The 68,618-nt window shown below is 42.2% G+C and overlaps 2 protein-coding genes across 2 annotated transcripts in view; both read left to right on the plus strand.

Annotated features, from left to right (window-relative positions):
- The window catches only part of T265_03028 (hypothetical protein), a gene marked incomplete at both ends in the record, with an annotated part of 16,410 nt that extends 9,878 nt beyond the window's left edge, over nucleotides 1-6,532 (plus strand). The window contains 3 exons of the mRNA XM_009167417.1: nucleotides 650-832; nucleotides 2,032-2,181; nucleotides 6,247-6,532. Coding sequence (XP_009165681.1) covers nucleotides 650-832; nucleotides 2,032-2,181; nucleotides 6,247-6,387 — 474 coding nt within the window. The remainder of the gene's footprint in view (nucleotides 1-649; nucleotides 833-2,031; nucleotides 2,182-6,246) is intronic.
- An 8,733-nt stretch (nucleotides 6,533-15,265) lies between these two features.
- On the plus strand, nucleotides 15,266-48,353 carry T265_13152 (hypothetical protein; the record flags this gene model as incomplete). Its single annotated transcript, XM_009167459.1, has 13 exons — nucleotides 15,266-15,445; nucleotides 15,504-15,601; nucleotides 20,257-20,470; nucleotides 20,514-20,680; nucleotides 22,163-22,273; nucleotides 23,727-23,841; nucleotides 32,947-33,054; nucleotides 35,524-35,648; nucleotides 36,877-37,003; nucleotides 40,214-40,345; nucleotides 41,249-41,358; nucleotides 45,260-45,368; nucleotides 48,147-48,353. Coding segments are annotated over 13 exons (1,803 nt in total), but the record flags the coding sequence as incomplete, so codon positions are not given.
- Between the last annotated feature and the right edge of the window lie 20,265 nt (nucleotides 48,354-68,618).

Raw genomic sequence — 68,618 nt, forward strand, 5'->3', positions numbered from 1 at the left:
GTTTCTTTCCAGATTGTCTGATTGAGCGGTTGGAGGTGTAGGCACCTCAGTATGCTTGACATAGGCCAGCACTAGGTCCTCTCCCTCACCCACTCTTTTTCTCTTCTCTTCTCTGTAGGGCTTTTAATGCATATATATATATATATATATATATATATATATAAACGAACTTTATGGTTGTACGGCAGTGAAGCATCAGTCCCAACACTGATGTTGCTGTCATTGATGATGATGATGATCTATTCGCAGGTTTACTCGCAACAACGCATTTCCAGCATGCGTCCGCTGATATATTTATTGTTGGCAAACAATTCCGTATCGAATGCAGCTAACCGTATTTACAAAAATACTTCACGTACCCGAAAAGTGTTTTTATCGCTGGGAGTATTCAGCGCCATTAAGGAAGCTTATGGGTCACTTAAGCGTTGAAGTTAGCTTCCTGATTTCATCCAGATATTGCCAATCCCGTACGATGGTTTGAGGTAATCTTAAAGTGGTATGGAGCAATCGGAAGTGGCTATACTTAACGTATTAATTCTGAGTTAGCATTAGTGATGCCACTTTCCTTAACAGCTTATGTAATTCAACACACTACTTCCTCAGCTACACGTGTTTTTCGAATATTAGTTGATTTCTGCCTTTTCTGCAGGGTGAATTCCGCGTTCAGAAGGAGGCTTGCTGGGTGGTTAGCAACATGATCAATGGCGGATCTGCCGAGCAGTGTGGCTACCTAATGAACCAACGAGTTATGCCTGCTATCTGCAATCTTTTGACGGTTTCGGATGCTCGCGTCGTCATTCTGGTCTTGGAATCTCTTCGGAAGCTGTTCCAGGTATGCTTTCGCTATCACCCCGGACAACACTCAGTAACTTTGACATCAGCTATGGTGATGCGTTTCGCCAAAATGCACTCTACCAAGATATATTTAAGGCACAAAGGAAACACTTGTTGACTATATACTTTTATCATCACTGCTTTTTGTGGAAAAAATATTTTAGTGAACAAACTGTTCACAATAGTGGACGGATTTCATTCTTGACGAGGGACTGCCAGTATCTTCGGTCTAGCCTTTTGTTCAGCCAGTACGCCATACGGTCACGTTACGCTACGTTTTCCGCATGGGGTCTTGTAGTTACTCGGAACCGTGATCTGCGGTATCAAGTGAATTGTTAAAAGGTAGCACAAGATGGAAATATTTCTTCACTGCAGTCCAGATCGTATCCATTGCGGGAAACATCGATGCCTTTCATGCTTTCGTAACTGGGAGATAACCATTTCGGATTCAGTCAGTTTCCCTCATTTACTTCATCAACCAGGCAAGCCAATAGTTCTAGTGTTCTATTGTATTTGCCTTAGGTTTATACCGATTCCTGGGGTATTTAAGTTGTGTACGTGCATGGTGCAACCGCTCACCGTTCCATCGTGGAACACATACACACCACGTGATGCACCACGACCATTGTCATTTCGTTTGATGAAGCACCTTACATTCACGCTTCACGATAAAACCCTTCGACTTAGTCGTACTTTCTGGCGAGATTGGGGAGCCGTTCCGAACACCGCTGCATGAAATTCCATTGAAAAGTACAGTTTCCTACAAGGTTACGGCACCCAATCCCTTCCAGAAGTTATCACGTAAACCTCTTATCGGTTTATAGTAAATGCGAAGAAAGCAACAGGGTATTTCACCAGTTTGCGACAACGGGAAACGAATATCACCCTTCCCTGGAACCTACGGTCAGTCAAGCGAAGGTGTTCTCTGAATGTATTCCCATTTGATAGGGTCAGTCTCAGCTCACTAACTGAGTGATCTGGAAACATGTCAGTCAATTTCATTGACCTTGATGTGAACAACTGGCCTCCTAGTTCACCGGGATCCCCAACCGGTTTCTGGAAGAACAGTATCAACGAAGGGTTGTGCAGTTTTTGCTCAAAGCATCACCAGTCCTATTTCTGTGTTTTACATGACTTGCTTATCTAGCTTGTTTTCCTAACCCTTTTAATGCACTAATCCTCTTTTCCCACCCTAAGATTTCAGAGCAATTCGGGCAGCTCGAAGTCGCGTGTATTGAGTTAGAAACATGCGGTGGTCTGGATCAACTGGAGCAGTTACAGGATCACGAGAACGAACAGGTGTATACCTTTGCATACGAGCTGATTGATCGGTACTTCAACGACAACGTAAGCCTCCCCCATTTTTGTGACAAATATATTCATCGATCTTCCGAACAGTATTCACGGTTTGGTTGGGTTGATCGTCACGCCAAAGTTCTGTCGGGTTTCGAGCGACTACTTTATTCTATTAGGTAAAAAGTCAATTATGAGAATTGTCACCCATATAGGGTGCCATAAACTCGTTTCGTATCAGTGTCATCGTTTTCCTAAGATCGGTCAGCTAACGATGTGACGAGTTGTGCTGGATTTTTAGGGCCGCACTCTGTGTTCAATTGCAGATTGCGCCCACCGACTCTGGTGAGGCCTCTGGAAGCATATTTGTAATGACATGCTTGTGCAGACTTTTCTGACCAGATGACATGCGGAACAATAATTGCTTGCTCATCGATTCACACTTTACCCCAGATCTCTGGACATTATCGAAATTCACTTGACGGTTTCATTTAGCTCGCTCAAAGAACCGTGTAGATGCTGGATGAGTCCATGAATTCAACTCTCGGACGGAGTAAGGCTTCAATTAGGGACCTCGGATGGACGGACCAAAATGTTATTTAGTGTCGGGAGGTATTTCTTCAGGGGATTTGTGGATATTCAGTTCCAATCATTATTTCTCACAAGCCCACCAAACGTTATCGAATGCGACAGTTTGATGATAATAAACGATGTAATAAAATTTTAATTTTACGGGAATCCAGTTGAAAATCATGTTTTCAGGCTTTCTGTCTGGTTGACTTACGGACTGCTCTGTATTCGCATTGGGCTCAACAACAAGTCCGTATCGCCTAGCCGTGTTCCTCTCAGAAACCAAATGTTTTCAAGAAGCTAGACTCTCTAAGGTTAGTGGACACGACGACTCCGAGGACCATGTTGCATGTGACACTTCACCGCTTCGATCATTGACATGAGAGGTCTTCAGTCGTTTGGCCAGTGTAGCTTCGAGTTCTCAAATGAAATCCTGGTTAAGGAGTACAGCGTGCATCTCTTGGGTATTAATAACTGTGTACCTTGAGGCGGTCTTTTCCAACTGAGCTCATATAAATTCCATTACAGAAGAAGCCATGTCTGTTCGCAGTAGAAAGCCATCGAAGATTTCAGTGTTTCAATACCGCATTCTTTGAAATGATAAGTAACTGTGACCTTCAAGACTATCGGGATCAAATTATCGCATTTCAAAGCGATTCTTACCGAATGTTCCCTGACTGTTCCAGAGTGTCGTCCTAGTTTAATTCTGGAGTCACCCGGCTGCAGCTCAAATGCATTCAAGTTTTTTTTACATTTAGTTTTTGGGAAATGTAATCCACTGTATGTGCAGTTTGGATCAGGAACCTCCGGAATTTCGTGGGATGTTTGTGATATTGTTCAAACCAGCCCGAAAGCATTGTCTTCCACTCAGGCTTCGTATTTGATACTTCAAGTTATCTTGGTTCCACTGTGAATGAGTTTTCATTTCCCGATGCTCAGTGCTGTTAGGTTTTCCAGAAAATTACCAACATCGCAACAACAACAGCTGTTTTCACCTCAAAACATTAGTCACTGAAAGACAGTCGTTTCAGTCAAATTCAAGAATACAGTACACACGTCTCCCTTGAATTTCACCCTTTTGGGCGACAGATTGAAAGCGATTTTCCAACATGCACTTGCGTTACGTCAACAGTTCTCTGTGACACTGCGGATGTGATTGGGTTCATACAATTTCCATTTTATTTTTATTCGAACTTGCACAGCCAGCTGTAAACTACGCACCACTGGTCACAAATTGTTTCGCCAGCTTTTTTCGAAACGGTTTTTCATTCAATTAAGAATGATCGGCCGCTTATGTATTTCGCTTATAATCCAGAGTGACTTTATCGAGGCCTGCGGTTTCGTAGTACTGCCGTTCAGTCAGCTCGTAATAGATGTTCGTGTGGTCGACCTCATTCTCGGTGCTACACTCAGCAGGGCCCAGAAGGATTATATTAGGTTGTGTTTGCTTGATTGACTCTGTTCCTTGGATCGACGTTATTCATATCTTGAGTCTTTTCAGGTCGTTTTCTGCCGGTGAATCGCATGATGTAGGGCAACAAATGTGCACTACTTACGAGTATCTCTTTTTTCCATAAAGCTGAACTTACCGGAAGTTGATTACTGTTGCCTCATTGTTTGGATGGGGTAGTCCATCGTAGGGAATTCCGAAGCACTAAAGTATTTCCCTGGTGTATTGACCACTTGGAGATTCCTTGTGTGTGAGGTACACTGTGTGGAGTATTGTAACTAGGACCTGTGCTGCGCAGTTCAGTTGTGAACTTCAGTTCACCGAACCATCGATTAATCGAACTTCGATTCACTGAGCAATGGAGCTATTTCTGGAATTTTGGAGCGTGTAGTGTAGGAAATTACAACTAAGCGTCATCGCTGTTACTCGAAATCAATTCGTCAGCCTTTAGTTATTTGAGCCTTATTTTATTCGGCTTCCCTTAAGGCATTCAATATGTATTCCGTCGGCGTTCGTCTTGTATCGTCGAGTTTTCAATCCGGCTGTTTACGAGATGTCTTTAAAGTTTTCATGCTCTTTGATGGCCCTACTTGATGGGCTGCTTGCAAATTACCACTGTAAAACAACAAACCGGTGAAACTGACAGTGTCTTATTTATTCAATAAACCTTTATGAAGGCCTTGTCCTGTTTCTTAACGAGATAGGAATGGACGACAGTTTTCAGAATATCGGAGTTCAGATTGCCGGAGAATAATTAACACTCGGTGTGACGATCCTGTTAGTCTTCATATGATTGGTCTTGCAATATATTATCACCAGTTTTATTACGGTACACTACACGACGCATACGATGGGCATGCAAGTTCCCTTAGCTTCTAATTGGTATACAAAAAGCGGCAGACGATATAATAGCTGTTTTGTGGCTTCCACTTTCACACATTTTAGTACACTGTCGTTTGGTTTTGCCAATGTAACTGCTCACCTCTAACACTTTTCGATCTGTCGTTCTCATATCGGATTAATTATCGGATCAATTAATTGCGTTCCTTAGACAGCCAACTCCTAAAGCACATAACCCTTGTGAAACGGCTGTCCAAAAATCCAAAACTGTATAATATAAAATATATAACAACAATCATTCAGCTGTAACACCCTTTCGGTGCCTAGCTGCCGTGCCACCCAAAGGAAGCACGGGGGCTGGGGTACTACCAGGTTGCCCAAGCCTAGACAGTCGAAGTCGAGAGGTAGAGACCCGGTTCGAACCACAGACCTTCCGGTCAGTAAATTCGCGCTCTAACCATCTGATCAATCTCGCCAGAAAATCCAAAACTTGTTCTCAGTAAACTCACAAATCCGTCTGTATTCAGGATGGCTAATCCGATCCCCTTAGATTACTCGATAAGCGGTTTCATGCTTATTGTCTGCATTGTTTTCCCGTCATCAACCTACAAACAGCCGACTCTTTGTCCAATGCAATCAAGTCGTTTTGAGACCTCAGTATACTGACATGAAAGTCAGACTTACTGGTTGGTACAAGGCAATCATACTGAGTAAAAGCTGGAGACCATGGTTTCCTGGCACTGGCTTAGTCTCACCTACTCAGTTTCATTATATTGTGATTCCACTTCAATTTGATGGTCTTTTCATGAACTTTTTGATGCTTCCATGCACTTGAGCGGTTTTTTACTCTTGTCATCTGATAAGGGAACGTATGCCTGAGGAATTACGTTCGGTTGATTGAAGGTCTTTGAATTAGATGGAAACTGTCATCTGTTCTCTGTGCACACTAAGGTATAAAGCTTGTCGTATGATCTTTAATCCAAGCAACAATCAAAACAATTAAGATGCATTTGTACAGTTCAGCAATGGATTGTGCACGTCAGTTTGTCTTTCGGATCTTTGACTCGTGTAGGTCTGGGTGATCGGTGCTGGGTTTCTTGGAGATTGTTGTGGGTTTTCACTTCTAGGTGACCAACAATTATCGACATGACGGCCCTGTTCCCTAAGCGATCGTTTGAGTTTAATTCAGTTACTTTGGACAGGTACTCACTGAATTCATAGGTAACTATTTCAAATATGGACTTTATTCTTTTATCTAGGATGAGTCCAAAGGTGAACAGTCTACTGATCAGGTTGAAGCAGATTCTACAAATCCTGCGATGGCATCCACCTCTGCTCAAGAATTTCAGTTTGTGGCACCCGATCAGCAGCCCGGTGGAGCTGGGGATTTCGAATTTTAATCAGATACTTTTGCTTTTGCATTCAAATGCCTTTGCTATTAGAGTTGCAAATTACCTGTTTTATTTGGACACCAGATTGACGTATTTTCCACGTGTTTAGAACGGAGGTTGTGCATTTCGTGTGAAATAATAAACGATCTTTGGGTATTTTGTCTTTACTAGTCGCGTTAGATCAGTGGTTGGGCAATTTTGATCCCACTGCCTCTACCTAGAATGGTTATTTTCTCCGTTTGCGTATTTCAAGGTCGCTGTCCACCTGGTCAGCATGTACTTAAGTTTTAAAGCGTTTTTTCATATTTGGGTCATTGTGAAAGCTCGTTCAATCGTCAAAGAGGAGGAAGGTTGGGGTTTCGATTATGAATCCGGTTGATTATTGAGTCACTCGGGGTTTCGTTTTATGAAGACCAGGTGATCCTGGGGGGAACCTGAGTTGTGACGCTGCTTCGGCCAAGGACAAAGCGATGTTGGGTGTGTAATATGAGCTCGATGGCTCTTCACATGTGGTTTTGATACTTAGGTTTATGCTTCCTCTCTATGGAAATGTCTTTCGCAATTGTTTTACCCTTGTATATGCCGGTCGTGTGTCTGGTGATCCCGGAGCAACTGGCTGGTTCTGGGGAGTTGCCACTAGTCTAAGCCACCCGGCTGAAAATTTGTGCTTAGATATTTTCCGGTCGTTAATCGCGTATGTTGTACCGACTTAAAGCTGCCACCTTGTGATGTTCAGGCTTCTGTGCTGCGATGGTCCTGCGGGCTGGAACTCAGGTCCTTATGGTTCAAACATGCAAGGAAGACCGATGGGGAGCAGCTCAACGATGAACTTCGAGCTCCCCTACTTCGAAAAATCGTATTACCAGGCGGTTTGGAGGTAAATCACGCCGACAACTGTAATCGGAGTGTGATTGCGTCTTTTTCTGGGGTTTGGCATAACCATATTTATGGGAACAGCGATGCTGCTTCCCCACGGAAACGCCATAAAACCTGCACACTGATCGTCCAGTGGTTGATCGTGACCGCCCGCCCATTATTGAATACGGTCGAAATGCTTTCCGAACCAAGGAGTCTGGTGCTACTCAAGGAGCATCTGCTATGCACCGTCGCATGGGGAGTCAGAAAATAATGCTTTACTCCGGACCTCGGACCATGCTAGCGCATTGCAGCCAATAGGTCAAACTATTGAGTAACTGGCTCTAGGAAGAGTCCCTGAAGGGAACCTTGTCAGCCGCTACCTCGTGATTCAAACCTTTGGTCAGAGGCTCAAGGTGGGGTGCTTCAACCCATTCAACTTCTTCGGCCTGGCTAGCTGGGGCGTATCATCAGCCCTTGCAGTTCTTCGTTGATCGACCCGCACCCGTCAAATGCACAGCGATCAGCCCATCTGCCATTCCCCTGACACTTGTTCCGTGTGCAAACTACTGCTCCGCAAAACAATCCTTTACTAGTCTCCAAGGCGGTAATCCACGTTGTAGCCTTCAATTTTCGTACCCTCTGTCGAATTTGTAAACAAGCATCTCTTACTGAAATCTTACTTTCTCTGTCGTTTTATGTTGTATTTCCGAAACACGCACACGGAACCCCACTCCGACCGCTAAATCAGAGCAGCTTGGGGTGAGCTCAAATATCTCACAGTTTCCCCTTCTGATATTTGGTGATCCTGGCGCAATGGCTAGTGGTGTCTATGGTGTAGGAGTTGCATTCAGCCCCAGGGCTGGAAGCGCTTTACTGGTCTGGATCTTAGTAGACAGTCATCTGACAGTTAAGCTCAATGCAGGTAGATGCGGCAAACTTTATTTACTTTATCAGCATACGCCCCGATAGAGTCTGAGAAGTGTTCGTTTTTTATTGAGTATCGCGTACTTCGGTCGGCAAGGACGGATATGGTCATCCTGGTCGGTGATAGGAACGCCCGGGTTGGACGGCTTACCCAGGAAGCAGCACGATTGGGTAGTGGAATTGGGGTTCATGCTCAGCCGATGGATAATGGGGAGCCGCTTCCCCAATTGTATGCTGAACATCTGGTCCTGACCACTACGAGCTAACAGCACAAACACACCGGGCTGCTTGGAGACTACCAGCCGTAGGCACATGATGAACCCACATGGATCATGTATCTACCAATTGCCGATGGAGAGCGTTACTTAAAAGTTGCCATCTCTTTTGAATTACACAACTTGGCTCCGATCATGCTGATTTGTGGTCTCGGTTAAGGCTGCTTTCCATCAGCACCAGGTGCAGAATAAAAGCAACTCTGTTCACCGTCCTCGACAAGTTTGAGTAACTGAACAGTATCGAGCTGATCTGGCTGGAAAGCTAATGGAAAGGCACGGCTAGTGATGGGTGGTTGGGGAAGGAATAGAAGCGAACTGAAGAAGCCATACTCTTGGTTTTTAGAACTACCTGTCCGACCTGGCAACGGTGTATGAAGACTGACCATTTAACTCAGTCGACAAGTGCCACATCCTCGTAACTAAATTCACAAGCTGTTAGCGACACTGGCAGCCTTCGCTCAGTAACGCAGTTAGTGGCGCTCATGCCGCAAAGCTATCACCTTCAAGGCATGGCTGTGCAGTTTTCCGAACTAACTGGTCGTATCACCGCCGCCAATTCTTGGCTGTTTATCCACGCACCCCTTTTCCGGTGACTGAAACTGTAGCAGCTGGAACCAACGTACCCTTGGTACTTGGTTTAAATCTGATAAGCTGAATTGAACCAGTGTGTGGTATCTTTTGTCACCGTACCTGAGAGTCCCCTGGAGTGCTCTGTTAATCATTGATTGCTCATCCTATCTGCTTGCGCACCAACAGACTGACTGATACTCTCGAGGGTCCTGCTACGTTGCACTGAGTACTGGTTGTGGTCGCTGGGGATATGAATACGCAATTAGGTAGACTTGGCGCGACTGAGGCCTAATTATATGATCGTCTTGGGCGGGAATCGAAGTGCATGGATAAAAGTAAATGTCCGATGCATGTGTGCTGATCACAGACTGTTCATATGCATTGCCAGCCTGCTAAATACCCGAAACCCCTTGGTCACAGGCTTCTCTCCGAATGCAAGCCAACTCGCAACTAAAACAGTACATGATCCCTAGCTATAGGTGGCGTTCGTCAATTACTGACTCACTCTTTCTGGTTGTTCGCGTGGGAACGGCGCGGCTAACTAAATCTAAGAATTAGATCTTGGTGGACTCTTTCAAATTGTTCGAAACTCGGTCACATTCCTTCCAGTCGAGAGTACAACTCGACGGGCTGTCGGAATTGAGTAGAAAAAGAGCCATCTGGGCGGGTCAAGAATCTTGGTGGGCTCAGAAAATATGGGAGGGAGGAGTTAGAAGAAGCGAGTAACTCTGGCAGTTTGCTTAAACTTTTCCAGCTGATCCGCGCAACAGGCCCCTGGGTTACGAAACATTCGCTAGTGCTAACGACTCGCCCATCTGTAAATTGAACAGCACCTGATCGATCGGCTGAACACTCCAAAAAACAACTTAACTGACTATATGCAGCTATTCAACCAGTTTCCTGATCTTTGGTAGACTCGTAGACAGTAAACTTGGAACCATCGATGGCTTCGGAAGGAAACGGACGTTCTTTAACTCTCGATTGCCACTGAGTTGCTAGTCCTGATGGACTCACACCGTTCTGTTCAAAGATGAAGATGAACTCCTCAGTCGGGGCATGTTTAACTTATTTGCCTCTATCTGAGCGACAAAGACTATTCCAGCTAACGAGTGAGTTGACAGTAGTGCTCGTTTTCAAAAAGAGTTCTGTCAGTGAGGTGATAATCGGAGGAATCAACTTGACCATTCTTGTGGTTGATTTTGCATCATTTAAAAAAGATGTGTGAAGGGGGGACCTGAGAACATCAAGCTGAATTCCAGTCAGGAAAGACCTCTATGGACCACATTTTTGCACCTCGTAAGGTATTAAAGCAACGGCATGCAATTAGATGCCCTGCCATCTTGGTGTTCTTTGAATTCAAGAGAGATGGATTCTGTCGACGGGTTAGTTTTTTTAAACATGCGCAACCGGGTATTTCGTGATGTTCGTGAATGTCGTACACTGTTTGTATTCAGATACTTGGGAACGGCGCAACTAACTAAATCTAAGAATTGGATCTCGGTCGACATTTTCAAATTATTCGAACCTCACATTCCTTCCAGTTGAGAGTAGAGCTCATCGGAATCCAGTGAAAAAAATGCCATCTGAGCGGGTCGAGAATCTCGGTGGGTTCAGAAATTATGGAGAGGGGAGTTGGAAGAAGCCAATAACTCTGGTAGTTTGCTTGAACTTTTCCAGATGATGCGCGCAATAGGCCCCTGGGTTACGAACCATTCGCTAATACTAACGGCTCGCCCATCTGTAAATTGAACAGCACCTGATCGATCGGCTGAACACTCCAAAAAACAACTTAACTGACTATATGCAGCTATTCAACCAGTTTCCTGATCTTTGGTAGACTCGTAGACAGTAAACTTGGAACCATCGATGGCTTCGGAAGGAAACGGACGTTCTTTAACTCTCGATTGCCACTGAGTTGCTAGTCCTGATGGACTCACACCGTTCTGTTCAAAGATGAAGATGAACTCCTCAGTCGGGGCATGTTTAACTTATTTGCCTCTATCTGAGCGACAAAGACTATTCCAGCTAACGAGTGAGTTGACAGTAGTGCTCGTTTTCAAAAAGAGTTCTGTCAGTGAGGTGATAATCGGAGGAATCAACTTGACCATTCTTGTGGTTGATTTTGCATCATTTAAAAAAGATGTGTGAAGGGGGGACCTGAGAACATCAAGCTGAATTCCAGTCAGGAAAGACCTCTATGGACCACATTTTTGCACCTCGTAAGGTATTAAAGCAACGGCATGCAATTAGATGCCCTGCCATCTTGGTGTTCTTTGAATTCAAGAGAGATGGATTCTGTCGACGGGTTAGTTTTTTTAAACATGCGCAACCGGGTATTTCGTGATGTTCGTGAATGTCGTACACTGTTTGTATTCAGATACTTGGGAACGGCGCAACTAACTAAATCTAAGAATTGGATCTCGGTCGACATTTTCAAATTATTCGAACCTCACATTCCTTCCAGTTGAGAGTAGAGCTCATCGGAATCCAGTGAAAAAAATGCCATCTGAGCGGGTCGAGAATCTCGGTGGGTTCAGAAATTATGGAGAGGGGAGTTGGAAGAAGCCAATAACTCTGGTAGTTTGCTTGAACTTTTCCAGATGATGCGCGCAATAGGCCCCTGGGTTACGAACCATTCGCTAATACTAACGGCTCGCCCATCTGTAAATTGAACAGCACCTGATCAATGGGCTGAACACTCCAAAAAAACCTAACCAACCATATGCGGTTATTCAGCCGGATTCCTGATCTTTAGCACACTCGTGGACAGTAAACCTGGAACCACCGACGGCTTCGGACGTACAATTTCTGAACTTCCACCTGAGAATGCAGTTGTATAGCGCTGTGCATATCATGAAGTTACGTTAGCTTTGGCTATATTGTGACAAACGAAATTAAGGTGCGAACTTTAAAGACCAGAATTGCCTTTGCCAGTTTTCGGCACCTGTGACTTCAAGAAGACATCTCGCTGAGTCTCAAACGAAGCGAATCTCAGGCTGCATTGTTGCACGACTGCGAAACTTGGCCACTTAGCGTGGGGGTAGCTGAGGCACACTCATAAATCCGATCACCGTTATCTGTAAACCGTATTTGGAGCCAGAGGATTCGGAATGAAATGTGGAAATTAGGTCTTTTTGGAGCAGTTGATTCACTGTACCTGCAAATTACGGAGGCTAGCGCATGTGTCAAGTATGCTGATATACTGATTGCCGAGATGAGCTTCGGTTTTCGCGCTTAAAACAGTGGCGAAAAGCTAGATGGCATAAGGGAAGGAAAGATGTTACGAAACGTTTGTGCTGTGGCTACTGTTCCCCCGTGATCTGGTTTACTTGACTGTTCGTGTGCTTTTCTGTAGATGCGTGGCATTCATGCGGTCATTTTCTATGCTGATTGTCTGAATGATTGTTGGAAATATAAGCACATCGGATGTCTGTGTTCGGTGGGACCCTTGTTTCTGTCGTTTTTTTGTTGTACAACTTCAATGGGGGAAAATAACATGGTTGTATGGCAGCGAGGTGCAGATATTTTAATCGAGTGTTGCTGTCAATGATAGTGTTAATGATGGTGTTTGATTAACTCACTATCGGAAAAATTTTGAAATATTCTGCAAGCTTCCTTAGAGTCCAACTCATACTGGTCTCTCCCATTTTTTCGAACATTCTAGTTTCATCACTCGTTTCTGCCCAAAAGCAGGCTTAGTTTAAGCTGACGTCTAACTGATCGTATAGTCGAATTCAACTGAGTCCAAAATAAGAGTTCCCCCGGCATTAAGAAGTCTTTGGAAACATGCTGAAATCAATTGGCTTCGGCCTACGTTCTTTAAAATGCTACAAGCAAATTTCCGGCCGTCACATAAAGCCTGGGTACTTCAGGAACTGGTGATTAACGCGCTAGCTTACAGGTCAGAGGGTCCATGGTTCGAACTCAATAGGACTGCTTCCGTCTAGGCTTGAGCAACCTAGCAGTGTCTCAGTTCGCGTACTTCCTTTTGCTGATGTGGCATCTAGGCACTGAAAGCGTGTTACAGCTGATTGAGTAAACGTCCTCCGAGATAGCTGTTTGTAATGAATTGTGTTTACCTAATTTATGGCTCACAGCGCTTCTCTGCTGCGTTTCTTGGGTTTTCCAGAAATATATAAGGGTGAAAATCTCTACCCAACGGGGTCATGGTCTGTGTATTTGCGATCAAGGACTGACCCGCGCCCTTAATATCTGATGGTGATGTGGTCAGTTTGTTTCCAAGACTGTTAAGCGGTAGGAGACCTTCAGCCAGCCTGTGTCACTGTGAAACAACTGGTAATCAGTCAAATGTTGCAAAACAGTTCACCAGACAAAACATACCACCCGTATTGAAATCCCCCGCTAATATCACCATTTCCGTGTTCTTCGTGGTGTACGAAGAGCATAATGAGAAACAATCATGTATAATTACAATCAAGAATAAAAATAACAACCAATCATAGAGGAAACTACTCACAAGGTTGCCAACTGAATCATGAGGCGGCCTGTGTGCAGGACATTCAGCTGGAGGACATCATAAACGAGAAATTCAATTGGGTCTCCCGCGAAAACCAAGTTGATTTGCAAATTAGTGTATTTCTCGAAAACAAGCACTCATCATCAAAAAAAAGGCAGACTCCAATGAGGGGACGAGTTTGTATTATCCTAAACATGCCTTGACTAAGAATTGTGCCCATACACATTTTGGTACACTCTCGTCCTCAACTTTGCAAGACTTTGTAATGAGGAAATATTTTCAAACATCTGAAATAAGTTGAACAGTGAATTGATCAGATATAACAGCGTCGTTATCCTATACTCTTTTCACACTAAGTTGTGCACGAGGTATATGACCGGATGTATACGGCACATTTCACTATAGCCGGTGCATTCGAACCTTCAGTGAGGAATGAAACTAACTGCATGGAGTATGATTGTATCTGCTGCAGAGTAAGTAATCTATGTGAGAGGTATGAGACTGTAAATATTGATTTCATCAATGGTTGCTACGATTACTGTCCTGAACTCTACACGATCGGATAGTTGGTGCACAAACTGTTGAGCCAATTTAACTAAATCTTGAAATGTGAAACAACCGTCGCGGATAAAACCAGTTTCTATAAACTCGTTGGCTGCAAAATATGTGAAACGATGTGGCCAAACAATTCAAATTAAATTACACGATATCACGTCCATATATGTTTTCTCCAAAAACTACGGTGATGGGAAGAATTTCATTGATCACTTAAGTTCCAACCGTTTATTGGCCGTATGATGAGAGCCGCTTTGTTCAAACATTCGCGTGTGTATTTTAGTGTTTTGTTTTTGTTGCTGTATTTTATGTGTTCTAAGACCGAGGTGAAAGTTCTCAGTGCATATAACTTTTCAGAGGTAACAGCCTTTAAGTGTTCATCTCATCTGAAGTTGAGAGTAACTTCGAAGAAAGCTGATGACCCGAAAACCGGAAATAGTTTGTATGGGTGAAATGTTTGGAGAAATTGCCTTTCGTTTCGTTACCCCTAACTAATGTTTTTTCGACGGCCTCAGTATTCTATATTTTTGGGTAGCCTTCTGTATACTTGTTAATTTGGCTTGCGATTCCATCGGGAATATTTCCCATTGTTTTCCCCATTGTTTTCCCATTGTTTTCTGTTATCATTCACTTTGATTATTGTTCCGACCAATCAAGGCAACCCAGCTGTCCCATTGGGTGATCTCTGCACGCGTTCTTCGGATGGTATCCACTCACCATTGGGTCACTAATAGTCCCAAGACCTCTTGCTGAGGCGGCATTAAGTAAAGTCAATAATTAACGAGCTGTTTGATATGAATTCACTTTACGCTGACCCACAACGGCCCTAAGACTCCAGTATATACAAGCCCAAAGAACTGGCGAACTCTAACCTATTCAGTAAGTGCTTTGATGGAATTGTTGGCTGAGCTTTTAAGGGAGTATGATCACAAATTTGCCACCATTTCAAGTGTTGACAATCACTAAGCTTATCAAGAGACGTTACTCAGTTTGCAGTGCCAGGTATGCCAAGCTTACCCAAGCTTATTGTCTATTTTTGTACGGAAGTATTTCCGCTTCTGTTTCGTGATGCACCAATAGACTGTTGGTCTATCCAGCCAATCAACAGGAACTGTCTACTTTTCAGTCCTCTTTTTAATGCCACAACATAACATGGAATGTCCTACCCGGACAGCTGAAAATGTCAAGTTTACCTAGGTTGGACAATCGAGTAAACTCGCCATCTTACATGCACGACAACTCATTTACTGACGACACAGCTAACTTAACTGAACGTGTACGCCGGTTGGAAGCACGCATGTCTTTGGTTGAACGGCGCCGTTCTCCATCCAGGGGTAGTTGGACCGGTAATGGACAAGGGAAGCATCTTCCTAGAAAGCTGGAAAACACGATCGGTTTTTATGGTCCGGTATGTACTATTCACCATGACTCCTCACACCTGAACTTTTCTTTTTACTCATTAATAGGGAGTAGATATCAATCCCGGCTCAATGTTGGCTGTACGTCACGTGGTGATGTCCTTAACCGAACGTCTTGATGAACAGCTTAATCGACTGGATATGCGGTGAGTTGGGCAACTCATTTTCAAAGCGGTTGATAGTTGAGTTCACTGTTAGTGTAAGTACTGAATGTGTGGTCTGTACTGCTGAACAGAAGAGAAATGTAGGCTTATCCTTGTATCCCTTACACAATGACTGGATGGCCTCAATAAGCTATCCATTATTGTTATCCATTATTACTATCATCCATTATTATTATTATCATTGTTATTATCCATCACAATTATTAATCTTATAGACTAATACTTCGGACGATACTACTCATAAGGCTCACCACTGGTATTTCGTGCTCATCGGGTGGGTGAAACAAGTACTGGACTGTTCAGGGTTTTCATCGAGCTTGTGGATAATATTTTAGGAGATGAACTTCTATATCTCCAAAACATTTCCGATTGAAAGATGAGGCGGCTTTTGTGTGGCGAATTTGGGGAGGAATATTGTGAATGAGATACTGTCGTTGAAATTTCAACGAGCTCCTTGGTAACACCAACTCAGTTTGAACAAAAGCGTATTACGTATCCGTATCTCGAGCTGGTTTTCAGTGTCAAGGAACACGGTTGCCCAATTCTGGACAAAAGCTCATAGAGAAAATCAATGGTACCTAAGCGGTTTCTTCATACGACAGTAAAGAAGGGGTTATGGAAACAGGATGAACATAGTCGCAATACATATGCGCATAAAAGTCTTGTACTGAAAAATGCATCGACTGTAAAGGTAGACAAGTTCCAATGACGGCGTTAAAATTGAAGTATCCTTACGTGGTCTATAGCAGCCTTGTTAGGACTTTAGGCTTCGACTTTAGGCAATCGTTCAGGTTGGCGGTGTTCAGAACGAAAATTTCAAAAGTACTCTAGCCTCAAATCTCTTACGGTTCTTTCAAAAGATGCATCATACGTTCTGCTTAGGAATGTACGGCGTAATGCCTATAGATGCCTGGCTGTTAGAATGCTAGGGGTCACTTGCCGTTCTGTCTGCCAATCCATGGCTTTCGCCAATCCCAGAGGTCTCATAACTTTGCCTGTTCTCACGGTGAAATTAATTTTCGCCTCATAGAGGGGCGCTGGGAGTGAAAGGTTAACACTTAGACTAACGAATATCGATTTCTAGATAAGCATGTCTTTCACAATATTGTGTGCTGACGTCTTTCCCTCCGGGTCTGTATGTGATATGCGGAAACCTCTTTTGAGGGGTCCACAAGACCCGATAGGGAATAACCGAAAATTCAGTGGCTTCATGTTTCATCGCTTGGCATCATTTACATTTTCCACCTGAATCCAAATAAATAATGGCTCTCGGAATTCACGTTCCACGGCCAATCGTTACCCCCATCAGTGTCGTCATTACGTCTGTGGTAGGCATATTGTTGCAGCTGGGCGTCACTTATCTGCCACTGCCACCAGGTGATTGAGGTGTTTTGTAGAAAAAAATCGTTCAGCTGTAGCACTATTTCGGTGGCTAGCTGCCATGCCACTAGAGGGAAGCACGAGGGCCAGGTTGACAAGTCTAGACAGGAGAAATCGAGAGGCAGAGGTCGGGTTCGAACCATGGACCTTCCGGTCAGTAAATTCGCGCTCTACTCACTTGGTCCATGTTGCCCCATGGACGGTATGATATTTTCAGCCCGTATAAGCTAGAGTTCACATTCGTATGAGGGTATTGAACACTCGAACCTTGGTGACAGGCTGAAGCCGCGCCGAAGCGAACTATTACGGGCTCCTCAAGACCTTTTAGTATCTTCCAATTTAGTTAGGTAGTCAGCCTATGTACAACATGAACAGGTTGCTGAAAGCGATATTTTCGCCCCATACACGCATCGCTTGGATTTCTTTTGGCGTACTCTTTTACCTGACTACTGACCAACTCTGAATGGTTCCTGATGGACTGCTCTCCACTTGCGCCATGATCTTTATCAAATTTAATTGTTCCAGATTCCCGTCGACTAACTCACTTAACTATTTTGTAGTTATGATTTGTTGTAGATTTTCATCTTGACGGAACTATGTGCTAGCCTACCGGGCGCTAAGGCATTTGCGGAAAGCCTCCTCAGATATTTAGTTGTTTTGCAGTAAGGGAGGGCTTCTCTAATGCACACATTCTTTCTGCACTCATAATTTCATCCATATGGAACTACATTGGAGAGAACAGTTGATTCTCCTGCTGTTTGGACCCCTTGGGATCCCTAGAACACACAATTTCAATAATCTTTACACTGTAAATCGTAAGAGTAACTGAGAGAAGTTCTCCGCTACTGCCTGCAATCCCTGATATTGCATTATTAAGGATGCCAACAAGGTAGATTTCCAAAATGAGCATTCATTTGCATATCTCGAAATTTGTTTTATCTATTCAGCCTGAATCTGAAGCCTATGAGTCTTACCCGCCTTGTCTGCGACTGAAAAAGAAAAGTATCTTGAGTGTAAAGGTGTGAATGATAACTTGACGCGAAGCTTGTATGAAAGTTCTTATGCTTGCCGGGTCGAGATGGCACAGTGGTTAGAGCGCGAAGGTTCGTGGTTCGAACCTGACGTTGACCCCTCGACTTCCACTGTCTAGGCTTGGACAAACCTGGCAGATCCCAGCCTTCGTCCTTCATTCTTGTGGCATGGCGGTTAGGCACCGAAAGGGTGTTACAGCTTATATTTGCCAGGAAAAACTCAAACCGCACTTCTCTTGTGTTTAATCTGATGGACAGTTGCTAGAGTTGCCCTCCATAAGGAGAACTTTGGAAATCTTGAGGGATCAAGTGCCGATGTGCCTAGTTGGACGCAAAGGATCTTGAGATCCAACGCCTTCCAGTTGTCTTGCAAGCGATATATAAAGGTTCGGACAAAACGTACGGCCGTGAGCAAAGAGTAAGGTCAGAGACGCGTGGCTGGCACATGCCTTTCCCGAACCTTAACCACCACAAACCCATCACAACCAAGTTTAAATAATTAGGATACGCCGTCTGGCCGTATTCGCTCCTCATCTTTCAGAAATTTCTGCAGTATGCTCGTGCAGCTATCGCTTATTTTTCCTGAATGTATCAATAAACGGACTCATTTCAGCTTAAAAATACACAATAGCAGGTTAAGGGTTTTCATGTGTCCATGACTTGCAGTTGCACCCCACAAAAATAATAAAAATATCCTAGATAAGCATCCAGGAATGTGGCACAGAATGTGAACTGCGGCATGGCAGGAGACCAATACACTGTTTTTTTCCCAGGAAGCTCCCTCGCGCATTTGATCCGTCACATTCAATAGGAGCAGAAGAAGTTGGTGCTAACCATATACCTCCAAACGGATTTTGAATGCCACTTGACGGTTTTGGATGCTTAACCAGGTCAACAAACCCCTCCAATAGTCGTATCAGGTTGCTATCGATCTCTGTTAAAATCAAATGTGACACTGGGAATGGTCATAACATTACCCTTTTCTTAAGGACGTTTTGCCCGGAGATCACGAAGTTATAAGTAATCCGAAACTTTTCTCGGGTCTCACATCATACCTACATGCACTTTTCTAAAAATTGAGCAGTTTTTTGTTATATTCCTTAATGCGCCTCTGCTCACCTAATATGAACAGTTTATAGGCCAAAGATACCCAAAATTTTGTCCACTTCAATCCTGTGAACCGCACCAATCCCCTTAAAAGAATGTCAGGTGATTGGGTTAAGTTGTAACTTATCTTCCTCTGATGGTGGTATTTTTGACCCTCTAGAGAAATGTGTTTCATCTGTCACTTCAATGCTGGATGCTCCGAAGTGAATCCTCTCAAAAGGGACAGGAAACGAATTCGTTGTTTTGCCCCCAAGAAAAGTGAAAGTGATTGTTTTTTCAACTAATATCTCTCTGGTAGCGCAAGTCAGACATGTTTCCTCATCTGTTTTGCGTGCATGAGTTACACAAAGGCGAACGATACTACGTACGTTGACCATCACTATTGATCATGCATCTCAACTAGTTAGCAAGATATAACTTCACCTCCGGGTTACAGTTGCTGGGTAACAGAAGCATGCAAGACTGGCGACATGCTACATGGTGAATAAACCAAGCGAATAAACAATAAGATAATAAAAAAGCGAAACCACAGTTTAACAGGCTCATGCGTTTGAATCTTGTCAGAATATGGAGGCTTACGTTTATATAAAATATTCAATGAGATGTTTCGTGTAAGAAGATGAATGACCAAATCTCTCTGCCCTATTTCCTCACCAGAGGGGAATTTCCACTCCCTCGTGAACTGTTGATATAGATAACAAGGATTCACAAGGATGTTTTTCGTTTTATGTCTCTGCGACATGCAGCTGGTTCTTCTCCATGCTGGAATGGTTGCTATAATACGGTTGATTTTCTTGACGAATGATGAATATAGATTAGAAGGTGCGACGGAAATTCCTTTTGCTCAAGGCAACCGGTGACGAACAGGGAGACAGCTATCGTAACCGCTGTATAACAGGAATGCTGATAGGATAATTTATAGGTTAGTCGTTTAAGCACACACCAACTATTCCTTCCGTACTAAAAATGCAAGTGAAAGATTTTGGTTAAGAAACGTGAATTAGTTCTGCAACGGGTGGTGTTCAAGGCTCTCGCTATCAGCACCTGTTGAAACATTTAATACGATGCATCATGCACGATTATTCAGAATCGATTGTTTCTTCATAATCTTTTTGCTAGTATCTCTAAGTTGGAAACGACCACAGGCCAGACATCGGTGGAAAATGGAGCCACGTCTCGTTTGAGCAATGAAGTCCGAATTGTGAAGGCTAAGATATCCGCCCTTGAAATTGAGGTGAATGCGCTTAGTCGGAAGGTTGATGAACAGTATAACCGCCTAACCATGAATATGGACGCACTGGTAAGTTCATGTCCATCCGTTGTACGATTACATGTAATGTTGGACTCATCTGCACTGTTCGCTTATAACATTTAAGGCGTCCAGACTTCGAGGAGAAATGGACAGCAAGTTGGCTGGTTTGTCGCAGAAATTGTTGAAATGTAGTAATCAATTTTCTCCTGGTTCATCACTTGATCCGGCAAATCCCAACGATAATGTCGATCCGAAATGGACAAAGCTTACTGAGGATCGGTACAAACACATGTGAGTGTTGTTTTCGGTGAATCTTACCCCAATGTGTATCAGCTGAGTCAACTTTTCACTTTACTTAGTCCGAAGAATTTAGTGATTGATACCGCGCCTTATTTACTCACCACAAACGCTGAATCAGTCGCTGACTTGGTGTTGCTCGGATGCTTACTTAGCCACATCCATTCAGCTTGGCCACTGGTTATCGTGATCAAATCAAAAACTGAAATTGTTGAACCTGTCAGTTTCTTATCGAAACCCGTCTTCACTTTCTAACTAGTTCCTCTTGAATCTATAAATTTATGGTTCGCTAACCCTGAAAACCATTGAATAACGAAAGGCTTCTGGTGCAACCACTGCGAAGATTAATACAGTACACGTGTCGGAACCAGTGCTGGTATGCTATACCAGCTAAGCTACACCCTTGATATACATCTACGGTAAAAGGGGGAGATCGCAACGGATGTTGGCCATGCAGCATTAGGTTTTTGAATGTGAGCATTTGTTATCTAGTGTCCAACTGTTTCACTGAATGAGTCCATTGTGCAATCTTCATTAATTTTTTGCCAGATTGTAACTTTGTTTAGGTGAGGATTTCAGTGACATATTATGTGGATATTTTACCCAAGCAGAGACTGATTAGTGAGAGGCTTTAGGCAAGGTAATACGTCAGTTTCAGTGTAGAGGCTGCAAACAGTATAGTGGTTATTTTGGACTTCGTGATTTTTTAGATCTGGGTGACTATCTGATAGCCCATCAGTCCATCAGTGTGGGATAAAGCAGGCTACCGGTTACAGCTGATTACGGCATGCCAGGAAATCGCAAAGCGAAGGATATGTGGTTGAACAGAGATCAGATCGCGTCAAAGCACATCGCATTACATAAGATGTTTAACCTAGAAAAATACAAGCCAGCTGATTTCACCTCAAAAGGACCACTTCACTGAGTGGATCAGAACTCATCACCACTTTCGTTTTGATGTTAGACAGGTGATGAAATCGGACCAGGTAGGGTACTTGTCAATTAATAATAATAATAATGATAATAATAATAATAATAATAATCGTTCAACTGTAACACCCTTTCGGTGCGTAGCTGCCATGCCACACGAAGGAAGCATGAGGGCTTTGATACTGCCAAGTTGCCCAAGCCTAGACAGGGGAAGTCGAGAGAGGGTTCGAACCACGGACCTTCCAGTCAGTAAATTCGCGCTCTAACCACTTGGACCAATCCCACTTGTGAATTATGCTAAACAAACCGTATAAATCTCGGGCTATCTGTTGGTTGCAAAAACAGGATCTACGGATAACGCACGTGCTAAAATCTTATTGTCAACGAACGAAATTATTTAAACAACAGCCAAATGGTTCCTGTACAACTGACTCAGTCCATATTTCACACAATAACAATACAGTAATACAAGTATAACACAAGTATAATACAAGTATAACACTGCCTTATATTTGTGTTGTCATCCCCTGAACAACGATCTTTCAGGCTGGATGGACTACAGGCACGCATCGATGAACAACTTAAAGTGCTTCACTTTCGGCTTCAGCAAGTGGGGGATGCACAGAGTGAGCTTCGCGCCAAACTGGATATGGAACAGTGCGTTTTAAAGGACATATTTGCCGTTATATTTTGTTGTTAAGACACGTCACATTTCGCTGTTCATCCCACAAAAAGTGTTCGCCAAGAGACATACCCGGTACCTCGCGTTTACAATTAGTTGTTCCATTTCATGTTTTCGATTTATTTTACTTATCGAGTAGTAGTCTAGTTAATGGTCAGTTTTTGTCCGATATCATAACATGCTTGCTCCGTCTCTCGTCAGCCAAAAACGAACGGTGATCCAGAATTTTCAAAGGTTTTACTCATGGTTGAAATTATTGTGGCCTGCAAGTTTTTTCAAATGTTGGTTATCGCCACATATAAGTACTAGAACCAAATAGTAGTTTCCATAATATATAGTCCCAGAGACCTTTCGAAAAATGCTCTCCTCAGAATAGAAATGAAGTCATGTACCCTTGTAAGGTTTTCTGTTTGCCAGATATTCCTTCAACTAGGCTTTCTAGCCAAGAAGATATAAGCAGTGTATTCAACAGCCTTCAGTTTCTAAATCCAGTTGAAACATACTGTTAGCACTTGTAGTCTGGCTTTAGATCATTTTGTCATACATAGCCACGGGACATTATGAATAAATAAATAAAAAGTAAATAGTTCAGCTGTAGCGCTCCTTCAGTGCGCAGCTGCCATTTTACCCAAAAAAGCTGGGATGCTGCTAGGATGACCAAGTCTAGAGAGGGGAAGTCGAGATGCATAGATCGATTTGGGAGCACGGACATGGTCAGTATATTCGCGATCAAACCACTCGGTCATCTCGAAACGGGAACATATGCGTTACGAAAAATGTTCCATTATTTTGGGTTTTCGGTTGCCTGGTATTGCAGGCTTTAATCTGAATGAGCATTTAAATGAACAGGCCTTTTGTATAATTATCATTCGGCCAGGTATCAGCAAGAGAAAACCTTGAGGTTTAAAGTAACTGCTGTTCTTTGTAATGTACTACTCATAAGGTTGCTGAAAACCCGTCTACAGCCCACGACCGGTTTCGCCTTATTTTGGGGCTCATCAGGTAAGCGCAGTCCCCGGGTTTCTGTCAACCTTACGTTCTACTTGAAACCAAATTGCACGCAATTAGCGGATATACACTCATTTGCAAACTTATTTGGTTTTTTCGAGAGACTCACCTGGAACCCAACCTGAAAACATCACAAGCGAGAGATCCAGCTGGGTTTCAGGTGAGTATCTCGAAAAAACCAAATTAGTTTGCAAATGAGTGTATATTCGCTAGCTGCCATTCTAATCACACCCATATACCAGGTTAAGGTTGCTTAGTGTGAGAGAATTACGCCTACCGAAGTAGACGGACGAATGTTTCTGTGGCATCTAGTATCGTTCTTCCTAGGAATTGCCTCGTTGTCCCATAAAAGACTGTTTCGGCGAACGACAGTTGTGTCTATCTGTAACTGTTATCGTGCGAATTCTATCCCATTCACAGATTCGGATTCCGTAAACTGTGCAGCGAAGTTGCACAAGATGTTTCATCCAAGATGATTCAACCGGATGATCGGAAGCAGTCCAAACCATGGCAGACTTGTCAGTTACCGCAGCGGGTGAGTTATGATGCAAGACTGCAACACAGTTCCTTCCAAGGTAGTGAATTTAAATGTTCACCAACATTATTGGCCTGTAGATAATTTCCCATCTAGAGGAATTGTCTCACCAAAGATTATTAAAATGAACTTTGACCTACTGTTGATTTCTCCTAAGTAGAAATGAGTTGCTGTGAAATAACCAACAGAGGCTGCGTTATGTTTAAACAGCACATAGGAAAGTACACATTCGGCAAGCAGGTCAATGATTTATGCGCACCCATAGGTGTGTCGTCATGGAGAGCCGATTTTGGGAAGAGGGAGTTTGCCAAAGCTTCTGCTTCCTTTTCCCTGATGGGCAAATAATATTGGTCAAGCTAACAGGGCAGTTGTTTAAGTGCACTCTGCCGGATTTGCGCACCGTCTGAATTGCCGACAGGAATCGCACTTTGGAATCTTTGAACTGGTTCAACCGAAACATGCATCAAAACCTGCTACGTTTATTGGGTTGTGACGAAATCAACCACGCCATCTAATGCAGAATAGTTCAAGATCACTGAATGTACTCATTCTTTACACGTGGAGGGTATTTTTTGAGGTACCCCTCTAGAGCGACACGAGTGGCGTGACGTCTGTGGTCCATATTTTTGTTACGAGACTTATACTCACTTGTTAATTTGTCGATCGTATTACACGACAAATTACTCTGTGGAATTTCATGAGGTACGGGGACAGTGTAGCGTAAAATCACAACTGTTGCTGTGTTCATGTGTTACAAACTTTTTGAAAGAAGCATTAAAAAGCCCAAAGTTAGTCTGAGATTCAGCGAAAAAAATGAATAAGTACCAATCGCATCATAGTGCTCTACAATATGACAGAGGGATGAAAACTCATATAAAGCAACAATATATCAGCATCAAGATCAGACATTATTTACATGAAGTACGCTAACATCTGTTCTGTAAAAATATAGGGCTTGAATGCTTTTTCCAGAAGTCTAGAAGCAGATCAAAGTCTCGCAACCAAGTGACGGGAGCAATCATGCACTTAATCCTATTTTGGTGCGTCAGCACATGGAAGTTTGGACGAGTGACGTCAGACCAAATGGGTAGCCACGTATAGGTGTATTGATGGAACTGAGGATTTTGTGTGAGCTGTAAAGACTCTAGCCTAAACGTACGCAGTGAGGGGTCAGCAGCACTATGCTAAAGACAATTCAGACTCTTTCAAAGGGGTACAATCCAGGATATGATTTGAATGCTTTAATAGCCGCATAGTCTGAAAGAGAAATGAGCTGGGCGTATAACAGAAGTTGCTTGTTACTCATCAGATCCTTGGTGTTGCAAAACGGAAGAGTGCTCTTGTGAATGAAAGAAGCTATAGAATATACATCTGGGTCTCCACTTACGGTTCCCTCGTAGTTGTAGGGATCAACACCACATTAAATCAACGGTTGCGAAAAATTGCCCAATCGGAATGTGATTCGAATTAGAGACGGTATACAGATTACCAGATTGCCAAAACAAATGATCGCGGTAGGTCAGTTTAAGCACAGATGGTGTGTACGTGTTCAGACGGACATGAAATAAAAACTTGGAAGTTCAGGATGAAACCTCACATTGTTCTCGGAGCCGTTTGTGGAATATCTATGCCTAGCTATAGCTATACCTAGGGTTAGCGCCTCCAGAATCACGAATATCTCAATAAAAAAGTCAGAAAACAGTCAGGACCAATACGTTAATGTGTCTGTTCATATATTATAGCGAATAACTCAACGTGCGTAACAATCCTACTACGGTATCATTCACCTGTTTGATTCCGCCTGTGTTTATTTTTTTCCTACATCTGTCACTCATTATTATGATTCTTGCTAATGAGTTAATTCAGTTTAGGAACGTTTAGATGATTGAGCATACCGAAATCAGTGTGGTTGACTTCAGAGCGTTCCGTAAATTTGCGTTCAAATTCATTTTGACATCCTAAGCCATCATGGGTTTGAAGGTTGAATTTGGTGGAGGGAGCAAGCTATCACTGTTTCGATTCAATCGTTAACTGGACGTTATGGTAATCCTGGTGTTTGGGTACAGACTACTGCCTGTGTCTTCATAAAAATATATGCATTGAAGATAAATTTCACTTTAAGGAGTAACCAAGATTCTCGACTTTACGATGGTTTATTATTAACCAAGTAAACCCACCGGAGCGTAAGCGAGCGAAAATTACGGCTGCGGGAATGAAATAACCTACGGAAATTTATCGCCGATTGATAAAGCTGTATCATGATGCAGGTGTATACTGGTCTGAATCAAAGATGATGGGATTCTCGGGCATAGGATCCCTGATGGAAGGTCTATTGATCTTTAGATTACGAACATTTTGTCATCGTTGGTCTCCTTATGGAAACCATCCTCTCCATAGTAACTTATTTCGCTGCTCTCTTGAAGTGATCACCCTAAAGGGAGAGTACTGTAAACACAGACGGCAGACTAAAGTATAGATCGAGGTCATTGAAAACCCAGTTAGCTGTCAAACAGTCTTCAGCAGTAGTAGTGTGTTACGTGAAGGCAATATGCTCCGATATTTAAAATACCTTGTCAACTAGAGAATGAAACAGCTTTTGCGCAGCACAGTCAGTTGGAGAGTATAATTAACCAGAGATCTACCTGACATTCGGCTGAGCTTCTCGTCAAAATCGGCCTGCTTTGCAGATGCATGTATTCCGTCTATAGTAGTGACTGGTCTACTGAGTTGCGGCAAGTGTAGAAATTCAAGGAGAAAAGTTCGACTCAATTAGGTGCAGGTTAATCCTAGATTCTTCGAAGAATACTGTCAGTAATATCAAACGTTTTGAAGATTTCCATAGAAACTCACTCAAAAAACCGTCGTGACAGCCATCGCGTCCCGTAGAAACAGCAGAGAGGTACCCCTGAATATGAGAAAAATGTGTTCTGAAAAGCTACCATAGCAACAAGGTGAGGGAGGAGCTGTACACACTCCTTGTCCATTCCTCTCACTTTTTTATGATTGCAACAAAGATGGAAACCAGACACACAATTGCCAGGTCTCCTGACGAAGTTTCCATCTAGATAGCTGCGTCAGAATCCTGTTGAATTTGGCGCTTGTTGCACACCTCTTGGGAGTTCCAATTAGTAAGGCACAGTCACCTATAAGTGGGGAATTATTCTTATTGGATGAAGTGACCTCAGAAGCATGTGCTTCTCATATGTACGATAAGAGATAGACGGATAGTCTATATTCTGATTCCTTAAAAATCCATCATACATTCACTCTTCAGTAGTTTACCCTATAGATAAACAACGCTAATAGGATAGGGCATAGGTACTTATCTGTCCGAGTATTTTGTGTGCCTCTGTTCAAATTCTGGACGTCCAGTATTGAAAGTAGCATAGAAGCCTTATCAGCAGGGGGTTTATAAGATATGCTTACAGACGGTAAGGATATCGTGGGTTTTCCAGAGTGAGTGAACTGCGCTGAAATAAAGATCAGTCAGGTTTCGGGATAGAGCAGGTATGCAGGCATTACCATCAACATCGGTAGCATCAGCAGTTCCAGGACCAACATGAGCTCTAGTAGAGGTAACCACAGCAGCTGTCAGATTAACACCATGTAAACTGAGACTAGCCACAACAATTCTAACAGCGTAAACTACTTCAGAGATATACCAGTAGAGATGAGTTGTTTGCAATGCCAAAAACCACAAAAGATTGGGATTACCTGGTGGCGAACACGGGAATACTAGAAGAATAAAAAAGAACTGGATACGAGCACACCATATGTGCTCCATCCTCAGTGTAGGTGGATGGAAATGAGCTTCCAAACGAAGTGTGTATGTGGTTTTTGCGAAATGCATTCATGCGCAGACTAAGTTGTTTTTAACAACAGATCCAAATAAATCCATTTGGATTTTTAATTTTGTTATATTCTTCTCCACCTGAATGTGATTCACAAAGAATGCCTCATGTTTTAGTTGGTACGATATTCTAGACATCGTAGCGTATTTTTTTGACGATGCATACTACTCATAAGATAAGGGTCAGTGATTTTTAACACTTTTATCCAACTTGTCTTCAGGGGACTACACCTACCTGATGGGCACCTAAAAGGGTGAAACCGGTCACGGATTGTCAGAGAGTTTTCAGTAACCTTTTGGGTAGCGTGTTCCGTCAACCAAATTGCTTTATTTTGCTAGCTTTCTGGAATAATCAGAATAATTATGGGTATCGAAAGGATATTGTTAACTGTGAAGCTTTTAATAACGTGAACGCTTTAACTCAGCCATAGCGAACAATTCACTTCGGTATAAGTGTTTAATGAGAGGAGATAATACAGTCAATTTGTACACTAGCTGTTCATTGGTGCTTTGGTGTGACATTTCATAGCCAATAACTTTGTTGAGCAGGCAGTTTTTTGCCTAGTAAAAACTTTCAATCAAACTAAAACTTAAATCTTGACTTATGTGTCTTGATTGTAGGATGTTGTGTAGTTCCTATTGAACTCTGTCGCCAACCTGTTGCTCGACCATGTGAGAACCAAATTACTGCTTTGCATTCACGCTAGACCAGAAGAGGCAGGATGCCTTTCTTAAACAATTCACGTCCTTGGTCACGGATAAGTAGTCAAGCGTGTAGCGGCGTAGCTTGGATACAGTTTCCTCTATCGTTCTACCTGGAAATTAGTAAAACCTACACTGTCCCGATATGTAACATTCGTTAGAATGGGCTCACAGCATTAAAACTGGGATGAACGTCCCAGCGCAGTATCTGACGGTTGGAGGAACGTTCAGAACGATGTATCGCTGCCAATTTTGTTACTCAATGAAACGGAAACATTTTGTTTTCTTCGACGCAACGGTTGGACACGCGCCTGTGTAATCTATGACTGCTTTAAATGAACGAGGTTGTGTCACGTCTTCACACACAATTGCACCATCAAATTTACTGAAAAATGCAACGCGTTTGTAGGTTACACAGGATGTATCCATTAAAAATGCAGAGGCTAAACTGAAAGAAAGCTTGAAAAAGCAAACGAGAAAACAAAATGAGGTTTTCTCTACCTATCGTTACTGATAGATTTTTTACATGAGTGTCAACGACCTGGCAAAAAAGAGTACAAATGCCTAAGAATGTGCACACGAAAAGTTCATCGAATTTGCATCTGAATGAATGCAACGAATGGAGATTTTGAGTCAAACCGCTCCACAGTGAAACTATGAAGACTATGAAGTTTTTTAAAGTGGAGATTCTACTGCTCCTTAAAGAGTTCACGGCGACGTAGTCCCATAATTCTGCATTTTAGGGGGTGGATTCTATTAGGAAGTGCCAAACACGTTTTGATATGTCCATCTTTGAGGAACTTAAGGGACACATTACCTGAAGAGGATTGCATCTGATGATGATAAACCTAAATTTCAACAGTCTACAAAGGTTGTCTGTAGGCAGTACACATTCATGGATAGGGCAATGTTTAGAAGGAAAAACTAGCTTACATCAGGGAAAATGTGTGGTGCAGACAGTCGAATGGTAAAACTTCAGTCACCAGTCTAAAACTGGCTGTAATCACCAACTATCCACTATCCTGCAGGAAAGTGTGATTGGGAACACTTTATGCCTTCTTACTTAGCACATCTTACCGTGTTTTCATTCACTGAAACTACTTGTATGGATGAGGCAGCTCACAAATACTCAATGGCAACAAAGTCTCAACAAGCATTCAAGTATCTTTGTCACATCTTGTCTTTGGAATATAACAATGCAAATTCCGTGTGTCTAATTATTACTTCACACAAAGACAGGAACTCCGGTAACACACGCTAAAGACTGATGAGTCCATGGGAAGTGATGGCACATACCGGGGGTATCAAATGGTCGGATTACAAATACCTCAGCTGGTAAGCGAAGTTATGATTTGGCAAACCCAGAAGTGGCATCGAAACTGCCTCCGCTATAGTGCTTAGCCTCAGTGCGATTCTACCCGAAAACAGCGCTGTATCGAAAAATCTTGAACCTGTCAAGACTATTCACTGTGAATCTCAGTTGCCACTACAACCGAGCCAGCTGTCGCCTGTTAGATGCAGTGATATGGTGCCCGAGCTGCTTTGTATTATATGGCAGTAAAATTGTTCGGGCTAAGTGGGAGGATGTCTTGGGAGATATGGTTCAGGGACGGATAAAAGAAGTAAACGTATAACTTTGTCAGGTCTTTTCCACTGCCCTCGCTTTCTTATCAGTTCATACTAAGGAACGTGATTAATCTTTGTTACAGAGCCTGGGTTACTTATGAGTTAGAGATGAACTCATCTGAAAAATGGTACGAACAACCACCCTCGTGCTGTCCTGAAGGACAGGGTTCAGTCAACTGAGGAAAGGGAAGAAAGCGGATCGGTCATAATCACACTAAATTGGTTGAAAACCATCAGCCGTACCCCATGGTCAGCGTATAGCTAAAGGTTTGTGCGAGAATAGAAGATAGGAACGGTTCAAGGAGTAAATATAAGTTTGCTGATAAATGTTTGGAAGTTTCTACTTTTACGACCGAGTTCTCGTAGGACTATCCAGAGTGGCCCAGAAGAGTGGTTTACAACATCTAAGTTTTGCAGTTTTAAACACAACGGCTGTCGAAGAATTACTTTTGTGAACCATTTTATAAGCACACATGTAATCACTTAATAAGTGAATAGAAAACATCATATTTAAATCCGTTTTAATCTAAGCAGCCAAATCACTATAGAGACATGACCACACAAAATAAAGAAGGGTGTGTTTATCGTTTTTGGAAAAAGTTTGGTGACAACCGGTAGATTTATTGCTGGGCAACGTTTCGTTTTTGACACAAAAGCTTCGTCAGGCCAAGTGACTAGGTTCCGAGGTTGGTCGAGATTTAAGGTTGAAGGAGAACCAATTAACTAAGTCAAGCTAAATCTCTGTTGGGTGTCGGCCGAGGGATTTGAGTGTGTTAGAGTGGTTGAACAAGTGTTGGGTCGGTGGAGAAACCTACTTGTGTTTGGGTCCAGCCTAGGGTCTAGTTCTTCTGATTCGGTTCATTTGATGGTTCCTCTTGAACTTCGTTTGAACATTCTGTCAGTCTGCGTGGGTGAGCTAGTGCCAAGAAAGTTGTGTGTTTAGTTCTTAGGAAAATCTTTTCCCCAGAGGTGAAGAATCCAAAGGACATATGTTGCCTTCACTTAGTTTGGCCTTCGTCGTAGGACTGGCTTACATCAGTTTAGATTGACCCCCATCGTCCTCTTTTTATGTGTCGTTGGTTTCCGTTGGAACGCATCGGAATCAACAATATAGCGGTACACCGAGGTTGTGCACACATTAAAAACAGAGGAGCCGTAGATTGTCTCGACAACCACCTATATGTTGTTTTAAAGTAAACCGGGTAGACCATTTGTCTGCTAGATCAAAAGGCAAGAACAGCTATAAGTTCAAAGAAGTCCGCAGTTAACTATATCTTACCTTGGTGGTTCTTGGGATGTACCGTGAAACTGAGGTTGTACCGACTTGTTAACTCAGGTGTAGGTAAAATAAACTGTTCTCGAATATCATGTCAACCAAAACGTGAGGTAGACTTGTGTGGCACATTCAGTTGAAGAGGAACTTCATACTCGAGAGATTCGCCTAGATTCAGTCTCTCGTCAAAACCAAATTAATATGCAATTGAGTGCATTTCGTCAGCTGTTCAACAAACAGTCCTATAAAAATGGAACTGGTGAGAAGAAGAAGGCCTTCGCTGCGGAGTTATTTATCAGAAAATGCCAACTGAACAGTTACAGGCTATTGGACAGGAAGCAAAACTCTCATATGCATCTTGTTTTCAGAAACTGAATATCCATCCTCTCTTTGAACGCGTCTTCCTGAACTTTTCTGGATATTCACAGATTGTTGCTAAAATCCAAGCAAATGCAACAGATCTCACTTTTCAAAAAACGCAAAGTGGGTTTACGAGAAAACATACAACTCGCATGCCTCTCCATCAGCAGTATCACCGTTACACTGGTAGTTTGAGCATTTTAGCTATCGGCTTGCCACTACTAGTTCAGGGGAGATTATCAGGACGGCTTTTGTAGGGGATTGTTTGGGTCGGAAATGCAGTTGGTTAACTGGTTATCCATGTCCTGCTTATTTAATACTCTTGTAATATTTCAGCTTATCCTCCTTGACTCTTGTCTTTCAGTCGGTGTTTCAGAAGGACTGATCTTGATGTATCCTAGTTTCACTCCGTGATCTTTGTTACTATAGGCCTCTTCGTTTTTGGTATTTGGATACTGACCACTATTCTGGTCTTCCCATTAGTGCTTCACTATTCCCGTACACTATCGTAGTTGACTATGTTTTTAAGTTGAATCACCCACACAGTAAATCCCTTTCAAGAAGCCGCTTTTTTGTTTTACATCTCGTGTACCAGGATTATCACATTTCACCAACACATTTCACGCTAGCTCAACCAAGCAGAGTATTTTTATTCTCAAGTGATCCAGTCTCCGCCTAGTGTACTGAAAATAGTTTTGCTACATGCTTTAATAACCGCTTCATCGTTGTGCTTCAAAAAATTTGTGGGCTATCAAAGCAAGTCTTGAGCAGAACCGAGTAAAATTGAATCGTGAACTATCGAGGGTCTAGCAAGCATCAGGTATTGTATACGCACTGCTTCGCGAACGCATCACCTTGGTTGTTAGGTAGTCTCGCCATGTGCAAATTCAAAGAAGTTCCTCTAGTTGATGAAGTCATTGCAAAAGTGAACTTGCAAAGAGCTATAATGCTGAAGTAGGAATCAAACAGTTGCAATCTTAAACTTCTGTCATTTTGAGGTCGCACAATTGTAGTGTGAAAGCAGTTTTACCCAAAGACACTTCAAACTGGTCGTTGGCTTGTTCGCTGAGCTAAGCAATTTGGTTGCAACCAAATTGCCCAGCTCAGCGAACAAGCCAACGACCATCTAGGCTACCTGAGCTACTGATATTGTCCTCTATAGAATACTTCAAACTGCTTCACCCATCTACGCTACCTGAGCTACTGACATTGTCCTCTATAGAATACTTCAAACTGCTTCACAATACCAAAGGAATTAATACTGAACTTTTATGTTCCGCCCTGTTCAATATAGTCGGCTGATGACGATTTAGTAACAAACCACGCCCTAATACTTCAAAAGCTGCACTCGATCAAATACAAAATCAGCGCGGAGCTTAGTCTGCTGAAGCGTCAGTGGCACGTAAGTTCACTCTCGTATTATTTTTGCAAAAAACGGCCATACTACTTCATTTGGTAATTCACTGGAAATCATTCTGTTCGCACACAATAACGCGTAGTCTTTTATTTCGCGTATGTGTTCACGAGTGGCCTGAGCATACCGCGCCTTAAAATTCACAAAACAAGGTTTTACTGACAAACATCACAGATTCACCGACGTCGTCTACCTGTTTCCGAATTCGTCAGTTCAGACAAAGGAAACTTTGGAGTTGTTCTTTAGGTCCAAATGAACAGTGTTATTTCTCCACCACTTGTAGCTTAGTAACGGTGTCCAAACTCCAATTTTGAAGACTTGGAGTTCAAGTCTACCCCGAAATTTGCTACAAGGTACTGCACTTGTTTCCGGAAAAGGATAAAACTACTTTTTATCACTTTAAGGAAATATAGGAGCAGGACCTCAGAGTCTCTATGCTATTCACCAACTGTTACCAAAGCGTAAAATACAAGTGATTAAAGCATCTCGTTTTACTGATTTGGTGAAGCACACCAGACTGGTTGCTGTTCTGCTCGTTGGCTTTGTCAGTCGGATTGCTAATGCAGCGGTTGGAGTGAAGTCGTCAACGTGTGATTGACCAACTACCGTACGGTGCTTCTGAAACATATATTCAGTATACTAGTTTATCTAGCTCTAATTATCTTATTATATAAAATTCAGTACCATCTTCCAGTGGAAACCCTACTGAATTATGCAGCCTACGGACAGGTGAAGAAACTGTGGTCATTGTCTCATAACAAAGACCACCGGTAAACATTTTCCTCGGCGTTGAATGGAATACAGGAGCCCATGAGCGCTTTTGTTCGGTCTTTTGTTATCAACACAGTTGTTTCCTTCTGTCAAAAATTTCGCTGTTCAACGGTGCCAACCAAACCAGGCTCAAAACCAATTAATGTTCAGGGCATCTTATGCCAACGGAGCCGAGTTGAAATTGAACAGTCGATGCCATGGTAACCGCCAAGACCGTATTTATTTCCATCATGAGAGTTCAGCGGGTGGTGTTTTCAATTTGGAATATGTTATTGCAAACAACGTCGAAGTTCATATTTGTGTTGTTGTCGTTGTTAACATGATCTGAGGTAAATGGTCTATTGTTTCTGTTGATCAAGCACAGTTGTGAAATACCGGCAAATAAAGTACATCTAACTCTGAAGAGGTCAGTGGAATGGTCAGTCAATGAAAATCAACTTCTTGGTTATGCAGACTTGCCCTTGCCTTATGATGCTCTTCACATCCAGGTGTGATTCTGTCGTCAGTAGACGAGCCCTATCCGGGTGAAAATTATGTGTACCCCTATTCGAATTTTATGAAATTGCGCGCCCATTAGAGGGTAACAGTATGATCGTTTGTGCAAACATTCGTTCAGCCGCTTATTTACTATCTCGGACATCACGCAAACCAGGATTTCCCGAGGTTTTCCTGGCAAGATCAGTGGATACAGGTCAAGACTTTTATAACCTTCCTGAGTGTCGACAGGAGGAACGGAACGATAGATAATTGTACCTTCTAAAGCAAGCCACCATACCACCATGACACGACAGACGGCTATGTGGAAATGTGCTCTGACTCTAACAAACTCTGGGCTCATTTCCTTTACGATGAACCAATTATGGCAAGATACGGTGCATTTGGCTTCACGACAAAACTTCTCGGGATTTGTGGTGACGAAAAAGTTGTCGCAAACGCATATCCGATGAGTTAGATTTCAAATGAAAAAAAAACAAAGCACCGCAAACACTACTCATAAGGTTGCAGAAAACTCTTCGTAAGCCCACTGGCTGTACAGTTCTTCCAGAGGCTGCGCAGTCAGTCAGTCTCCGAGTTTCCATCAAATCTGTTTTTTTACTTGAACATCTAATTGTACGTGAATAACGAGGTACACTCGTTTGCAAATGCTAATGAGAGACTCATCTGATTCTCTTGTTTGCGATTTTCGCAAATGAGTGCATTTCAAGCTAAGACATCATTAATAACTAGGTCTCATTTCAATCCCGTATCCCCTTCAACGGTTCAGGAACTTGATGGTTATGGGGAAACCCCGCAGAGTAATTTCGCATTGTTCAGCTAAAGAGGGATGATTGTCTGATCTGTATAAGATGTAGAGTTCAACATGTTCGACATTCTCAGGAGCAGAACGTTATGTGCCGTGAAATCGAATTATGCAAGAAAGGAGCTATGCTATGTTCTGTCGTTTATTTAGTGGAAAAATTCCATTTTCACTTCTTTAGATGCTATACAATGCCTCACTATGGGCCCAAAGTAAAACTCGCGAAAACACCTGCCTTCAGCAAACGGTAAACTATACTGTGAATCTTTCTTGTGCCTGACCAATGATGGATGCATTACCCCGATTTTAGTGCAGGTGTTCTTTTTTATTATTCACTTGGACTGAGTGTAACTTTGTGAAGCGTCACTTTGATGTTTTCCCACACTTAGGATGATACCCAGCGTTTATCAAGTCAATGCAGGGAAATTGAAGATAAAATTTCATCGGTTGGTAAGCGCACCAATGATGATAAGCTGGAATTGGAGGGAGTTCTTAGCGCCGAAATCAAGACAAGGTACGTTCCCATGGAAATGTTCCGGCAGTATTAAAAATTCTTACCGCGCAGGTAAGGAATCAGTTGGTACACAATCGAAACAAATTTGGGACGTTCTATTTGATATGGTTCCGGTGGTCGTTTTGGAATCGTTAGGAGGCTGATACATTCAGAACTTCCGAAAACTCAGAACAGGTTTCGTTTGTAGAAAATCTTGCGTCATTATTATGTGTCAGTACCGTGGTCCTCCGATGTTTCTTCTGTAAACTCACTCACTCCTCCGAGGGTACTTTTGTCGGTTTTCTGTTGGACGCTTGGAGTTTCTCTCACCTTGAAAAAAAGGAAACAGCCCTTTTGGAGAACGAAATTCGCAATTTTAGATATTTCAACGTTGTATCAGCCATTAAGTTTTCAAGGAGTTATTCACAAGGAGTAACTTTCAACCGGCGGGTTTTGCAGCCATTATTCCATGTACTTTAGTCCAGCAACTTCACGTAGACTTCTCTTGCACGCGAGCTGTAATTGAAAGCATCATTCCCGATTGCAACATTGCTGAACGACAATAATTCACTGTTCCAAACCTAAAAGAGCCACTTCTGGGAAAGAAGGATAAAATGGACGTCATTCGCTACACAATGCATGTATTCTAAGGCGCTCTTTTGCCGGCACACCAATAACAGGCCACTTAGGGAGAAACCTAATTTGCGTTTTTCAGTGTTTGAATTTGAGCGCAAAGGAGGTCATGTAGTGTCTCGCATCAGTTGCATCATCCTTAGAAGCACTGGTTTGTAGCTCCTTTTGTGTCTTGGTAGACTTTTCACGAGAGATCACGCTAGCCCATGAACATGCTAGTAATGTTTATTCCTATGGACTGAAACATCAATGGAACTGGCGAAATACACTCATTTGCATACCAGTTTGATTTTGACAGAAGACTCACCTGATGCCCAACTGAATCTCCCGCTTATGATAATTTAAACAACTGAATGTGCTGCACGAAGCCGCCTCATGTTTTCTTTGGCACGATAATCGAGGCATCGCGATACATTGTATAGAATTAATACACTACTCATAAGGTTGCTAGCTCTTTAATCAGCGACAACTTATTTTCTCATCGTTTGATATGTGGTTCTCTGTTTTAAGTCTGCGCCAAATGATGACTAGAGAGACAGGTGAATATCTATACCAATGTGTTCTCAATCGTTCTTTCTTGAAATCAAAGACTATCTACCATTTCTTGTCATTGTAGACGGACACACGAGGCTAATATGCATAATCATATCAAACGCATCGAGGAAAGACTGGATAGTGTGTCTGGTTCCTTGCGGAATTCACTTAACGAATTACAAATTTCATTGTGCGCCACACGCCCAACGGTACGTGGGTGGTAAATCCTATGCCTGATTATACGTTTCTGGGTAACTTGTTTAGATTTATATTTACTTTCCAACACAGATGCGTCACTTTCTTGGTGTATTGCTACCAAAAGGCAACTGACTCAACGTCTCCGGAAAGATTATTCATTTTATCGGAAAACAGGAACCCTCATTTAGAGAAATGCTGACAATTCCTTTATCACTTGGTACGATACTCGGACCAAAAGCAAGATGATAAAATAGAAAAAGGTTTGCAGGGTCAGAGGGGAGATCGACATGTGTCCATATAACATATTACGACTTACAAATTCCTGTTCACAGAGCACCGATTGTTTCCCCACATTCATCACTACTTCACCAACTGGCAAGATTGGGATTGGTGAACTACAGGGTCTGTATCAACGTACCACCCCAAGGTTTGAAACTCACGGAGATTAGGGACCAGGATTTCCCAGGATTTTCTGCGCTACTTGTGGAGAAGACCACATTGGTGGCACATTTATATGACCGTTGTAAGTTCAGTGGGGCCGCGTGGATTCTTTACCGGCTGAATTGTTAGTGCTCGCTCATGTGTGATCTTGAGTGAGGGACGAATATGTTTAGTTGGGATGCGAGGAACATGAGTCAGGAGTGCTTCAACGACTGTTCCAACTGTTGAAAGTGGCATTCTTTGTTAAGCATACACGAATGACTGAAACGACGACAACATGGTTTCAGAAAATCTTGCAATCGTGTTTCCGTAGAAGTTCATTGTGGATCAGTAGATTTGACCAGCTCACAATGGTAAGACATGCCAAGCGGATAAAAAAGTACTCTGGTTGACATCGAATCATTTAGCCCAAAAGACATAAGGGATTTCGCTGATTCGCCTAGACTGCAAACGCGAATCCACAAAAGGTTCCGGGTCACATTCATTACCTAGAGAGCACTAATCCACTCCAGTGCCTAATACCTGAAAAAAAGACAGAAGGGAACACAACAGTTACATTACGAACAAGCGATTGCGAGAGTGATAGTGCGCGCGAGCGCAAAAGTACAGCGGTCTCAAGCTATCTGAACTTGGTCCAACACTGACGCACATGGTCTGGCTGCGACGCGCTACATATTGCGGGGGCGTTGTCTGACCTTGATCAGCGCTGACCATCGCTGCGTGGGTTCGATACAAGGCTGTGAAGCGCTGCATATTGAGGGGACGTGTCTGTCCGGTCAGCATCTAGCGGAGCGGAGAGTCTCAGGAGATTCCGGGCATTCATTCGTCGCTTTCAGGATTCTAACCCTCCTGATAGAAAAATAGGGTTTTTATAGTTTCTACTCAGGACAAAAGACTACTTGGGCAAAACTGGCACCCATTTGTAGGCATAGTCTCTTGTGGGACATGACCCCATAGTAAAGAACTTTCTTCACTTGGATAAAATAATGAATGTACACCAATTTGTTGATAGGTTTGAAATGAGACACCAGTTTAGCCCAGACGGAACAAAAAAGCGTATCGAGGGTTTTTGCAGCGATGGTTGGTGCTGCCGGCACTTGGTGCTACTTCCTTTGAAAAGTTTTTTTCTCAGGGGTTTAAAGAATTTCATATACGAGACGCTCTATCGAGACCTTGTTGTCCAGCAATAACTCCTCTGGCTGTTTTCCAAGCTGTCCTTTTCTTAGTTGGTTCACACTTGTCGGGAAATGATATCCATTTTATATCATTTACTCTATTTTATTCACTTCTTGACACTAAATAATCGCATGCTCCACAATAGACAACTTATTTAACTTGTGTCCACCATAAACAACCACACTGCGTCCACGTCTGAAGCTGCAACACCGCCCACATAACAGTTCCCAGTTGTACCAGATACGTTCGAAACAACTAAACGGAACTTCAAAAAGTAGAGTTTTCTGCAGGATTGTTTACTTTCCTAAAAATGAGGCCGCCACAATAGAAGTTTAAAATGTATCACACTGCAGTAGAGGACTATGGGATCAGAAGTGCCAGGGGCTGCGAAGAGGCAGCGATTATCCCTGTTTCTCAATCATCCATAAGCAGCGAATTCAGGTGGTCCCTTCACCAGCACTTTTGAGAGGAATGTGTACACGTGTCCTAATTTCTACCAGCAAAGCCCGCGCAGCTCGTCACTGGTATGTGTCTATCAGTAACTGTCATTTCAGCATTGGCGGTCTGAGAACGAGAAAATGCATCGACACATTCAAGAAGTAGCCTGTATATATAAGGTTGAGAACGAGTTCGAACACGACATATGTGATGCGAACCAGATTTTCTGTAAAGAGACTTGTAGCACAATACTAGCGACAGACTAGTTAGTTAACTGAGTGTATCACTGTCGTCGTATTGGTTCCATATTAACATATCAGTTTCATTAGTCGCGTCCAGATTGGGACTGACCGGCAACGGTTTTCAGGATCTTGTGCAACTCGGCTATGAAGAAGTGTCCTAGGATCGGTCTGGCCTCATTGGGGTCGCTGAATGTGTATGTCGAAGCTCAGAGAGATACTTCTGATGTTGATTATTCCAAGGACACGCGGATGATCAATAACTACAAAATGCTAAAGTTTCTGGAATATGGTCTTGGTTAATTTTGGTTAGAGGATTTGGTAGGCAAGACAGTCAGACGAAGCGGCTCTATCTTGCTAAGTGTTATCCGAGGGGATGACTCGAGGTCGATAGTGTTCTTGACTTTGCCGTCAACCATTTCTGTAAACAATTTCCACTGATTCTAAGGAGTAGCTTTCACTGGGAAGAAAGTTTGTTGAACCACAGAAATGGCAAGATGGAGAGGCTGATTCTTACTTATATACAGGATGTACAAAAATATCTCTAATTTTTGTTGTTCCGATCTCAAAATGAACGATAGAACGATAAGTCGCAATAATCAATTAGCTAATCACGAAGAGATCAGTAATGCAGTAGATGTGAATGCCTACACTCGCTATTGTAATAATAATAACGCGACAGCCACGCAACAGTTTTAAGCTCCGAATCTACTCTGGATTCAACTACTTGTAACACTTTTCCATCTCTGGGCACGGTTGTTTCCGTGGATGGCAAATTTCATCAGTGTGCGATTCTGGCGAGTTATTCAGTTGATTTTTTCGCGGATCGCAATACCACTCCAATTAGGTTTGGATTTTTTGTTGTTGCAAATGGTGTGTTGCATAACGATGGAGTCTACCATGCTTTTGCCATCCTGTTGAATTTAGCGTTCAGGCATCAAACGCGGTGATTCCTCCGAGAAGACTGATGCCAGAGCAATAGCGATAAAAGATATTTATCGCCGCCTAGAGGAGTTAAACGAAGTACACAAACGACAATACAACAACCTGCATAAAGAGGTGCGTTAAAAAACTTGTGTGGGCTAAAACACTACTTCATATTGCTTGTTTAGGTTGATTGCCAGTTCTTTGACTTTCTGGTTCGCTCAACCTGGACAGGGCTTATGTATGTATCTTAAACGACTTGGATCCCCTAGAAGGCTGATGCTAAGTGGCCAATCCAACGTGTAGATGACTGTCACATTGAACCCGACTTACATGGTCTTAGCAGAAATAGTATTCAATTCAATCAGGAAACGGAATAACTGTGGACAAAAAACGCTTCCCTTTTCTTCTTTTCTGAGCCTGTCCTTTCATTGGCTCTCCCCGTAAGGTAATAATTTTAATTAAAAGTTTGATTTTTCACCATCTCATGATTTAAGCAAATGGAGTGTCTTCGTTACACATACCAACGCCAGGATAACGCATTATGATACTTAGTTTGCAGGAAACTTATTCGTCGGTGTACAAGAGACACGTAATTCATCGATGCAACTATTCTACTTTGATGAGAATAAACACAGGTTATAAATGCGCGATCCCATCGCTAGTTGCTTAAATAAACAATGCTGACATTTGTTGTCCATTTGTTTTCGCGCCTTGGGGAAGCTGATTACCTTGTTGCTGAAGGGAAATGTTTCCTTTTTGTGAGGAAGAGTTAAGTTTAGTGGACTCATGTTATTCTTTGGTTACCATTTAACTTTGTGGACACTCAGTAACTATATGCAGTATTACAAACCTTCATCGTCGTGTTCAAGAGACGGCGTCGAAAGGTAACTTGCTAGAAATGCAGCCAGTCATATGACACGGGTAAACAGGGACAATCACAAAGTTCAGTTATCTGTTCTAACAGATAACACCCCTAAATATATTTGGTTGTCCGCCAACCCCGAAATGTCCGTGAACTCAACCTTTGCATCTCAGATTGCTTATTCTTTGTTTATTTTCTTATGCGAGGTACGTGCGGAAGCAGATCGCTTGAACAAATCGCGAGGGGACTTGCACAAAACGTTGGAGATGAAATTTGACGAATTGTAAGTTCTGTCATCGCTCGTTCTTTTAGGAAAAATCAATTTATAGCCAGGTAACCTTTTTGATAAGGACTCAAACAACCAAGGTATGTTACTGGGTCGTCATTCGAGGCATCGAGCTTACCAATCACATCACTGAAACGCTGGTGGGCTAGTGGCAACATGCTCACCTTACATTTCGTATGTGCGGAGTTCAACCCCCGGCGCGACCAAGGATAGACACTACTGATGAGCTCTAATAGAATTGAAACTAATGTCGAATGCGTGCTTCATTTTACTGTGAACTCACCTGAATAACTGGGCCAGATCAGGAGGAGGGCTGTCCAAACAAGAGTGATGTGAGCGTGCATTCTACGAAATCTCGCAGCCACCCAACACCAATCTCACTATGGCTCTCCATGCTGGCTATTTCCATCGAATATTTCATTCTTCTGAGTAGTACAAAATAGAACTAATACCAATGGGCTGATAAGCAGTTGCTTATCGGAGCATTTGTTACAATCACCATGTGTATTATTAAATACTGGTTGGACTAGTCTGTGAGATTTGCGATTTGTTCCAAGCGTGCCATCAGGAACCAGCCTTAAGCCAGAATTTAAAAAAGTGTGCTACCAGCAGTTTCTTCCAAGTCGTCTTACTTATCAAACTGGAGCATTATCATGTTACGCATACGTCTATGGAAACTTGTTTTTTTCCAGCCTGTAATCTGGAAGGTTTTGTCAATTTGTTCTTGGGATTTGTTGAATGCTTACTACTGGTGAGAGGTCAAGTCAGGTTCTGTTGCTTACCCTCTCGGACTCGATTTGATTCTAAACCGAACTGATGGGCTAGGAACGTATTGGTCCTATCCAACCTTCTGTGTTTGGATCCGCAGTGCCGAATAAAGTCATAAGGGGGGGGGGGGAATCTACACGCGATGTCCACATCTTTATTGACCCAAATACGAAGATGCCATACACATGAAATACCCCGTATCCAACACTCGTGGCCACTGCTAGGATGGACCTATTTGTATCAGTTGATCAATAAGTTTTCTACCTCTATTCTGCTGTCTTATAATTCAGCTAGATCTAAGGATTGACCACGGTTCAAATATGGTCCGATTGAGGTACAGAAGCTCCTTTCCAATGAGGAGCCCAGCAACAGATAACCTTTCTTCACGTATCATCTTTCGAAAAAATGGTTTTGGATGAACCGAATCGCTTACCATAAGATGCTCTTAACTAGGCGAATAACTTACAAGGAAATTAACGAGAAGTACTACATATACATCATCTGCGATTCAATACGAAAAGTATCTTGATAGCACTGCTTACTCAAGCAAGTGCGAGTATAACATCCACCACCTACAGCTAGCCTTGCTAACCTGCAAGAAAGCTTCAGAATTTGGTGGAAACGGGCCCCTGGTTTTTGTACATTTACCCAACCCGCACGTATTCACATGAAGAAAAGAACTGATCAGACATGCTCAACAAGAATGCTTTGCCACCTGTTTTAGATTCAGTTTATGTCATACAGACAAAAAGACCCTTACATTAGTGGCCTCGTTTTGGAAGCCAATAAGCTATCTACTCATGAGGAAGAATTTATTTGGTCGACTGCGGCCTGTAAAGTGTATGTTATTGGACGGTTTTTACCTCAGGAAAACTCTGTGCAAGGTACATCAAGCAAGTATCATCTCCACTACATTTCGTAATGAATGCTTCTCTTACCCGGCAAATGTTGCCTGTGCGTTCAAAGTGAATAGGCAAAAATGAATGTGGGGCAAAGTCTGCCTCTAAATTCTGTCAGTTCAGTATTCAAGGTGTACTACTATGATTCCTTCGTGGGCCTTGTAACGGGATTGGTATCCGGTTTCGTTATGTGAACACCCTACGTTTTAGCATTTAGAAGACAATACCTAATCTTCCTGCTGGTAAATAGTAAAGCATCATTAGGGAATTCAACATGGGTTTGAATACTCGACCACTTTACAGTGGGGAATATCTTCCTGTTAACGGTGAATGGTGTCTTTTTGCGAGGATCTTCACTTACGATTGACCGTATTATTATTAACACTCAACTAAACGCCTCATGGAAAACCTAGCTCATTTGGAACGTGATCCCGCTGTAGCTCACTTGAAACCCAAGTTTTGCTACGACATAAACGCATGATTCACTGAGTTTTTTCGGAGTCTGGATTTAGGTTTGTTTTTTTAGCAAGAGGATACGTGCAAATTCCAAACGTTCTCCCTGAAATAAGTGAGCGAATCGTAGGAATGTTGCCTGCATCCTGACTGTGCATTTTCGCAGTGGATTTCAATAAGTTTCCAGGATAGTGAAACGTTCATTCGTTGGTTTATAGATGAAGGAAGACGGTGGAACGGACATTACATGTGGTGTGACTCTAGTTTTGCGGAGATAGATTCCAGCTACCTTACCCTGTCCGTGCGCTTACAGGTAAGGAGCTACAACCAAAGCTGTCGTTTAAACCGAAACACATCTGTTAGTGAGGTGCTTTCAGCCTCCATTTATGGAACAAAGTGGGCATAGGCTTTCTGATTTTCGCATGATTCTGGTGCATGCGTGTACATAAGAGATCAGGTTGTTCTGGTCTAAATACTGATTATCAACGATCATCCCATGAGAACTGATCACAAAGTTGGCTCTTAAGACAACTTGACATTACGATCGGTGACAGTAATCAAGATGGGATGCACACCAAATATTTCTTCCTATAAAAATGTGTATCCTCCTCGTATTCTCCCAAAATTAATCGCATTTGGAAGTAATTGACACGTCAGTGAAATACACTTATTTGCAAACAAATTTGGTTTTACGAGAGATGCACCTGAAACCCGGCTGAATCTCTGGTTTGTGATGTTTTCAGGCAACTGAATGTGCCACCTCATGTTTCAGTCTCTACGATAATCCAGACTTCGCGATACATGTATATTCCTAGTGCACTACTCATAAGGTTACTGAAAACTCCTCGACACATTTTTTTGCCTTGATTGCCGAATTATACTATCCTGTCCTGGCCATTACCGTGAACCAAGTCTTGGTAGCCCCCATCGGATAAGTTCTGAATGTGCTAACACGAATGTAGTGAGAATTTGTAGGATTAGAAGGGTAGCGGCCAATGTTTTGCCCCCGAAGGTGCCATATTTTGGAATATACCTTATGCAGTTGACGATCATTTTGGTGCAAGCCTCAGATGCCACGAACCTACCTTCTGCACACAACCTATAATGCTAGCCACTTGACCATGCATAGCAAATAGGATCAGTTATAATACCAAGCCTAATGAAAAGAAATTTCTGGCGCTTCAAGATGAAACGACTTGTGTCGTACGCTCTGCTCCGCAAAGCAGAATAGGAAACCAAGTGTAAGAAATACTTCTAAGGCTGTTCAATTTGCCGTTATGGAAAAAACCAGACAAACAAAAAAAGTGAAAGAATTATGGAGTGCAGAAGCAAATCCGGGAAAGCAAAACATTTATATTTTGGCAATAATGGAAAAATTAGCCTTATCACTGCCGTAAAGCTGCTCAAACCTGCTCAAGCATATCAGCATGTACATCAGATGACTAAGTTAGATATTGCATACTTTTGAAAGCGATTTCCACTGACCAATTAGAACGGAGTTAAAGCTGAGGAAATAACTCATGGGTTAAAATGTATCAACGAATCTCACTCATTATATTCTACTACGTTAACCGATGGATGGATGTTTGCCGTAAATATTTCATGCCCCTGTAGATACATTTAGATGATGTAATTTCACAGATCTCAATCAAACTAGTTAGAACCCATGAAAAACTGCTTGCTATACACGGAAGAATCCTGACCTCTTGAGTAAACATGTTAAGAAGAGGTAACATAAAAGTCGTGTTATTCATCGTTCTTCAATATTTTATCTATAGACTTATGGTTTTTCTTAGGAAAAGACAGTTTGCCCTTCTGCACAACGAAATGGTGAACGTTCAGATGAGGATTTCCCAACAAATGAACGTTGAAACTAGTTCAGAGGAGGTAAGTGTCTACTCACTGTCCCCGTGGTGCAATGCAGTTTTTTCTAACAAACGTTACAAAGACGGGTGTATGTGGTCTGCAAGCAAGAGGTCAGCGAGCTTGTCATCAGAATAAGGCCTTTTTCTCTACAAGTAAGCAAAGAGTTGATAATGGAACGCAAATGCTGGAAATGGGATACGGCCTAACACAGATAGAGCCAGGATGAGTACGTTTTAAGGATAGAAATACCTGTTCTGTAACACTAGACATAGGCTACCTGATCGTTTTCAACAGGCCATTGCGAGTTTATTCACCTACCTTATATCGGATTCGCAGACTCACTCTCAGAGTTACATCGGTTTCCGTCTAAACCACGCACAGATATCGAGTAGACCGAAGACTCTTAGCAGTCAACGAATTCCAGTTACCTGTAAACTGCTTAGATGTAACATCTTTGTTCACCTTGATTTCAGTATGTGAACCGAAAGTTTTTGTTTATGGTGAAAAACAGCCTAAAAACAAGAACAAGAGTGCAAGCACTCAGTACCGCCTCACAGCTTTGCCAGTACAAAAGATTATATTCAAAGTCCAACTTTTTTTAAACAACCTAAATAGTTTTTAGTCATTTGGAGTGCAAGGTTGGTAGGATTATCGGAGTTTATTATCGTTTGTTTGGAGGGTACTAATATGGTCCAAAATTTGAGAAGCAGTTAGGATGGCCCACGATTTTATACCTTCATACCCACTGAATATGAGGATTATACGACGAAACTCTTGTATTGTGTAAAGTGCTTTCTCACGAACGATAGTTTCAACATTTTATTCTAAAGGACGAAATACGCAGATAGAAGCTAAGCTAGACTTGAGAACTCAGTTGAACCGGCTGAAGTCACAAACGGACTGTGAGACAGTCATTAGGTCACCTACACATTTGTACAGAAATTTTGACGTTTCGAGTAGGCAAAGTATTAAAACCCAGATAGCCTGTAGCTGAATGAGTTTTTTTATGGATAGCCGCGTTATGCCTGCGAAATACTGACAGCATATGGTATATATTGTCAGTCACTAAATACATGACGGTTCACCGTAGCTCTTACTATCCGACTTTTTTATGAAGCTGTCATTCAAACAGACAGCAACAATAACATGGTGAATGTTGAATGAATAAAATTTTGAAGAAGACAGACATCTGCTGAATGGAAAAAAATTCCATTGTCTTATCTTAGTTTCCTGGTGGATGAAGTCATCACATCGAAGGTTGTGTTTGTTAGATATGAATGGGACCGTTAGGTTCCATGTTACGGAACTCCTAGAATCTTTTACAGTCAATGAAATTAACGGACTCTAACCGAAGTTTAATGAAGATTATCAGGACTGGGGGCGTAGCGCACAAGTGGTATTGCTTTTAACGATTTCATCTAGCTAGCAGCTAATGCACAATGGTGTATTTGTGACTTCCTCCGTGGAAAGATCACTACTGAATAAGAACAAGGAGCAGCTGCAGAAAGTTCCAGAAAGCATACCAGCTGCTCCATTACTCCCAACGAAATGAAACGGAACGCCCCTAGATCGTTAGTGTTCATAACGTTTTTATTTTCAATCTATTATAGAAACTTAGCCCTTAATAATCTATAGATCTAGTAAGCAGACAAAATTCCCTTGCCTTACCTTTCCAAGTGTTTTGTCAGATGCAGTGCTTTCCAGGGTATCTATGCTTGTAAGAAGGAACATGTTTCTACCGCTTGTCTGACTGAATGGACTACGAAGAACTATGAAGTCACTAACCAGAGGTACCTGGTGTGTGAAACAATGTCGGGCAGTCTGTCATTGTGCAATGGTGAAGTAGATTCCCTTATTGAGTTGCAACACAGCCTTTGGTGCACCAGACCAAATACTTCCAAGTACATCGATCCCCTAGATCTTAGTGTTCATAACGTTTTTATTTTCAATCTATTATAGAAACTTAGCCCTTAATAATCTATAGATCTAGTAAGCAGACAAAATTCCCTTGCCTTACCTTTCCAAGTGTTTTGTCAGATGCAGTGCTTTCCAGGGTATCTATGCTTGTAAGAAGGAACATGTTTCTACCGCTTGTCTGACTGAATGGACTACGAAGAACTATGAAGTCACTAACCAGAGGTACCTGGTGTGTGAAACAATGTCGGGCAGTCTGTCATTGTGCAATGGTGAAGTAGATTCCCTTATTGAGTTGCAACACAGCCTTTGGTGCACCAGACCAAATACTTCCAAATACATCGATCGCAAACGCACCGGTTGTGTAAGATGAAACTTTTTGCACGTCTTGAAAGTTGCCGAAGAGTTCTTAATCACACGCCTGAAAACTATCAGCGTTCAACTATTAACGCATTGTTTGCTAGCTAGGCTGTGAAGCCGGTCGGTGTGAAGTGCACTCAAACGTAAAAAACCTGGCTGTCCGATCCACAAATGGATTCGCTTCACTTGTGCAACTTATCTTGGATTCGTACTTTCGTAACACAGCTGACACCTTCAAGAGCCTGAGATAACTCGGTGGTTAAAGCGCAAACTTACTGATCACATGTTTTGCGTTTCGATCCCAACTCCAGCATCTCGATGGTTCCATTTAGCCCTGAACAACCCGGCATTATCCCAGCCCTCATGTCCCATCCATGTTGCGTCGCAGCTAGGTACCAAAAAGGTGTTACAGTCGAATGGTCTTTATGACACGTTCAAAGCTACTGAGCTCCAGCGCACAGTATGAAAGTTGACCTTATATTCGGCTGCTTAGAGGATCAAACTGTGAAAAATTCTGAATCTTAGATATTCTCATGCGAAGGGCAGATCGTCCTCTACTTATCTGTCCTTATTTTGGATATGATGGCATTGAAATCTTCCCCGAATTATTATTCTGATATTGTTATCTTTCAGCAAGCATCAGAAATCCGGGAAGTTGCTGAAAGTCTGTTGGCAGTAAAACTGGCGCTGGCCATGAAAATTAAATCGCTGGAGCTGAAGGTAACATTCTTTATGTAGACATTTATCAATTGTGGATACGATTAGGGATACTTTACAAACAAATTGTGGTGCGTTGCTAGTTGGATTGTGATTGGAATCTGGTGGGCGTGGTCAATTTGACGACAGTGAGCGTATTTGCAGCTTCATATAACTATCTCCCAGGGCTAGATATGCTGAAAGTTGCTTGGAGTAGCCTCCAAGACAATGGCTTCAAAGATGTCGATATAGCCGAGCCTGTTTGCGTCTTGCAACGGACATCGCATTTTACTCTTCCACTTTAGCAGGTTTTTTTCGAACGGGGCCATGGCGATTATATACACTTCATTGCCCCGATTTTAGCATGCCATCCGATTCTGAGAAAATATTTTGGATGAGGGTCCTTTTTCTGACATTCTATTGGCTGAACTGATCGCTGAGCAATTCCAATGGTTGGCACTGATTTCGGAGATGGCTGACACCACGGGATTAGGGCATGTCAGTGGTTCCAAGTGACAAATGCTCTCGGCCTTCTGGAAATGTTTTTTTGGCTGTGAAGGGGACAGCTGAATTCCTAGTGTTTTTTATTCATATAATATGATGAAAATGCTATTGTGGTCAGTCAATCCGATCAGCAATCATGACAGGAATTTGTAAATCTTGGCGATAAATATGGCACAACCGGCAAGTGGTAGCTCAAAAAATGAGATATCTTCTGAACCACATTGTACGGAAAGAGTTCATACAGTGATTGTTTAAGGCGACGAATAAACTCTCTGAGATTTATCGGACAGAAACCATTTGCTTGGTAGTTACACGATGATGTTAATTGTCGAATTTCAAGCTAAATAGGTCTGCTACTGAAGAGCTTAGAATTCCTGTTGCCCCTGAATGTGATTGCTATTAACCTTTTCACTAAACTCATCCACTACTGCAAACGCTTTATTCTTTCCCATAGGAACAATCCGGACAAGATAAACTGCAGATGGAAATTGAGAATCTCAGAAACTTGATGCAGTCATTTTTAGCGAAGTAGCTTTTGATGGAAGAAAGCATTTTTGATTTCAATCTTTTTTAGTTCGTCGATTTCGGGAAGACTCTATCATAATACTGTGAATTTCAGCTAATGCCATTGGACGAAATTTATTCTTGCAACCGACTGTGATCTAGTATGTATTTTATTAAGCGATAAAATGACCAAGAGACATTTGTGCTTCAACTCACTAAACAACACTCGACGAGCTGTCGGCGGCAAATAAATAAATAAATAAAATTCAATTATGGTATTCAAATAACATAGTCAGTTTTCCCTGCTGGTCAAAGAGTGGTACTCTGCCCAAATCTACGAGCAAGCTGAAATTCTGAGGAACCGATTGTGGTGCACTACAAAAACTCCTCACATCACCCTATTCGGTGAACACCCTGCTACTATGCTGAAATTTATATCGGTAGTATTGGGAGCACATTTGAAATACTACGGAAAATATATTCGCTTGAGCAGCGTTTTGTAGAACTTATAGCACCTGTTTGTAACTTGGCTTTTAACTCGGGATATGCCAATTCATCTATGTCAAGGTATCTCATCGAACCAAGGCGTAATGAGTTTTATCACTCGTCATTTCAAAACCTGAGAGACGCAATTCTCGGAGGTTGCTTTCTCCTAGAAGTAGTTTTAGCTAAACATCACAAACCATGTATACGCACAAAACTATATACAAGTGACTTTACAGGTTGCAAGGCTCCTCATTTGCTGATTTGAACAGGTGTCTCACAGTCGATCGCCAGGATAATCGCTTTTATCACTAAAGCCATCTGTGCTAATAAGCGTATTCATATTAGTATAAAAACACCAGTGTTGTGGCCAAAAATCTGCCTAGCAGTTGTCGAATACATTCGGGAAAAATCTACACCTCTACGTACGTAACTTTTAGTCGTCATTCTAGCCACGTCGGTGGAGTTTTCAACGGATGAATGAAACCTTTTGGTCAGGCAATTTTTTAGTTACACTTTTTGAAGACCAGTGTGACCCTCACTTCAAAGTAGTTCTAAATTGACAAAAGTGAGTTAAGGACATTCATCCATAATGGAACGAGACTGATTCATAGTGCTCTATTGTGTATGGAGCAAAGCTCCAGATTGAGATTACCATAAAACAACTTTATCAAAATCAGGCCAGTGAGTAAGTGTCTGAGTATGCAAGGATGCGAACGACTGGGTGAACCCCTCAAATTTGCGCACCCATTTTGGAAGCTACCACTAATGTCTCTATCATGACGAGACTCTAATTTCACCATGAAAAAACATCTTAAGAACCAGGTCTTGGTAGCAAGCAGTACTGCAATTAATAGGCCATCATTTCTCAACCACCCATCGGTCAGCTGACTGGCATTTTCAAAAGCTACCAAGTGAGCTACTGCATGCAAAGCCAGCTTAGCACGTCTCCAGAACAAGAATTGTAAATATCATGTAAAAATGTGACCGCGTTTGAAAAACGATGGCTTTATGATGTAAAATTCACTCCTAACAACATCTGTTGGAGTCCTTTGATACAACAAAGATTACAGTAACAAATTCAATGATAGATTTTAAAGAACTTCCTTTTGACCCAACTGGCATAGGTAAATGTACGCTCTCAATACAACTGACGCACAAACCGTACAGTGTTGCTGGTGTAGAGATAGAAGGCGACCGAGGTTTTCACTGACATCGATGACACTCCCACTGGGTAACCGACTGGCTGCACGCGAGTTCCAGTTACGAGTGTGCCTCTAATGTTGCGCACCCCGAGCGGCCATGGGAGCCCATGGTTACCTCTCCTCATCCAAAAATTTCTTGCACCACGCAACAACACTCGCCACTCTCAAGGGTCCCTTTTCCGACCATGGACAAACTGGAGAGAAGGAGGGATGGACATCCTTGTTGTCTTGACTTCCAAAGGCCAACTGTAAGGTATGTGAAGACAAACGTTGATTTTTGGATGGAAAGAACCGTTTGAAAGACCAAAATAACAAACAATAACATCAGAGATTTGAGAAGTCGTTTGAAATCAGCTCCTTATTCTTTGGTGGTAGCAACTGGAACATCTATTGAACTCAGATTGTCCTTACTCTACGTCTTTTCTGAAAATAAGCTGAGAAAGGTCTTCTATGTGCACACTCCAAAACGGCTGTTTCGACTAAATAACTTATGAGCTTCAAGCCAAGCTTCTTATTTCATAATATGCGTTTGAGTATATGCGTCTTTTCTGCACGCTGATCGTTCATTGCTGTAGAATTCGGAATATTCGAACTCTAACAATCACACTGAACTGGATTTACTTTCAGTGATTAATTAATTTCGCTTAGACTAAACAGGCCCCGTGACCTGACTTATGACAATTTTTGTCATTTTTCTGATCACTTTCGAGTGCAACACTACTGAATTTGGAGATATCTTATTGGGGTGTGGTAAGAGACTACTATCATCACAATTCTAGTCTGCTCTAGTAGTGAGAACAGCATAAAAGTGCTACGACTTTGGACCAACAAAAATATTTCCCGCGTAACAACATATTCGACAGAGTTCCCTAAATCAAGACTGCGACCATGAACATTTGAAAAAAAATTCAAAGCAACTTTCTTGTCCATTCTCCAATATGCTGCAGTTTGGCAGCATAACTTCTGTCTCCCACATGTGCAGGTACGTGCGATTTGTTAGAATCTACAATTTCCATGTTCGAGGTACTAAAGATCAAGCGAACAAGGAACAGTTAATGCTCAAATGACTTAGTATAACGAAGAAAGTATGCAAGGGGCCTCATCGTCCTGTGCGTTGTCTCTAATATCAACTTAATTGGTCAACTGATCAGTTTGTGAAAAGGGAGAAAACTAAACAGCAATTTTCAAACGCTGGTTGCCGGGTCTTTGATGTACAACCGCAAGCTGAAAACAGGTCTTGGGGATAAAACTAGTAAGTAAAGTGAACAAACGTTGAATTAATTAAATGTTCCTCATTATCATTACTTGGATGAGATCTGTCTTAAATCTTTTGTACCCGGTGATTCTATGCTCCTGTGAAAATGAATCATTGTAAGCTTTATTCCGTTTCACGAGTCATACAGAAAGTAACCAACCGTGGTTATTTTAGACAGATAATCACCTATATCCTATCATTCTGATCCAGAAAAACAAACTAAATGGGCTTTCCTATGAGCGACTGCTAAACTCGGGACAGTAACCTATTATCAAGTGTCTTCCGAAGCGAAATGTGGCCAAAGAATGACATCCTCAGACATTACACGAAAACGTGAAGACGAATAGTGCGGAGTTATTTACGCAGCGAATGGAAAGCGATCAGGGATCAGTGGGCAACTGAACTCCCAGGCAATTTTCGAGGTGACAAATATCTAACTGCACCACTGTAAATTGAATTCAGATGAACACCAACTGTCCCATACATTTTTGCTGATATTCGGGGGCCGAGGATTGTTGTTTTGACGACCAATATTGTCAGTAGTTGTATACGCTCTTCATGTTGTGGGCTTGAACTGTCAGTACTGCCTAAAATTAGTTGGGAAAACCGTCGTGCCTCGAAATGAAAAGAAGCTGAATCTCCTATGGTGTGCAGAAAGGACCGTAATTTTGAGGGAAATACTGTCTGGTATGACAGGGTAGTTGCGTACTTTTCGTGAAAAGTTTACTTGGAAAGTAAAGCAGATATTGGTTCAGATCCTTTCAGCAAATATCAATGCAACTGCATGCGCATGCATATTCGATAAATCAAGTGCACGTATCTAACACAGGGTTTAGGTGATAATTTGAAACATTTGTCTCTTTATTTTTGCATGATGATTACAACTCCGGTGTTAACAGCCGAGTATATCAGACGGCAATGACGCTGAAAAATTGCAATACCAGCAAATTAAACCTCCCTTCCGATATCTGAAATATGAACCCACTCACATAAAATGTGAGTAAAAACATGGATTCCTTGGACGAGGCTGGACCCTGCGACCTGTCGAGGGTCCAAGAGCTGTTGACCACAGTTCTTCGCCATTTTCTGCAACATACCCTCTAACGCATGGTAGTAAACTTAAGAATAATTTCATTTTTAAATTATGGGAAATATTGAGGCGAATGATCACCATTCGGCGTGGACATGAAGTATGCATTAGAATTAGAGAATGAAATAAAACGCGAAAAATTTCAAGAAATACATAGCGACCTATGGTGAAAAATGAAAAAAGTGGTTGCACACTTTCCCAAAGATGTTTTTGTGTCAGTTTCCAAATTTCATGTTGTAGTCAAAATTTCCCTCTCGTTTGAAACAGTGAATACCCATTCAAGTAAGTCGATAATACCGTTATATTTCAGACTAATCTCCACCAGCGTGTTTTACTTTAAGCACTAATTTTTCATGGCAACTAAAGACAACCTGTATGGGGTAACAAGAGATACGCCATACACAATCATCAGAAGGGTAAAAGCTGAAAATTACTCCACAATAAAGAACCTGCCTTAGGAGCCGGACAACTTGGAACTTGTCATGGTAACGGAATAACAACAAGCTTTTATCAAAGAATGTAAGTTTGTGGTAGTAATGCGGCCCGCTTATTGATCCCACTTTGGATAGCGAATGAACGCCACTCGTTTGAGTCTAATAAAGATCCAGACGAACTTGCTATTGTTGCGAGTACACGCGATCAAGAACCAGCTAGCAGTTTGCTACTTATGGGCACAAGCTGCTCTGCAATACAATTGCCCGATTAAGCCCATACACTTAATGCGTGCTGTGGGAATTTTAACCTTGATGGGAGTTTGCCAGTTTAGGGGTGGCTGGAAAAAACACACCGAATGTCGAAATTGTACAAGTGTCGCTTAGATTATCCAATACATTACGAATATACATGCGTCACGATAACTCCAACTGAAACATGGGGCGGTCTGGTGCAGCACATTCAGTTGCCTGGAGACATCAAAACGGGGAGATTCAGCTGGGTTCAGGGTGAGCCTTTCGCAAAAGCAAATTTGCTTGCAAATGAGTATGTTTCTCTATCCAGTGTTTACTTTTCCCTGAATTACGCATCTCGTATTGACTAATCTCATATTAGCTGTCTTTCAATGTTCATAAAATCAACCTCTTCCAAGATTTCTCACCTATGTTATAAATATTTTTGTGGGTCTGAGCATGTCCTTCAGAAAAACATGCGAGATGTTTGCGATCATTGAACTTCTCCTTACTTATTCAGAGGCCTTACGTCATAATTTAATAGGAATGATTGAACGTTTCTTTATTCGCCTTGCCACGTTAGGTGGCTTAATTTATTCATACAACCGCTTTATTAAATTAAGTTAATTCCAGGCATTTGATCGTTGCTGATCTGCCAGAATTATCCTCAGTATGCATTTGATTATCGTATGCCATGAGTGGTTTGCATATAAACGTTTCATCCAGGGTAGATTTCATGGTGCATCTTTAGTTGATTGCAATTTTGCACTGCTGAATACGTCTGCCACTTCAGCAGAAATTCCTTCCCAAAAGACCTAATAGTCTTAAGATATTTGATCTTCAATTGAATGAATGAACCATTCAAATGAAAGCGGAAAATGTCGGGAATTTTAGCTTCGCCATCCTCAGAAAGGAAATATCTCTTGTCGGATATCTGAAAGCCTCGAGAATACTCGTCATAATTACTGACCATTGTCTGGCTATGAAATGACCGTTTGCTCGGGCGCAAAGTTTAGCCCCGGCATATAAGTGCGAAATTTAGGGAAACCCATTCAGCTTTTTAGAGAAGTGTTTTTGTACGACATTATACTTTACTCAGTGCTTTTTCTTTTCAAAGCAAGATGAACAGCGCTGGACTGTATCAGAAAGGGTTTTCCTCAGGGTTAATCTCTTTACTTAACTGAACTCAGAAAGTTTAAAAGTATTCCATAAAGATGTTTGAAAAAGAGTGACATTGCAGCCCAAACAAAATTTATTTACAGCCCTGGCTGTCACCGTTATTTCAAGTAGTACTGTACATTTGGGGATGCGGGATATAGTGCTTGCGGAGACCATCGTTTGCAATGTACTCCTCATCTAAAAGTAATTTCGGATCAGCTGGTTGATCGCTTGATGCAAGCTACGTCGCACTATAGTTTGTCAGCTTCCCACTATCAATGCTTCGTAAGCAGATGGCCCAGGAATCTCTACACGGACTGTCAAAAAGCCTGCGGAAACCAACTCAAGAATTCATCCTGAGAATGTGGACACATAGGGAGAGCTCCTACCAAAAGTGGTGGGCGCCTGTAATTCCGCTTCCGTTATTGTTAAATTAAGTTTTAGTCTCCATGCATATACTTTTTGTCCAGAGTGGATGATGGTTTCCAGTTGGATCTTGTTCCTCAAGTTTGCTCAATGATAGAAACAACTTTATGATGGAGCAAGTAAAACCTTGTCACCGGTGTCCAACTTGTAATCTACGAAAAAACCTAGCGTATTGTGTAAAGGGCTTTATACGAGCTCACTGTTAGTGCAGATTGCAAGAGAAAAGGAACAACATTAAAAGCAGGAGAGAAAAATAAAAGAACAGGGAAAATGAACGAAGCAGCTGAAAACGAAAAGAACTCAGCAACGAGCCTGGGTAGGCTATGAAACGGTTGGATAAACGTGAGTTAAAATCTACATGAATTGCAGTTCCGAAGGTGAATATGAACAGTGTTTTAGTGTCCTTCGTAACACTTTGGACCCACATGAAATCGATTGGGATCCAATGGCTAGAAGCCTTGAGTACCGGAATACAGACCAACGTGTTAGTCAGTTTTGGGCATTAACAAGATGACGGTTTGAGATAAGCATACAAACATCGGGGACAGCATATTTAGTTCTTGGTGGAAACACTGGCAAGGACAAGGTGTGAAGTGGTACTGCAGATACATGAATCAAAATCCCGATCAAAATGAACAACAAACACAAACAGCCTTCAATCGCATCGTTCCAAAAGTCCAATTAGCTTGGCAGTTGTCCAAGTGGACAAAGGACTTAAATTCCCGACCTGAGGATGACAAATGCAAAATACGTGTATAACGGCTTGTACGACCAATAAAACCAAATAATAAATGTTATTATTGATTACTAACTGATTAGTACACACAACTTTGGGAGAGTACCCTGGAGAGTTCAGAAACACGTCTATTAAACATCAAGTTTTTGAACCTTGTAAATGAGCTCTCCGCTCTCGTATCAAATTTATGGCATTCGGTTAGTTTGTGTTTCGTAGTACACATCCCAACTTTCCTGGAAACGTCCAGGAAGGTTCAAGGGTGGTTGTGGTGGAACCCAACTATATTAACTCGGAAGAATCTTTTCCAGAGCCTGGCAGGCGTCTATGAATGCAGTTAGAAGGAATACGACGATGGTAGACCAAGAACGCCCTAGAAGAACCCTAGTGGAGGTGTTCATTTTACTAATTGATCACCTAAAGACTATGAGACCGGTCGGATTGGTCAGACTGTGAGCGGGCTATGACTTCATGGTCTCTATGACGAATTCCACGCACATCTAGACCAGGTTGCATCAAGACATGTCGGCAGTTCGCCAACAAAATGCGGCCTGCTATAACATTCTGTAAGCAGCTTGACCTGCTTGCCGTTTAGAATCATCGAGCAATGATTTAATATTTCAGCTGTCATTGACCAGCCAAGGAGAAATCGGGAGTGTTACTCAGGTGCTGTTACTATCCTTCCAGTTATACATGCCGATTTGTTCTAAGACTGGAGATTTCTGAAGATTTCCTATTCATTTCCTATCAAGTTATTTGCCTTTGTTGTTCAGCCAAGGCAGTCCCCGCTCTGCCATACTTTCATTCTTGAACCATCCCGTAGGCGAACATCATAATTAATGCAGCTTGATAAAGAAAAACAACAGCGGTAGCCCAAGGCTGTTGGTATCAACGAAAGAGCTCACCGTGGAGACCGATGGACCGAAGGCTTTTCATACAGTCCAAACAGTGACTTAAATTGTCCATACCATTTAAATAACCTCCTGACCAAAGGAAGTGACGACCAGAAGGACTTTTTAAATTGGTTATAGCTAGAGTAAAATGGAACACACTCAGGCAGAAATGCGCAAAATGGATTGGAAAGAGGGCGCTACGTGAAACAGGCTTCAAACGATATTAATTCAGCAGAAAATCGAGAACAGTTATAACTTATCGCTGCTAGTGAAGCACATGACACTTTGTGGGATCAACACAGTTGGCGGTACAAGGGTGTGAAGAGATTTAGATATCTGGAGAAAGCTTAGTTGGAAAATATACTGGAAGCAGTTTGGATATCAGTCAATACCATCTTGAAGAAAGAGGAGGTAAAGTACGCCTTAGATGACATCTCCAACTCGGGCCAAACTTGGAACTGTGGAAGGTCTGCTACTGGAATGGTATGACAAAGATAATCGGACCCCTGCCAAAGCAAGCATGGTCATCAGTGCTCACTTGACGGCGGACTCCTCTTCCCGATGAAGATATGACGGACTGGCTTCTGATTATCTTGCTTTAAACTTTAGGCAAGGGCACGTGGACAGGACGTTCCCAATGGTGTATAGGAAATGGAGTGCCACGGGAAAGTGGCACGACAAATTTTCAAAACAACGTCCTATTAAACACTGGTTAATGAACTCGACCCAGTTATGCTTTTATTGACTGTTTTGCTTGACCATATAAAACGAATTACTGGGAATTCAAGGGAATCGGTCAATTTTGTTACCCTTCTATTACCCCGTCAACATTTTAAATTTAAAATTTGGGTCCGTGTCTGCAGAAGAAGCGTGAATCCCTATGCATGACTGAGATTGGCATGTAGAAATCTATCGGTATCCGGTTATACCTACCTAACAGGAGATATCTCCTGGAATGGTTACGAAACATCTGCAAGTGAGGTGCTAAGCTTAGTGAACAGGTCAACAGCCAACTAATAAATTAACACGTTCTAGTCTATGTTTGGGATCGGGTCACTGAGTTGTTTTTGTAAATGTCAGCTGCGTCAAGTTTGGCCTGTCAACCTCCATATCACACTCGGTTGTTTGTGATACCTCCTTGTTATGCAATGTATATCCATTCCCTTTTAACGTATTAGTTAATACTGTAGAACTTATCTGTTCTTGAAAGCAGTATTCTCGTACTTTAGTGGACAAAATTCAGGGAAATACGACACTCAAACTTTCTTAAGATACCGGTTCTATTCGACCCATCATTTCTACGTGTTCAAGAACTGTACACATTTGTCGGTCTCCACTCATAAGAGATAGGTAGAAACAAACCATATATGCTACGTTTTGCTTGAGCTTCGTTTTCATAGCGTCCGTAAAAAGTCGAGAACATAAAATTAGTCCAGGACTTATGCTTCGTTATTCCGCAAGAATCCCCAAGGGGCGAATTATCCACTCTTATTTTATCAGGTTTCTACGTGGGGAGCTGAATAACTTTAACCTAACACTTTTGGTGAACAAATGCTCGCTGTCTCTGTCTGAGTATGGGGTGATCAATCAGTCCACACAGTTAGTCATTCGTGTTTGGAGAACTTTGGCGAGAGGGGATGCATGTCACTCATGCAAATGCTCTTTCCAATTCATCGGAAAATTACGAGGATTTTTATAGCGAAACAGTCGTTTTCATACTGTCGAACAATCATCATCTAGATTATATTGTATTATGTTGGTAATTTGTTGGAATATTGGTAGCTCGGGTGCATATAACAGAACACAGAATGTGTCTAATGGAATGGTGACGAAACGTTTGCGAACCGATTGCCAAGCTCGGCGTACAGATCAACAGCCACCTGATCAATTACCAATTGTATTATGTATTTTATCGTGGATGAAATAAGGCGAAGTGGATCAAGTTACGCCCTTTTAGCTAATCTATAATTTGGCCTAAGGGGATGCCGATCGAGTTTTCAAGATTGGGTTTGTCGTTTTCAACTGTCGAACAATCATCATCTAGATTATATTGTATTATGTTGGTAATTTGTTGGAATATTGGTAGCTCGGGTGCATATAACAGAACACAGAATGTGTCTAATGGAATGGTGACGAAACGTTTGCGAACCGATTGCCAAGCTCGGCGTACAGATCAACAGCCACCTGATCAATTACCAATTGTATTATGTATTTTATCGTGGATGAAATAAGGCGAAGTGGATCAAGTTACGCCCTTTTAGCTAATCTATAATTTGGCCTAAGGGGATGCCGATCGAGTTTTCAAGATTGGGTTTGTTCATCAATATATTCCTGTTGAAGAAAAAAGCTCAGCTTATTATGAATGCCTCTTCCCTACAGTCTGAGAATCGCGTCGCCCCCAAAATGCGGAAAATTTGTGGTCATTCTCACGGGTCATACGACTTTTATTATTGCAATACTTAATATTATTGGTCTCCACAAGCTTGTAGATGAAAATAAATTTAGACCAAGGTTGACGCACAACAAATATACTATTTTCCACCAGGCACAACTGACATTTCACCAGGGATTTTTAAGAAATAGTAGGCAACATTATGGAGCGGGTCCATTGACCAGTTAAAATAGTTATGCTGCTACACTGAATTTTTACAGGTTGAACGTACCCGTTCTCAGACAAAGCTGCATGCAGTGATTCACCAAGTTAAAGCAAGAGCACTTAATGTTGGGAAACTGGTTACCGAGCTTATTGGAGCCTAAATTCAAGGGAGGCTATTCAGTGACCCAAGTCAACGCGCGCACATTCACAATGTCACAAAGAAAACAACTTGGCAGAAGTGCAAGTCTTCGGCAAGAATCAAGGATTTCCAGTACCCCTGATCAGGCAGGAGAGCTCATTGGCGTCGGTTAACGCTATACATAATAATATACATATAAATGCAAAGAAGTTGACATGGATAAGGTAATTAGGTGCTTCAGCTTTAACCGGAGGAAGCACATAACGATCTGCATACAGAACCTAGTTGCAAACCCTAACCTGGCACTTGGTGGTGACACATGACGCTTTTTGACTTCGCCTCTAACTCCACCATCGTACTTTGTCACCCGACGTTGCATGTGTTTAACTTTGTGGGCGTGATTTGCCGCTGATGAAATCATGATTTTTCTCTATGATTTAAACCAGTTGTTTGTAGCCGTTGGACTGTCGTGGTTGTAGCAAACCAGAGTGCGTTGTGTCACCTTGACCCTTCCCCGGGATTTCTCTATCCACTATTTACCAGTTTGCCAGGTGAGGTATTCGTTTAAACACGCTTCATGTGATATTGGTTAGCTGCTACTAAGGAGAAACAGTAACGCCATACATACGCCAATATAGGTTTACTATCTCTGCTGCTCAAAGCGAAGCATAACCCCGCATTACGAACACAACTCTATTCTCACTTTCCATCCTTGTGACTACACAATAATCGCGTGCTAGTACCTTGCCTATCTTAATTAATTTATTCCGATGTGTCTATCGCTGCTTAGGCTCTTTCTGCTTTGTATCACAGTCTGCTTTTGTCGCTTCTTGTGACATGTTTTATTGGCTCAGGATTCAAATGTTTCATTGCCGGCAGATTCTAGATTTTGCAGAAGGACTGTTTTAGTCATTTGTTTTGGCTGCGTCAAGTATGAATCTGTTGACCATAGAAGTTCACCCTTGGAGAAAAAAGCCGTTTTACGAGTTTACGCAGCAGAACCCGACTCTCAATGAGCTGTCCAAGAATGTTTTCTCTGAACATCGGTGCAACTTTTTATGGAGTTTCAGAGTCAAATTAGCAACACAACAGAAGGCGTAAACCCAATTGTTTTGATCCCTTGCGTATACCGAATTTCCAGTGCCAACGCGATGATCACAAATGTCGAAACATTCGTCAACTGTTCGGTGGATGTAGTTTAGAGCTGTTTGTAAAATGCAGCGTGTTACGAGGTCCTGATTTTCTCATTAGTCGAGGTTTATCAACAGCCTTTTGTGTTTGGCTCGGCTACCGAGAGGAAGGTTGGTTTTTTAGGTTGTATAAGTCGCTGCTATTCTGTTCGCTAAGAATGTAAACCTTGCTGCAAAAAGCCTACCCACCATCGTTATTGTGACAATCTTACAGTCGTCCAATATGGGAAGCATTTTCCCAAGCACGAATGCGCTATTTACTTAGGAAGCGAATACACTACCCAATATCTGTCTACCATCTTCGATAACCCCGTTCGTGAGCATTCTCACACGTCCAGTACTGGTACAATCACATAACGGTAAACGCTATATCACGCAGAGTATTAGTAAATCCAATATTGGTAAACATCATATACAATCCTCAACTGACACTAAATAGATTGGCTCCAATCACTGACCTCCCTTCCTTCCTGTTGAAAGGCGAAGTTGTAAATATCTTGCAAATATGTTTTCAGTCGGCATTCGTTCTATGTAACAGAGCCTAACAACAAACAGAACTGGCTGTGCTGAGAAAAGAGGTTGGTGTTTTGGTGACTGCATATACATTCCTTAATATGCTTAATTTTTGCACTTCATTTGTTGAAAGGAAGTTAATCAAGGTCGAAAACAAGATTTGTATAGGTCCCTACAAATTTCGCAAAATCTTTAAACCATTTCTCAGTTTCTAGAGGAATTTTAGTCATGCAACTTTGTGCAGTTTTCCCTGTTGCTGAGTTACACACCCTTATGGTCATAGTAACACCGAAATCAGCCTTCTTAAAAAGTATGGAACTTTGATCGCCGTATTTTTTGAAGGGATAAGTCAAACCCATCCGGTGTGTGTGGATGACGTCTTGTTTAGTTCATTTGTGTAATTTGGCAGATTTCTATAAATTGAGTTGGAAAACTTATTATTACTTTCAACGTGCTTATGCACTCAAAAACTCGAAACAAATATGTCGGTGTCCTTTCCAGTGGAGAAAAAATATTTGTCAACTCACGTCATCCACAGTAAGAGTTTAGTTTAAATTGCAAAACGTTGGCTCAGATATAAAAAGGACTAAATATGCTTATGGTCAAGCAATTTTTTGAGACATGAGAACACGCTCAGAACTGATTAGCCGATTGTTCAGTGTCACATAACACATAATCGCGTAGGTATGGTGGCAGTATTTTACGAGACCAATGTGGGCAGCAAATACCACGGAAAGTACACTTACTTCACTACGAAATATTTTTCATCCACGGTTTGGTGTCTCACTACCAATAACATAACCAGATCCTCAAAAAGGGGCGTAAACAAGCAGTGTCATGGCGTTTAAGCGCAAAGGATTTACTATCTCGTCTTTTATTGAAACCATAATCAATAACTACATCCCTAATATTAACCTGAGCGTACACTTAATCTTTACAGTCAACTGAACAGTGAGCACATTTATACCTCGCTCACCAAATAAGCAATTCAAATACCAAAGCATATGTACAACAACGGGGAGCAGCAAAAAACGCAAATGGAGTGTTTACTTGCTGCGTTTTGGAAGGTCACAGTGCCTAGCCTACATATTATCGTTTAAGTCGCTGACCTGGAAATGGAAATATGTTGAATAAGAAGCAGACCAAACACGTACGACAATTAACATTTGACTAGATTCATTCCTTGCTCGAATAGTGTGACATGTGCTTTGGACAGACGCACAAAATTTGAAGCCGGGTTGTCAGCTTACTTGACCAGGTTAACTATAAATCCACAGCGTATTCGGGCTACATATCCTGTAGAAAACAAAATTTCCAAGAGAAGGCCGGAAATTCGGATTCTTTGTATGCTTTGCAAAATAACACAAGAATCATGTCGGTAAAGATCACCGCGGAAAGTCAGTCAGTGAATGGTGATCAAGCACAAGCATGGTCGAACTCGAGTAGTCCGAAACGCAGCGCTTAGATTTTGGAAGGGTTTGGTGACGACGCAAACAGGTTCTGAAGCGGGCAGGTATGGCAATTGTTGTTGGTGAGATCGGCACCCAGGGTGCATGATTGTTGCTACAAGGTAACATTAAAGAAGAGGCTACACAGCAAAGACTGAATTAATACACTGATGGGAACAAGCAGGCAAAAGTGAAAAAAGTCATTAAACCATTTGGGGGTCACCAGCGGGGCGCACAAGCTGAATATCTTCGCACCCGGACCTCGCAGTGGCTTATTAGGCCCACCGGTAACTGAGAGAAATATATGCACCCATTGACTCATGGTGAACGCAATTTGGAAAACGCTATCTCGGTCTTAATTGTGTTAAAATGCTGTTATAGTTTGTCAAGACGCCGGGGGTACACGACGTTTACATGGATATAGTGACGGTACACACCGATTCTGAAATTAGCAAACAGAAAAATTGGTATCATTGGAATAACACGGCACACGACGCGCATACTCACAGGGGTTAGTTGACCCGAGAAAGAAGAGCAGAGAGGAGCAACAACATGTGCGTTATGAGACCGAAACGGCAGGCTTAATTCAAGTAAATTACAAACATAGCTGAAGGTCATTCAATGTGATGTACAAGCGAGCTGGTCTTTCCTCCATCGTGCAACTCAGTATTCGCACAATGGAATCGGATTTTCGAAAGTCACGACGTGGCCCTGGTGGATTAATGGAGACAGGCAATTGAGTTCAGAGTACTAGTACAGACGTTTGAGCCTCAGCAATGCTAGGAGTGTATTCCACTAGACTTTTCCCGCGGGGGGTCTGATTGCCTCAGCGGACAATAAGGTTTGGTGAACTGCAAAAGTACGAGCGTAGATAAAGATGACTTTTGCTTTGAGCACATATACAACAAAATGCAGCATTTTGGTGCAGTATTTTTTGTGCCACTCGCAATGGCTTGCACCTGAAAATATTGTGCGGCCAGTGAGTCCCCTCCATCGGAGGAATCTGTAAAAAGGGGAGAGATATAGTCATGAAACCATGTACAGCATTTGATTTATTTTTCAGTATCTGAGCTTGACTTTTACGCCAGAGCAAACGTTCCAATATGGTTTCCTTTCAGAAGAGACTTTGAAGTGCCACAAAGATATTACCAAATGCCAAATCTTCCGTTGAAAATGTTGGTTCTAACTCTTCATGGTTGCCAAAATTTCCAATTGACTTTTCAGAACCATCCGCATGATGCTCATGTATCTACTCGTCCATGGGTAGTTATCGAAATTTTCCTTGTCAAAACCGCTGCATTTTCGATGTTGTGTGTAATTACAGTCCGACTTTTTATTTCAGCGGCCTGTTGACAGCAAAATTTCACCGACGCTATGAGTTCCCGAAATGGAGAAACTAGCTGGGAATAAGGCCACTCGAAATGCACCTCCCGTTACTCATGGTCATTTGTTTAAATGCGCAAACTTCTAAGACCAAAACACCATCCACACTCAAACAGCGGCTTACTGAGGCGCTCAGTATTCGCAAAATGGAGCTGAAATTTCGAAAGTTATGACATGTCCCCGATGGACTAAAGTAACCGGGGAATTGAGTTCGGAGTACCAGCCTGAACTTTTGAGCCCTATTTAGGTATACTGGGGTCCCAGCAATGCTGGGAAATCATCCCACAAGACTTCTCAGCCGGAGGAACGTTTGCTTCAGTGAAGGAAAAAAATTTGGTGAGCTGCAAGAAAATGAATGTGGATCAAAACGGCTTTTCCTGTGAGAGCATACTCAACAAAATGCAACATTTTTGCGTAGAAAGCTTTATTCCATTTGTAAATATTTTGCAGCTGAGAGCATTGTGTAGACAATGGACACGCTTACCGGGTACGCTCGGTATTCGCACAATTTGAATTCATAAACGCCATCACGTATCCCTGATAGAATGGGGCAGTCGGGCAACTGAGCTCGGAGTACCAGTCCAAACTTTTGAGCCCCTTTTAGGCAGCCCGGGTCCAAATAATACTACAAAATTATTCCTCCAGATTTTAGCGCCAGGGCTTTGATTGCTTCCGTGGAAGATAGGGTTTCCTGTGCTGCAAAAATGTGAGCGTATATTAGAATAGCTTTTAATTTGAGCACATACACAACAAAATGCAACATACTGACGCAAGTTGGTTTAACACATTTGCAATGATTTAGCAGCTAACAGCGTTGTGCTGCTAATGAGCCACATTCAAAACGTAGGGTCCCAGACACACCCGAAATTTCTGTGAAACCGTGGTTGGAAAAGTAGAAACTTTAACATGAAGTTTCAAAATTCGATGGCAATTATTGTGGCCTCAAGAAGTCGTTTAGGCGAACTCGGAGTCCACTAGGAGCGCGAAATTCGTATTTTAAAGACTATCGGTGGCTTCGAGCATTTGCTTTTATGGGAACGGTGGAGAAGCTGATTGCTTTGCGTGTTTTCTTGCGTATTAGGTTTGGAAATAATCTCAAAACCACTAAGAAAATAATCACGCCCATTGCGTCCGAGCAAACTAAAACGGGAACGGCCATTTGCGACCTGGATATGAAAATTTTCTTCTATGGTTGCGGCAAGCTTCCCACCGGAGCTAAGGAATTCGTCATAGCCAATAAGCTTTTGATGATGAGCAGTATACATTATATCTGGCTTAAGGCAAGGGTTGATTTTTGCCCATGTACGGAGCCACCAACAGGGTCGTTGGATGCGCTTTTGGGTTTGTGGGCAGAACAAGCAGACGGCACAATTAGGTGGCCCCCGCTCTCAAATCCCTGCAAGAATTAAACGGACTGAACGGTCTTCTGAGTAACACGCTCACCTGGAAATAGTAAGAGATATGATGAACTACAAGCAAGCCATCAGACTGGGTATGGTAGTCGTGGCGCCCTCATCGCAACGCCGCGCTTGGGTTCATGGACAGCCCAGAAAATGAAAATCTTTAATGAGCTGTTTATGATTGTCATTATAGTCAGGATATTCTGAGGTCCATCCACGGATCACGTTGGTTCATTCCTGCCATTCAAACGGGGTAATGAGACAGCCGCGTCTACTTTGGAGACTCAAAACAGGAAAACGTATCAGAAAGTTTTGCTAGGAAGCACTTTGATGTGAGTTAGAATGGTGCCTGAAATAGCATAGTCAGAAGTTGTCACCACTTCCAGCTACTTCAGTGAGGCGACACTGCACGATTTCCGGAAAGATAATCGAAATTTAGGTGCAGACAATAGGTACAAACTGTTGTGGACATATGTGAGCACGAGGTACGTGCATTGGCTAGACTGTACGCAAATAAGTCAATTTGGAGGTTGCAGAGACATGAAATAGGAGATATCTGGTGGCGTTGCGTGTTTGTAAGATGAGCTGACCTCAGACTGGAGTTGTTACAATCTAGAAAAAAGCGTGAAGCTTTGCGAAAGCCACTTGCCCTCGAGGCTTCATATCGCGTGCATTTGGTAAACCTGGTAGCATCTTTTCCCTTCTTCCGATAGATTTTTTATTCATAGGGAGATTCCTCAGGATGTATGCTACAACCAGGGCAAGCTCGGACCAGAAACAGGCGTTCATTTCAGCTTTCACTTCATTGCGGAATGCGGATTATGAAGTTCAATATACAGAAGTAGGGTATTATGGGTGGAATGCATGCAGTTGAAGCGAGAGTTATCAACCGCGCGAACTTTTGCACCGACATGGACAGAGGGTGGGGAAGGGTGGGCATGTTACTGAAAGATTTGGGGAGCTCCGAAAGCTTCCGTACCCAAAGCGGTGTCCGTCCAGGGCGCCTTCTCCTCATTCCTATAGAATTTGGTGATTGGCGAGATTATGAGATGAGCGCTGAACTGTTGTCTGAACCCGGAACTAACAGGTACGATAACTAGCTAGGTAAATTGACATCGAGTACAGTATTGAGTACGACAGGCCGTCAGATGAGGCTCTCGCGTATAGTTGAGGCCTTGCTTCTATCGCCCCGCATGGATACTAGACTGGTGTTTACTATAGGTGGCGAAGATAAACGGCATCGCGTGTAGTTATGGTTGGCCATTAGATTAGACTCCTGTGCATAGATGTGGCCTTATAACCAGTGTCGCCCATAGACGCGGGCCTATCAGTTACAATAAGTATTCGAGATGAGTGACGTCATGTAGAGTTATGAGCATAGAGAATCGTCCTTGGTCCTTGGATTAGGCTGCCGTGCTTTATGACAGTCGCCACCTATAGAGTGTTTTATTTATAATAGGAATGATGCCATCATGTAAGCAATTTAACTGCAGCTATTTCAGGACTTTGTATTATCCGCAGGATGGTTATGCAGATCCGGGAAAGCGGATCATCAACAGAGATGGCCCTCGCATCGCCACTGCACAGTTTATACAGCTGTCTAACAGTGTTGTATTTATTAGAAGTTTAGCTTTATGGGAAAATGTGTTGTGACCAGGTTTGCCGAACAAAATAATCTCATTTGCTAAATTTAATGAATGTAAAGCAAACAAACGTCAATGTCCAATCTTCCAGGGTGGAATTTTCATTAGATATTCCTTGGAAGTTTTTGTTCCTAACGAACGCCGAAGAAAGCCAAAATATGCTGAGGTGCTATTTTGTGTTTTATCATGCGTAAATCGGTCATAAAATGCGAATTGGTGATGGTGCGTGACCTTGAAATGTTGGTCACTTAAACAAAGTGCTGTGAGCTACATGTCACCGGAAGGTGCAAATAGACTGGACTATCTCCCCGTTAAAATCACAACTTCGTAAACCGCATAGTTTCGGCGAAATTAGTTTGGGTATGCTTCTAGTCAACGACGTCCAAAACATTGCAGTGTCTAACGACCCAATGCGTCATTAAATTCCGATGTAAAGTTTTACGCAATTTCATTGCGAATTATATCCGGGTGGATGTATCCCTCTACTCTTCCGATGAAAAGAATAAGATGTGGCTGTTTGCAAACAACCAGCACGATACTGCTGCGTGCGTTAAGCGTAAAATTTCAAATTAACTTGATGTAATGGTCCACGCTCCTAGGTGTGTGCCACGAGTCAAGAAATAATGCAATGAACCCAGACATTTTGGATGTGAATTGGAACCATTCTGGTGAGTGAACTTTCTTACTAGAAGACATGAAGCCGAAAACCTCCTGTCCGTTAACGGACAACAGCCAGCAGTGACACTTCATTAGCAGGGCCTTGTTTGCTTTCGCTTGCCTTGGCTGCTTTTCGCAACTGTCGGTTGTGTCCATTTGCGTCACTATCATAGGGCTTATGATGGTTTTTTCAGGTGTGCCGCAACAAATCTTCGTCTACACTGCCATACCTGCTGCTGAAAATGCATAGCCATCATTGGCTGAATATCTTTTTTGCTTCATTTAACTAATCGATACAAATGCAGAGGGTAGAAAATCCGTTTTCTGTTTACCGTAAACTACCTTCGCCAAGGGATGATTACAAAAAATAGTTATACATTGTTTAATCTGGTATGGTTTTTAATGCAAGCGTTGTA

Source organism: Opisthorchis viverrini (genome assembly GCF_000715545.1).
Source record: "Opisthorchis viverrini unplaced genomic scaffold opera_v5_41, whole genome shotgun sequence".
Lineage (NCBI taxonomy): Eukaryota > Metazoa > Platyhelminthes > Trematoda > Opisthorchiida > Opisthorchiidae > Opisthorchis > Opisthorchis viverrini.